Source organism: Toxorhynchites rutilus, chromosome 3 (genome assembly GCF_029784135.1).
Source record: "Toxorhynchites rutilus septentrionalis strain SRP chromosome 3, ASM2978413v1, whole genome shotgun sequence".
Classification (NCBI taxonomy): domain Eukaryota; kingdom Metazoa; phylum Arthropoda; class Insecta; order Diptera; family Culicidae; genus Toxorhynchites; species Toxorhynchites rutilus.
Genome location: NC_073746.1, coordinates 65,231,697 through 65,303,785, shown reverse-complemented (window position 1 = coordinate 65,303,785; position 72,089 = coordinate 65,231,697). Strand labels below are relative to the sequence as shown.

General features: G+C 39.5%; 5 protein-coding genes across 8 annotated transcripts in view; 4 read left to right on the top strand and 1 right to left on the bottom strand.

The window, feature by feature from the left end:
* LOC129779931 (fatty acid synthase-like) overlaps positions 1–2,675 on the top strand; it is a 7,319-nt gene extending 4,644 nt beyond the window's left edge. Inside the window, exons 4-6 of the mRNA XM_055787715.1 lie at positions 1–524; positions 578–927; positions 985–2,675. The exon at positions 1–524 is cut by the window's left edge and continues 1,633 nt beyond it. Of these exons, the coding sequence (XP_055643690.1) occupies positions 1–524; positions 578–927; positions 985–2,668 (2,558 nt within the window). The 3' untranslated portion in view covers positions 2,669–2,675. The remainder of the gene's footprint in view (positions 525–577; positions 928–984) is intronic.
* A 25,626-nt stretch (positions 2,676–28,301) lies between these two features.
* LOC129779219 (fatty acid synthase-like) lies at positions 28,302–35,733 on the top strand. Its single transcript, XM_055786571.1, has 6 exons — positions 28,302–28,787; positions 28,862–30,820; positions 30,874–31,294; positions 31,356–33,512; positions 33,569–33,918; positions 33,980–35,733. The coding sequence occupies exons 1-6, from the start codon at positions 28,351–28,353 to the stop codon at positions 35,661–35,663; spliced, it is 7,008 nt and encodes a 2,335-aa protein (XP_055642546.1). The 5' UTR covers positions 28,302–28,350; the 3' UTR covers positions 35,664–35,733.
* Positions 35,734–35,837: 104 nt separating this feature from the next.
* On the top strand, positions 35,838–70,204 carry LOC129779452 (sodium- and chloride-dependent glycine transporter 2). 4 transcript variants are annotated; one of them, XM_055786936.1, is made up of 8 exons: positions 35,838–36,357; positions 36,425–36,882; positions 36,940–37,091; positions 37,146–37,274; positions 45,709–45,909; positions 45,970–46,137; positions 46,190–47,080; positions 47,281–47,733. In XM_055786936.1, the coding sequence occupies exons 1-7, from the start codon at positions 35,852–35,854 to the stop codon at positions 46,286–46,288; spliced, it is 1,713 nt and encodes a 570-aa protein (XP_055642911.1). In that variant the 5' UTR covers positions 35,838–35,851; the 3' UTR covers positions 46,289–47,080; positions 47,281–47,733. The 4 variants fall into 4 exon arrangements, with proteins under 4 accessions (XP_055642911.1, XP_055642909.1, XP_055642912.1 ...); XM_055786934.1 differs by having other exon boundaries at positions 47,192–47,733; XM_055786937.1 differs by lacking the exons at positions 45,970–46,137; positions 46,190–47,080; positions 47,281–47,733 and adding exons at positions 69,215–69,645; positions 69,694–70,204.
* LOC129779455 (uncharacterized) lies at positions 46,362–47,003 on the bottom strand. The gene is made up of 2 exons (XM_055786940.1): positions 46,847–47,003; positions 46,362–46,788 (listed from the first exon to the last, which is right to left on the bottom strand). Exons 1-2 carry the CDS (start codon positions 46,850–46,852, stop codon positions 46,441–46,443), a joined length of 354 nt encoding a protein of 117 aa, XP_055642915.1. The 5' UTR covers positions 46,853–47,003; the 3' UTR covers positions 46,362–46,440.
* Positions 47,878–48,565, top strand: LOC129779454 (adult cuticle protein 1-like). The gene is made up of 2 exons (XM_055786938.1): positions 47,878–48,025; positions 48,099–48,565. The coding sequence occupies exons 1-2, from the start codon at positions 48,020–48,022 to the stop codon at positions 48,468–48,470; spliced, it is 378 nt and encodes a 125-aa protein (XP_055642913.1). The 5' UTR covers positions 47,878–48,019; the 3' UTR covers positions 48,471–48,565.
* Positions 70,205–72,089: the final 1,885 nt, after the last annotated feature.

Genomic DNA, 72,089 nt, shown 5'->3' with positions numbered 1-72,089 from the left:
GGACCGTTCCCGACGGATGGGGTTTGGAAGAAGCGGCGACGGTTCCGGTGGTTTATGGCACTGTCTACACGGCACTATTCATTTGTAGCAGGATTGAAAAGGGCCGATCGATACTGATCCACGCTGGTAGTGGTGGCGTCGGGTTGGCCGCAATTCAGGTGTGTCTTGCCTATGGGCTGGAGGTTTTCACCACAGTTGGTACCATGGAGAAGAGGGTGTTTATCCAGACAAGGTATCCACAATTAAAGCCCGAGAACATCGGCAATTCTCGAGACACATCGTTCGAGAAGATGGTATTGTTGGGAACGGGAGGACGAGGCGTTGACTACGTTCTAAACTCACTAGCAGAGGAAAAGCTACAAGCTTCGGTTAGATGTTTGGCTAGGAATGGTCATTTTCTGGAGATTGGAAAGTATGACATGGCGAAAAACTCCCGAATTGCGATGCGGCTATTCCAGAAAGGGCTGACATTCACAGCAGTGATGCTTGATGCAATGTTCAAAGGATCTTTGGAGGAGAAACAGGTAATTGTTTTTTTTTGCGTGGATCACGTTTCATTCCATTTCTCGTTTTCTAGCGTCTCCACGCTCTATTAACTGCCGATATCAACAAAGGAGTTATCAAGCCGCTACCTTCGACAGTGTATCCAGCGGTGGAAATAGAGAAGGCTTTCCGTTACTTGGCAAGCGGGAAACATATCGGGAAAATCCTTCTGAGAGTTCGAGAAAGCGAAGTTGACAGTCAAACTATTCCAATCTCATACCATCCGAGGATTCACTGCAATGCGACCCTTTCGTACATCATTATCGGAGGTCTGGGAGGATTCGGTTTGGAACTGGCCGATTGGTTGGTATTGCGTGGTTGTCGAAAGCTGGTTTTAAGCTCCAGTCGAGGGATTACGAAGCCTTACCAAGATTACAGGATCAGGTAGCACTGCCATCTATGATCGAAGCTCAGTGACAACTCATTGTGCCCTTCTTTCAGATTATGGAAGAGCTATGGAGTCGAAACTGTTGTAAGCACAGCAGACATAACCTCACCGCGTGGATGTCAACAACTGTTTCAGGAGGCTAGCGAACTCGGTCCGGTCGTTGCTCTTTTCAACCTCGCTGTACAGTTGCGTGATTGCATCTTGGAAAATCAAACCGTGCAAACGTTCATAGAGTGTCTTGCGCCGAAGGCGCTAGCTACAAAACACTTGGATGAAGCAAGCCGACAGCTGTGTCCGGATCTCGAACATTTCGTGGTTTTTTCAAGCGTATCCTGTGGTAGAGGGAATTCTGGCCAGAGCAATTACGGTATGGCGAATTCGGTTATGGAGCGAATCGTGGAGAGGCGCGTAGTGGATGGTCTACCCGGAATAGCTATTCAATGGGGTGCCGTGGGTGAGGTCGGTGTCGTTGCCGACATGGCGGAAGACAGATTGGACATGGAAATTCGGGGCACTTTGCAGCAGCGGATTTTATCTTGCCTGCAGGAATTGGATCGATTGTTAACCAGTGTAGAACCGATCGTAGCATCGATGGTTGTGGCGGAGAAACGTCTCGACTGTAGCTTCCACAACATAATCGAAGCTGTCATGAACATCATCAGTATCCGTGAGTTCAAATCAATTTCCATGGACAGCTCGCTGGCGGACGTTGGAATGGACTCGTTGATGGCGGTCGAAATTAAACAGGTGCTGGAGAGGGACTTCGATCTGACGTTGTCTCCCCAAGAGTTGCGTACGTTAACGTTCTTGAAGCTTCAAAAAATGGTGGACGAAAGGAAGATCAATGACGAGTCAACGAACAAAGCTGAGAAGCGAATGGTTGGTGGAATAGATTTGCTGCTTCGAAGTTTGGGTGACGAGGAGTTCAGTGGTGAAACCTTGCTTCGGCTATCATCTCGTGCGAATGAAGGTAGACCGATATTGATCATTCCGGGAATCGAGGGTGTTGCTGGAAAGATCTGGAGAACATTTGCAAGCGATTTAAATGCTCCAATCTACATACTGCAAACACTCCACACCGTAGATATTCACACAATTCCAGCTATCGTGGATCATCTGATGGAAGGTCTGGATGAACACATACTCAGTAGATTCGCAAGTCACACAATCGTCGCCTATTCTTTCGGGACGCTTCTAGCGCTGGAAATAGCCAAACGGTTACAGGGGACACAACAAACTGGGAAGCTCATCCTACTGGACGGTGCTCCAAATTTCCTGAGAAAACTGTCCGCGGCGCACATAGGCGAAAATCCGTCCGACGAAATCATCCAGAAAGTATTACTAGCAGCGATCGTTGCAATCGTATTTCCGGACCACATACATGAAACCATTTGTACGTTAATGGAGGTTACAACGTTCCGAGATCGCATCGAGAAGTTGATTGAGCTGGCGGGAAGTAAGGCTATCTATTCACCAGAGTATGTACGGAAAATTACGAGAGCGATGTTCAATCGCATGAAGATGGTGTTTCACACGAGTTTTAAGAAGTGTGAGCTTTCGAACGTTCCGGTTGTTCTGGTACGAGCATCAGAAGCTTCCGTTATTGACATCGAGGAGGACTATGGACTGGCAAGCCTCGTATCTGGTTCGGTGACTTTGAAAATTGTGAGCGGTACCCACTTGACGATGCTGGAGAATCGGACGCTGGTGGATATAATTAATAGCGAGAATGTGTAGAATAAATTGTAATAGTGTAATAAATAGTTCACAATGACCATTTCACGCTACGGAAAATGTGCCCTTTATTCTGACGGCTGTAGAACTTGGAATCAACGAACAACGTATAAGACATGTTATTTTTCTCACAAAAATGAAGATACTGCGTTGTATTTTGACATGTTCACGGGAAAGTTAAAATTGCGAAGTTTTCACTTGCTCTAGGTTCCTTTATGAAAAAGGAGAACCAGGCATGTAAATTTATGCTCGTTCTTCGTAGTCCTAATCTAGGAATTGGCGGACAATCGCGTAAGTGGTATGGCTGACCGATTTCCAGTCAATTTCCATCTCCATATTCAACACCTTTAGTGCTTCCAGTAGTGTTTTGATATAGGACTATGTCTTTGATTTCTATTTTTTTTTTCCAATTCGTTTATTTGTAAGGCTCAATCGCATAAGCTTTGCGGAGCCGCTAACTCAAGTTTTGTTTATACAAAAATTTCATCTTAAATCTATGTTTAGTAGGTTTCGACCGATTACTCGCGGTTTACTCGAGGTTATAGGGGCAACAATTTTTGTGGGACGGGTCAGGTTAGGGATATGGATATGAGGTATCATTGTCTCAACCGAGGGTTGCCGCACGCACTGTAGCATTGTGCATAATGACCAGGGATAGCATCTGGTGTTCCACTAGCTGTCGAGGGTGGGCGACGGTGAGATGAGGGGACAAGACAAACAAACTAATAACGAAAAAGAAAAAAAAACACAAAAGCATCAAATTCTTATACTAGACCGTTTCACAAACATATAGATCAACTGCATATAGCAGATGTCGCGAGTTCCCAACACGTCTCTAACAGGAACATAGGGTTGTCTTCCTTGGACCTCAAGGGCATTCAAATGGTACTCTCTGGCTGCGTAACTATCCGTACATTGCCAAACTGCGTGATCGATGTCATCGTAACCGTTTCCACACCGACAGACATTGTTTTGAACAAGATTTATTCTGTGGAGGTGCACATCTAGCGAGTAGTGGTTGGACATAAGTCTACTCATTACACGAATGAAGTCACGACTTACGTCCAAACCTTTGAACCACGCTCTCGAAGAAACATTTGGAATAATTGAATATAACCACCGCCCAAGACTTCCAGTGTCCCAATCGGTTTGCCAACTCTAGAGGGAACTCTGACGCAGTAATTGGAAAAATTCATCGTATGAAATCTGTCTATCAAACAATTCGCCTTCCTGGGCACCCACCTTTGCTAGAGTGTCCGCCTTCTCATTGCCAGGAATTGAGCAATGAGAGGGGACCCATACAAAGGTTATCTTATAAGATCTTTCGATCAGTGCACTCATCTGCAGCCTCACTTGTGTGAGGAAATAAGATGGGTGCCTACTAGTTCTAATCGACTGGAGAGCCTCTAGCGAACTGAGACTATCCGAGAAAATGAAGTAATGGTCTGCAGGCTTGTTGGAGATCATCCCCAATGCGAAGTCGATTGCTGCCAGCTCAGCAACATAAACGGAACAAGGTTCCTGCAGTTTACGGAAGGCGCTCGAATTTTCATTGAAAACACCGAAGCCAGTGGATCCATTGAGGCGAGACCCATCAGTGAAGTATCTTTTCATGCAATTGACTTTTGAGTACTTTCGGTTAAAAATACGGGGAATGTAAGTTGATCGAAGCTGATCTGAGATTCCAAGTATTGCTTGTTTCATCGACAGATCGTATTCAATTGAGGAACTGCTGATGGTGAAGTGAGCACGGTCTGGAGTAAACGATGGAAGACAAATATCTGACGAAATATAGTGGTGGTAAATTCTCATAAACCGAGATTGTATATTTAGATGAAGAATTTTTTCAAAGTTTTCAATCAAAAGTGTGTTCGTGACTCCGCATTTCACCAGTATTCTGAGAGAAAGTTCCCAGAATCGGTTCTGTAGAGGAGTTACTCCTGCCAGAACCTCGAGACTCATGTTATGCGTTGAGTGCATACAGCCAAGAGCTATACGCAGACAATGATATTGAATTCGTTCCAGTTTTAGAAGGTGACTTTTAGCTGCTGAGAGAAAGCAGAAAGAGCCATACTCCAGAATGGATAGAATAGTTGTTTTATAAAGTGTTATGAGATCTCCCGGATTAGCTCCCCACCACGTGCCGCAAATCGAGCGGAGGAAGTTGACCCTCTTTCACATAAAAATTATAAATAAGGGGGCTCAGACATGAGCCTTGGGGTAGACCCATATAACTATTTCTGGAAGTTGTCAGTTGTCCAAGGGTGAAGTTCATTCGCTTTTCTGACCACAAATTGTACAAAAAGTTATTCAAAATTCCAGGAAGTCCACATCTGTCCAGATTGTCTGACAGAATTTCTATGGTAACCGAATCAAAAGCTCCCTTAATATCCAAGAATACTGAAGCCAATTGCTCCTTGTGCGCAAAGGCCAGTTGAATATCTGTAGAAAGCAACGCTAGACAATCGTTTGTTCCTTTGCTCTTGCGAAACCCAAATTGTGTACTTGATAGCAAATTATTTGTCTCGATCCATTGATCGAGTCTTCGAAGGATCATTTTCTCCAACAATTTTCTAATGCACGAGAGCATAGCAATCGGACGGTATGAGTTATGGTCAGACGCTGGTTTGTCAGGCTTTTGAATTGCTATTACTTTGACCTGTCTCCATTCGGGTGGCACAATGTTGTTTTCTAGTAGGGTATTGAATAAGTCTAGCAAGCGTCTTTTCACGATATCGGGAAGATTTTTTAGAAGAACGAATTTAATCATATCGCTTCCGGGTGAAGAGTTGTTCGATGAAAGAAGAGCCATAGAAAATTCCAGCATTGAGAATGGTCCGTCCAGAGGTCCACTGCTCGGAGACGTTTCTCGAAGAGTATGTTGGGCTGGAACTGAGTCTGGACAGACCTTTTTCGCGAAATCGAATATCCATCGGTTGGAGTATTCTTCACTCTCGTTGGTAGATGAGCGGTTACGCATGTTGCGAGCTACCCTCCACAAGGTACGTATTGAGGTTTCACGAGAAAGACCTTCAATGAAATTGCGCCAGTAACCGCGTTTTTTGCTTTAATTAATTGTTTCAGCTGTATTTCAAGCTTTGAATATTCCTCGAAGTGTGTGGATGTTCCATGTCTACGAAAAGCTTTGAAAGCATCAGATTTTTTCAAATACAATTTTGTGCATTCATCGTCCCAGCCAGGAGTGGCTGGTTTTCTTTTAAACGGAGCACTTGGAACTTTTCTTTTTTGTGCTTCCAGTGAGCTTTTATACATCAAATCGACAAAGAATCGATTTTCTTCCAATGGTGGAAGTATATCTATTGATTCGACACCGATTGTTACCGCCGTTGCAAATTTTTGCCAGTCGATGTTTCTTGTTAGATCAAATGGAACTCAAGATGGTTCAGTGTATTGCGGGCTACATTTGATTGATATACTGATTGGCAAGTGATCGCTACCATGGGGATCATTGATGACCTTCCACTGACAATCTAATGATAACGAGCTTGAGCAAAAAGAAAGGTCGAGACGACTTTCTCGAGCCGGAGGTTTTGGAATTCGTGTCGCTTCACCAGTGTTCAAGATAGTCAAGTTGAAATCGTCACAAAAATCGTAAAAAATAGCCGCTCTGCCGTCATCATAAGGATCACCCCACCCAGTACCATGAGAGTTCATATCACCCAGAATTAGAACTGGGTATGAGAGAATCGAGACTAGATTCCAAAGATGACTACGGTTAATGTGAGTATTTGGAGGAACGTATACTGAAGCTATGCAAAGTTCTTTATTCTTTGCAGTTATTTGACACGCGACAATTTCGACGTCTGATAGAGCTGGGAGAGGAATTTTATAGAAAGAGTAGCACTTTTTGATCCCCAAAAGTACTCCTCCATGAGAATCATTTCTATCCAGGCGAATAATGTTAAAATCGTGGAAGTTGAGTTCAGTGTCAGAAGAAAGCCATGTTTCAGAGAGGGCAAATATATCACAATCATAATTTTGAAGTAAAAATTTGAACGAATCTAGTTTTGGCACTAGACTACGGCAGTTCCATTGTAGTACATTGATCATATCTTCTACTACGCTAGGGGAATTATCCATCGAATGATATGATTGATGCAAGGAGGGGCCATGAAGCAGTCAATTGCTTAAGATAAGACTTCAAAGATGGAAGCAAGGCAGAAATAAAGCTTCTGAGGGGGTCTTGAATTTTTAACGTGTTTAGTATGAAGTCCACAATGTCCGAAAAAGCTATCAATCCTCGATTAGACGCGAATTTTCTACGAGAAGTTCGAGTAGCAGCGTTTTTATTTTCTCTCTTCTCTGGGTAATGACGTAAAATCCTTGCTGCAACCAGGAACTGGCTGAGAAGGAGCCTTCGGATTCGTTTTTTTTATTACTATTACCCTTGGAATTAGACAATCTTCCGAGGGTCACTTTAGGTTTCTTACGGTGCATCGTTGGTGAAGAGAGCTTTCTTTTTGATGGTTCATCCTTTATTGAAGATTCTGGTGCAGCCGTAGTATGACCCTCATCAGAATCAGAGTCCGATTCTTGAGATGGCAAAACCGAAAATTGGTTTTCATCTTGAGCGGCTGATGCGGTCTTTAGCATTCCAGCATAAGTCCGCTTGGAGCGTCCAGCGATAGAACGCTTCACTTTATCGGAATGCTGTTTGTACCTCGGGCACTCCTGTAGAGGGTGAGGATTCTCGCCACAGTGGATACATTTTTCCACTGTTTGTGTGCAAGAATCCTCACTATGTTTCTCGCCACATTTACCGCAACGAAATTTGTTGCCGCAGTGGCTAAACGAGTGTCCCAACTTTTTACAGTTGGTACAATTATAAACCCGTGGTACAAACAGGCGCACTGGGAAAAAAATATTTTCTACTTTCACATAGTTTGGGAGAACAGAACCTGCGAAAGTAATCCGAAAAGAGTGCGAGGGCTTATAAACTTTTTTGTTTTCTTCCAAAGATGCTGAATGCAGGTTTCTAACATCCAGGATCTTTACAAGATCACCTATCATCGAGTTTTTGAAAGAACCCGAAGCTTTTTTCAATTCATCGACACTCAGATTCGCGTCGGTTACTACGCCTTCTATCTCCACCTCTCGAGAAGGGATGTAGATGTGATATTCCCTGTTAAAAACTTCGTGGTCAACAATCTTGTTGGCCACATCAAAAGTCAGTGCTTCTACACGCAGTTTATCCGGTCTCTCTTTATGTATCGAGACGCCCGAAAATTGACGCAGCAAATCTCTTGAAATATCAAGAGTTCTCAACGATTTTCCCTTGGGCCGAAAGAAAACAACCCATGGTCCCTTTGAGGTCGATTGATAATAGCGCGTCCGCGCAACAATGGCATCGGTAGATGTCATAACGGTTGCGCAAACGGTGCGCAACCGTCTATGAAAAAAAAACACACACACACGCACACGCGCTCAAAAACTCAACTTAAAACTAACTTAGACTAATAATTAACTTAAATTTAAGAAAAATATATAAATATATATATCTCAAAAAAAAAAATTCTTCCAAAAAACAAAATACTAATTTGCGGTGTCCGAACAACCTTGAACACCCCTATTCGAAGCTATACAACGCCGCACGCTACGAGGTAAACACAATAGCGTGACGGCAAAAGTTGTTGTTGATTATACTTCTCTATGATGAAATCGATGCCGCTGGAACCAATTCACAGATCGCCGGTCCGGCGTTGCCGGAGAGGTGCTGCTTCCTCGCTGTTCCGGGAATTAACGGCACTTATCTTGCCACGAACGGTCAAAGAAAAAAAAACCAAAGACACTTTGGCGGAGGGGAAAAAAAAACTTCACAAGCTTCGATTTGTAGCAGAGACGCGAACAATAAGCGTCCGGCTGTTTCAACTATCGATTGAGGAATCCTCTTTGATTTCTATATAGGGGGTCACTCTACGAAAAATGTAACGATTTATTAAGAGTTTTCAAGCGCATATTACTCAAAATCGTTATTGCGACATATGATGTGATATATACCATTAGACAGGAAATTTATCCAGCAATTTTTTTGCTCGAAACACAAACAGGAAATATAGTAAAAAAGTTGAACAATTTGACGATTAAAATGGGTATGTTTTTTTTCGATTTCACTCGTTTTCCTCCCCGACGCAACGAGTAATCTTTTCGCCTGCATTTCGGCGTTTACTATTGTGATATGAAACGATATATATCAAGAGTTATTTTTCATTTTTCGGACAAACAGGCATTTATATGTTGGCAGAATCAATGGAGAGATGATCGTAGAAGACGGTTTTACTCTATTATCCCCAAAGTTCAATCAATTCGGGCTCAATTCACGTCTTTATCGTGTATGTCAGTTTATGTAATTGTGGTCCAACACGCACTACAGTACATAAACAGAACTTAGCACCCAATGCGATCAGTTCACTACAGGAGCCACACGAACTTCCCAAGAGAGCACTCATGGCCATAGGATACTCAATATATATCACCTGGCTATAAAGTTATTACAACCCTCTACAAACAAAGGCAACGGAGGAGAAAAAACTGTTTACATCTATGATATATTTCTGTACTCATAGATTTATTTGACTTAGGCTTATATTTATGTAGATCTTAACTATTTAGACTTTTGTTTAAAAATGATAAATGATGACTCCTTGTCTTGTTCTACCTAATTGAATAAACAGAAGAAAAGGGTAGTAATGGCTTTGATGGTATTTTTGTGTACATTTTTGAACAGAAATGTGATTCCGGATTCTATCACGTTATCTTAGTTAACCCGTTTAAAGAACACAAGTTTATATAGGAAACGGTTTTTTTCAGGGCTTCCATTTGATGTATTAAAAGAGAAAAAATTACAGATTTTGAACAACGAAAAAACTCAATTCAAATGCAATTACAACACACAATCACAGTCCTATGTCAAGTTCCCGTCCGTACCCCTAGGCTCAGACCCATCAACTTTTTTGGGGACACTTCCAGTTCCAGATAAAAAATCACTCGACTACTTCTTGGAATTTCCCTTAGAGCCCACTGATCCATGAGTTCAATTGTCAATGATCGGTACCGGCAATTTCTCCAAATTCTGATTCCGTGGAATAGTGAAGTCGGTGATGAACGATACTATCTGGATGATTGTGGAGTATCAAATACGTGTTTGATAGACCTTTTTTTCCACTTCTGTTTAATTTAATAGGCTCATTTAGCAAATCATGCGTAGCAGAGCCGAATTTATTCGTATACATTTTTATCTCACGATAATTTTGTTGTATATTACATAGTAGCCATTTAGGCGTAAGAGTATTCCTATCTTATCGATACACATGTCACCTTTTTTCGGCGTAAGAATATTCCTATTGTGGGACTGTTGATATGAGGCTTCCATTGTTGTGTTATTAGTAGTACCAATTACCGATGCAGCATACCGTGGGCGGTAGGGGATTGGGATTACCATCACATGATGATTGTTGCGTGGATGTCGTAGCTAGAATAACATACAAAGATGGTCAATTGAGGGCCCTGAGTTATGAGCTTAATGACCGGTTTGACGTAGGACTAGGTCTTTCATTTCTGTACCGGGGTGTAAGTTCAAAGTTTCGAAAACGAGAGAGTGACGCTGGACTGCAAGGTTTTGAACGTTAATACCTCTTTACCGGCTGAATGAAGTGGTATAATAATCACTTCATCCGAAAGATAAAATGTCAACGAATCATATGATTGCCACTTATTGGTCCAAAAAATCGTTTTAATAGCTTAAAAATTGTTTTGAAAGAAAGCTATAGAAATCATAACAATCTAGCTCATTGATGATTGGTGATCGCAATGTATTCTCGAACACGGACGCAAAATCTATGCACCTGGAGAAACCGTCATAGCGCATACGTGCGAGCTGTGATTTGTTTTGCTCGCTTGCATTAGTGTTTGAGAAACCATAGCGGACACACGCAAGGCGTGAGTACTTCCACTCACATCAGTTTTTGTTCTGCTTTCGCATGGAACAGTAATGAAAAATTTGTTTGCGTGTGAATGCTTCCGAGCGAAGGAATATTCGCACCCATTTATTCATTCGGCTTGGTGTTCCCGTGATGCAATCCAATAGCATCAGTTTCTGTTCTTCTTTCGCATGGAACAGTCATGAAAAATTGCCACATCACGATAAAACGAAATGAATTTTATGCAAGGTTATATAGACTTTAGTTCGTTTTCACCGTGAAACGGCGCCCTCAGTTCTGCGCATGGAGTGATCATGAAAAATCTCGTGTCATTCTCATAAAAACAAAAATTAATCATGTATCAAACATCTTCAGTTGCTTTTACAAGGCCACTCAAGTTCCATCGGTTTGTTTCGGGACTACCAACAAGTTCGAAAGAGTTGAATTTTATTTTAATAACAATTCCATACTTATACTCATTCATCCATTCATATCACAGATATAACCCACTTCTTGTTTTTATTGAGCGGCATACTGAGGTAGGTGGTTAACGTCTTGACGGTGGGTTTAAGATCTCAAACACCCTGACGAGAAACACTTGTGGTATGAAGTCTAAGCCTTCCGATAGTTTACATAGGTCATGCTGAGTTTTGTTGGTTGTAGACTATTTGTCCTACTACGGCTACGTCGATGATGACCTGGCCTTTGGAACTATATGATTTTTTTCATGCACCATTTCACTTCTTCTCCGGGGAGGTTGTATGTTCTCAATTGACAGAATATTTGATAGCTATAATGCTGCTTAGTATTTTGTACGAATTCGATAGACATGTTATCGGCCTGTACTTCGAACCTGACTTTTTGGGTAGTTGGCTGCTCCAATGATCGGTGAGGTAAGTTTGTTCAGACAGCATCCATTCTTCGACGTGGTGCAACCAACACTCCTACCGGTAAAAAGATTGTTGTTCGAAGAGCTGTGGTTCATCACCTCTCTGTCGGTAGTCAGTGTGCGAGCGATCCTCAGATGCATGACATTTGAGGTCAATTACTCTCAGGGTCATAGAACATGTGTTATTGTCGCGTACTATTTCCGTAACTACCCTTAGACTATGACTTGCAAACTTAAACTTTTCTGGATCAAATTCAAGTTTTCATTTCTGCAAATCTTTTTCAGTTGCATATTACAGGGATCGCAGTGGTAAGTGATGTGATTCTAAGAATGGACCGACGAAACGAAATTTCATAAACCTTATTTATGTCAAAATTTATTCACTATGGAAACGCGTATTCTAGAGGATGGCACTTAGCATATATTTAGGACGTATTATTTGGCATAGAAATCTCAACTAAGTACTAACAGAAATGATATAAGTTATATGAAGTTGAGACGAAGAAGTTCCACTAGGAACGTTAATGCCATTAAAGAAGAAGATGTATTACAACACGCGGTGGCAGAGATCATCTTTGGATAAACTGAGAAAAGGCCCCTTAAGGGAAACTTGAAAATAAATTAATAAAAATATGGGATGTTTACTTTACTGTTGTTTTTGTGTCAGGCTTGCTCGATGTTTCGTTCCGAGGTTATTAGGAATTAGCGGACCTAAGTTTTTGCTTAAGGAGCGCGTGAAGAATGCGCGCAAATGTCGCCATTTTGTCGAAAATCAATATGTCGAAAAATCCTACTTACGATGATAGGCAATACAGTGACAGACATTCGTTTAGCCGCACTTGAAAAAAAAAACTTGAAACACTTACAAAACAACTAGGAATGTTCTTTTTATCGGGATACTTATTTGCTGTAGTGATAGTATATTTAAGTCACTTTTATTGAAAGAACGTGCGTCAAAATCACACACGCACAAGGCGGCATCGGTGGATATAAACATTCAAACGTCGTTTTTTCCCGAGACATACGTTCAGCCGCAGGGCATAAAAATCGAGTTTTCGCATAATCACCAAGCCTTTATCTGTGTTTATTGCAAAAATACTTGGGAATGTTCAATTTACAAAATAAATATTAGATGTGCAACGTAAGAAGTTGGTCAGATTAGTGATTTACGTAGAATTTAAAGGAATGACGAAAGGTATTCTGTTGACGGAAGAGGGGCGGAAAATAATAAAGATATTCAGTGAACAAAAGTTTTCTAATCGGTCGATCGTAACAAAAATTGGTCTATCTGAGAAAGTGATACGGAATAATATCTAAATAATATATAAATAGTACCATAAATATTGGATATAACGACCAACAATTGGAAACACCAAAGTTACTTTGCGTCTTAAAGGTCGAATAAGACACGAAGCAACCAGGAAACGATGTCCTGCTCATCCATTAGCGCAGAATCGGTTGTTCTTGAATGAGTCACCAAACATCATGTGGAGGAAACCTCAAGGGAAGCCGAAACTGACCGCCACTCATAAGCAGAACCATCTCATTTTCGCCCGGCAATACATGTAATGGAAACTAGAATGGAGAAATGTTGTATTTTCCGGCGAAAAAAGTTCAATTTGGATAGTCCGGACTGTTACAGTTGCTATTGGTACAACTTAAGTCAACGCCATGTCGTGAGATCGAAGCGAAACTTTGAGGGCGGAAGTTTGACAGTGTGGAGAGCCGTTTCCTATCACAACAAGCTTCTCATTTGTTTCATTTTCACCCGAATGAATTCCGAAAAGTATCTTCAATTACTGGAGGACGTTTTGATTGCTCATATTGAGAATAACGCTACCGAGGATGTCGATTTTTCAGCAGGATTATGCATAGATCCACGTTTCCAAGCAATCGAAGTGTAGCATACTAACTAACCTCAATTCCAATTAAACACACAACATCCTGACCCTCATTCTTTCTCATCCTCAATTCCGCATTCTTATACATAACCACTTTTCCGCATACCATATCTAACAACATTTACATTCGTCAGCAACTTTTGATTTCCTTACGGAAATCCCCCAAACCAGGGGTTTTCAGATTTGTTTTATGGTGGAGCACTTTTTATAGCAAAAATATTTGACGGAGCACCTACATTTTTATATCCAATTCGCGGTGACAGTGGTACAGTGTCGACGTCTGGTGACAACTTTCAATTTGGGAACATAGTTTGTTTCCCAAACTCGAAAGGGTAATATCTATCAGATTAGAACGTACGAATCCAGTTTTAAAATGTTAAAATTTGAATGAAAATTTTTACACCATGTTATTTCATTATTTGAAGCACGTATTCCTGACTCTTATTTATCCATTTGTCTTTACATTTCCGATACTTTTACTGAAACTTTTAATCATAATATAAAAATGTTTTCAGACACAATTTTCGTATGATTTTTTCACCACCTGTAAGGAAAGGAGTGTTAGTTTGAATAGAATACTAATTTGATTAGGAGAAGATAATTTTCATTCATAATTTCAATTTCATAAATATGTTCATTTCGCCTGAATATCAATTACTATCTTTGACGCTCCCCGAACAAAACTCAATGTCGTCAATTCGAATAAAAATATGCAATCATAGAACAGTAGGTCTGTGCCAACGCGAAGAGAAGAAAAATATATTTACACTTCTGTCATGCGTAATTGTTATGAAAAAAGAAGTTTGGGCATGTGATCATAACAATTGAAAATAAAAATAAATCTACTTTTGGATTCTTGTGTTTTTATTCAATGAGTAAAATATGCAGTTATTTATTTCAGTTAAATAAATCCCCGTTCTTTCTCTTTGCAAGCTGTGTCATTTTTGGTTGAATTTTTGACAATTGTAACCGGACATCTGGCTCTGCATTCAATCGGGATCGATATTTAGTTTTTGTGGCTAAATAAGTCGAAAATCCTGACTCACACATATATGTCGTTGAAAATGGTAAAAGAATTAGTTTCGCTTTGTCGGACAAAATTTGAAATTCATTTTTTAGCTGACACCAAAACTCTTCCAACGATTTCTTGGATTCAAATTTTTTTTTCATATTGAAATCCGATGTCAAATCTATCAAACACTCATATTCCTGTGATGTTAAAGATTTTGGCTTCTCCGATATCGAAAAAGGCTGTTCCACCCAAGCCATTTCTTCGATCTTGCTATGATATTGGTCTGGAAAATACTGTTGAAAGCTGTCCAACAAATCCTGCCAATTACATGTTCAAGGTTATTTAAGAAAACCATTGTAATTATCATAATACCTACCTGCAAGTGCTCGTAAAATTGAATGAAATTTTCGGATGATATATTCGAGGATATTTCGGATTGAATTTTATTCAAATTTGGAAAGCTGTCCAGGTTTCGTTTTTCCAGAGATTCTTCCCAGAATTTGATTTTTCTTTTGAATGCCAAAATTTTTCCATTCACATCAAATACTGAAATCGCCCTGCCTTGCATTGAAACACTCAATTCATTCATTTTCTGGAAGATGTCAGCTAAATAAGCTAACATTATAAGCCACAGGTCATTTTTCAACTTTTCACCCAATGCAAAATCATGGCCGCTCAGGAAGGTTCTAACTTCTGATCTTAATTCGAACAACCGGGACAACGTTTTCCCACGAGATAACCAACGCACTTCGGTATGTAGAAGAAGCGTGGAATACTGGCTCCCAATTCATCGCACAACGTTTTAAATAATCTCGAATTCTTGGGTCGTGCCTTGATAAAGTTGATTATCTTGATGCTTTCCTCCAAAACTTCCTTCAAAGATGGTGATATTTTCTTCATAGCAAGCGCATATCGATGAAGGATGCAGTGACTGCTACCACAGCTTTCCGTTGCCTTGAATTCTGGCAACGACACCAGCAGTCTTTCCAACCATAGCCTTTGCACCGTCTGTACATACATCAACACAATGTTCCCATGGAATATCATTCTTCGTAAAATAATCGTCAATCAGCTTAAAAATTTCAGCTCCCGTTGTAGCTGTCGGCAGTGGTTTGCAAAAAAGTAAATCTTCTTCAAAATATCCAGAAAATTGATATCGTACAAACACCATTAAAATAGCAAGGCCAGCTACATCTGTGGATTCATCAAGCTGCATCGCGAAATTCGATATTTTCAATCGAGACACCAAAGTGCTCTCAACATCTTCGGCCATGTCTCTAATACGCCGAGAGACCGTATTGTCTGACATGGAAATTGAATTTATCAATCCAACTGTTTTATCATCAATCATTAGACCGACGATATCCTGCATACATGGCTTGATCAAGTTTTCAGCAATAGTATGCGCTTCTCCCGCTTGTGCAACACGATAACTAACTATGTATGATGCAAGAACAGCCTTTTCATTATTTATTTTTGACAAATTCGTCATGTTTTCTTGAACCAATAACTCCTCACATTTACACTTTAATAACGAACTCGGTGTGCCTTCATACTCTGGATGCACATTTTCGAAATGTCGACGCATTTTTGCCGGAAACATTGTGCTGTTGGCAAACACCTTACCACAGATGACACACTGTGGCTTATTATCGCTGGTCTCAGTAAATCCCATTTCAATATATGATTCCTTATATTTCCGCTTTGCGACTTTTCTCACATTGGAATCATCATCTACTGGCCTGAAGTCCAGCTCAGTCTTTTGGATCTGCTGTAGATCCAGATCAACTTCCGCCGATGGAGGCTCTTCATTCAATTGTTGCGCATCAACATTTGTCCGGTCACTACTAATTCATGAAAGCATTTTCAGCAAACAGTTATTTTCTAGTCTTATTTATTCATACCTGCTTGTTGTATTTCTGGATGATCCAGGTCTAAAAAGCGTTTCTATTTTTAGCCAGTGGTCCATTGTGATTTCAATCACCGCGGATTTTTTTTCAACTGGAATTTGCAAAAACAAAAACAAATCCTGTTTGACGTTACCCAGCTGGGAACAGCTCTATTCGTTTTGGTGGTATTAAGCTTCGTACGAGTTCGGGGAGCGCAAAGATAATAATTAATTTCAGGCGTAATGGACCCACTTTGAACATCAAAGTTATGAATGAAAATTAACTTATCCGTATCAAATTAGTTTACTATGTGGATAGAAAACACTTTTTTTGCAGGTGATGACAAAATCTCATATGAATATTTTGTTTGAAGACAATTTTATATTCTATTGAAAACTTTTAGTGGAAATATAGAAAAAAATATAGGAAATATGTTAAGTTAGGATGAGGACAACGTGCATCAATTATATAAATAACGCAAAATATAAATTTTCATTCAAATTTTAGCAATTGAAAACTGCCTTCCGACTGGCCAATCTGATAGAGAGTAGTTTGTCTCGTAAAAACTGATGTTGTATCCAGATGTCGACACCGTACAGTTGTCATCACGGATTTCGATTGCGCTTGATTCAAGGTGGGTTTTCAAGTGGGAGCACTTGCTATAACTTTACGGAGCACAAATTTCCCGCGGAGCACCATTTGAAAACCCCTGCCCCAAACCAACTAATTTCATAACATCGGCTGAACGCTATTATGGCACGCCAAACTTCCCTGTATGCGACCTCCAACAACTAACAACAATAACATACCGCCCCGCTCGACGCTTGTTGTAGACAACAATAATGATAATAAATAAACATGTAAAATCATATGCGAACTTAGCTCGTAAGTTAGTTGGTAAGAGAAATATACTCTCGTAACAGACATCGACAAGTACACATCTCTTTTTTTTCCCAAAAAACAAAAAAAAATTTTTTCCTTGTGGTTCTTTATCGTTACATGCTTTCCCTTATTGGCTACTGAATGACTCACCACCTGCCGTTTCGATGTCATCTCTACGTCGTCTCGATGCCGTCTCTCCTGCTTGGTTCGCTGCAGCGTCCTTCCGTCGAGCTGCCTACTGGACTGCTTCCTTTTTCTCTGCGGTCGATTAGCAGCTAAACCTAGTTAGTTGGTTTGGGGGATTTCCGTAAGGAAATCAAAAGTTGCTGACGAATGTAAATGTTGTTAGATATGGTATGCGGAAAAGTGGTTATGTATAAGAATGCGGAATTGAGGATAAGAAAGAATGAGGGTCAGGATGTTTTGTGTTTAATTGGAATTGAGGTTAGTTAGTATGCTACAGAAGGCATGGTTTGCCGTGAAGGACATTCCGCTTCTTGGATGACCTGCTGGCAGTCGATTGCAATCCCATAGAGAACCTATGGAGAATCTTGGCCGGGATGGTCCATGCAAACGGATGACAATTTGACAACATTTCCAGTCTCAAGGCAGTTAATCAGGAATGTTGGGCTAAAATCAATATAGCAACACTAAATATTAGATACCGATTGGACTCGAAATTTGCCGCACAAATTTTCTTTTATTGAAATTTTAGGATGCGGCTAAACGAATGTATACCACTGTATAACTAAGGTAACGTAAAAAAATGGTTGATTTAAATCAAAACCAACTTTTATCGTGGAACTATAGTAATTTTTTCTATATTCGAATCAAATAACATTACATTAGAAAACATTTAACAATTCATTCTCATTCTCATGCTTTCCTCATTTAGTCAGATTCATTTAGTTCAGATTCATTCCGAAGTATCGACCATGAATTCAGAGAACTTCTGAATATTGATTTCTCTGCTTTTTACTGTAGTTATACTGCAGATTCTAGAGACAACATATAAACGATCAAAAGATTTTCGCAAAACTATCAATGACAAAAACTTAAAATCTATAGCCTAGCCAGTATAAAAAATATCTAGACCAGTTTTCGAGAAAGCAAACATGTTCTGGGAGGATATATATAGGATATTTTTAAGCTGCGTGAAAGCGGTAAAAGATTGTAGAAAAAACTGTACATATCAAATTGAATAAATGCTAGTCTATCAATAAAAATAAGGGGTTTTGTTTTCTAAAAATCGACACGAACTTCCCGGAGAACCCAATATGAGCTATCCTGATTTCTTATGATTTCTATTTTCATTCATCCTTTTGAATTATAGTTGGTAACCCTGTGTATACCTAATAAATGTGATATCGGATTGATCATAGTGATTTATTTTTTCGTTGAAAAAAATCGCAACAATCTCATACTTTTTATGGTGTCTATCAGAGATGCCAACCTTCCTGATTTTTCAGGATTTCCCAGACTTTTTGGTACGTTCCCTGATATCCAGACAAAGACTCAATTTTGCTTGATTTTTCTGAAATGAACCTGATTTTTCCTGATTTTTGTACATTTTAATCTGAATATCTGAATGAAAATCATCTGTAATACTGTCGCTACTGTCATAATAGCCTTCATAAGGAAAACTGTCCGGTCCGCTCTTGAATAATTTTTAATCCTTCTTAATCCTATTATCTATCTATACAGAAGCCATTCGCGTTCTCGCAGACAAACTGTCGACATTTATTAAAACTTGAATTTGGCGTGGAAGAAAGATACTCGATCAGATTAGTACGCCTGGAGGCGGTTTAGAATAAAGGGTGTGTCACATCAAATTGCATCACGGAAAAAACGCTGTAGAAATTCGCCCAGTAGACCGATCCTTTTGAAAATTTTAGACAGTAAAATAAAAACTATTAAACAACTTTTGGCATTTTCTTTTTATTCATACTTCGAGCCCAAGCCCGTATGCTCGCACCTTCCTCTTTACCCCGTCCATAAGGTTCTGTACAACGTCAGGTTGTAGTTTTTTTTTAACAGAAATCCATTTTCTCTTGAAGTCCGTCTCCGATTTGGCAACTTTTGGGTTCTTCCGGAGGACCTGCTTCATAATCGCCCAATATTTCTCTATTGGGCGAAGCTCCGGCGCGTTGGGCGGGTTCATTTCCTTTGGCACGAAGGTGACCTCGTTGGCTTCGTACCACTCCAACACGTCCTTTGAATAGTGGCACGAAGCGAGGTCCGGCCCTCGTGCTGCTTCAATAGTGGTAGTAAGCGCTTCTGTAGGCATTCCTTAAGGTAAACCTGCCCGTTTACCGTGCCGGTCATCACGAAGAGGGCGCTCCGCTTTCCGCAAGAGCAGATCGCTTGCCACACCATGTACTTTTTGGCAAACTTGGATAGTTTCTGCTTGCGAATCTCCTCCGGAACGCTGAATTTGTCCTCTGCGGAGAAGAAAAACAGGCCCGGCAGCTGACGAAAGTCCGCTTTGACGTAGGTTTCGTCGTCCATTACCAGGCAATGCGGCTTCGTCAGCATTTCGGTGTACAGCTTCCGGGCTCGCGTCTTCCCCACCATGTTTTGCCTTTCGTCGCGGTTAGGAGCCTTCTGAACCTTGTATGTACGCAGGCCCTCCCGCTGCTTGGTCCGCTGGACGAATGAACTTGACAAATTCAGCTTTTTGGCGACATCCCGGACCGAACTTCTCGGATCACGTCTAAACTGCTTAACTACGCGCTTGTGATCTTTTTCACTGACGGAGCATCCATTTTTGCCGTTCTTCACCTTCCGGTCGATGGTTAGGTTCTCGAAGTATCGTTTTAGTACTCTGCTGACCGTGGATTGGACGATTCCCAGCATCTTACCGATGTCCCGATGTGACAACTCCGGATTCTCGAAATGAGTGCACAGGATTAATTCACGACGCTCTTTTTCGTTCGACGACATTTTTCCAAATTTACGAAAAATTGACAGTGAAGCATGGCCAACGTGATCTATACACTCTTATCTGATTATAAGCGAAAGCTGAAGATATAATTCCTAAAAATTAAATTTCTACAGCATTTTTTCCGTGATGCAATTTGATGTGACACACCCTTTAGTTATATTTTCAATTTAAAAAATAACATGATGTTTTTCAATGCTTAAAAACTACGTGTTCAATTCGGACTTAACCTCTTGTCTATGCATTTTGTGATTTTTCCATTAAAACTCATCATTTTATTATAACATTATTATTCAATACAGTTTTTGTTTAATATTTGTCACCATTTACGAAAAAGTGTTCCTCTATAAAGTAGAATCCACATTCGATATGGAGAAGGATATGAGGAAGGCATCGGGAGCAGTAGCTTTTTCGGTGAAATAATGTTCGTTTGCAGACTATCACAATCAAGTCGTATCATAGAAGGAATTGAGTCATTGAGAATTATGAATGTGAGTCATGAAGAATATTAATATTTCGTTTCGTTTCAATTTTGTGTTGCAATGTAATGCAGATCTCAATAAGTCTTCGCATAATCGCTGCCTCCTCCTATTTAATGAACGATCACTGTATGGGTAACACTTTCCTCGTTGCTTTGATTGAATCTTGCATGAAGATTGAGTGATGCATGCGATCTGGCATATGATTACCTCAGAGATCGAAATTCTCGCTCGGCTGCGCGATAAATATTCATTCAATCAATCTAGTTTTCGATGAACCGTATATTGTTGATATTTTCGTCTCTTCCTTTTCACCGAAAATTATTTTTCAAAGAGAAAGAGATGTCGAAAATCTCTACCTCGGAAGTTTAACGAGAATGCTTTTTTGTCTCTCATTTGGTACTGAAAATCTGGAGCGAAAAATCAAAGCTAACTTTACCAACATTAGTCTGTTAGAGCAGCGTCCAAACGATCTGCATTTGGACAGCGTGTGAATTGTACAAATATTAATCCATCTCATGTTCACTTCACGATGAAACCCAATATTGCCGCATGTTTTCAGCTGTGCTGAAGACAGGGATGGTAAAAAATCACATTCAACGATCAATGAATAAGTATAACCCTCTAGTCGGATGTTTTTAAATCACCCCCAGCAGGCGAGGCTCTTTTATTCTTCATATGTACACAGAGAGAATACTTGGAACGGTGAGCTACCAAGATCTCAAAAAAGCAATATGAGAGCGGAATCCCCACTGCTTGCACTCTCGAAGCATTACTTCTACTACTCAAGTTTTATCGTGAGTGCAAGCCACAAACGATTAATCCCATTCCATAGAGCGGATGATGAGTTCTTGATCGGAAAGTGTAACAAGAGACGATCAACTGAAATCTTACGACACTCATCGAGGGATTTTTAATTCTCTATTGCACAGACCACAGTGAGTGGCTGACTCAGTCTCGTGTCGATTTTATTTTGCTGTCGTCTCCCGCCCGATAAACTGCAGACGGGTAATGGATGCAATTGATTAATTTTATTACCAGCAGATTTGGGCGAATCTCATCCCGCCCAAAATCGTTTTTAGATTCCAATAATTCTGAACATTCACATTTCTCTCCAAATAATTTTACCAATAGTAATTCAATTAGTGACTTCACGAAACACCGTTCGAATTCGACTGAATTTCAGACCCTTTTTTATTTTGTGGATAAAACGGATCACATATTTGGTTAATTCAATTCTGTGTGGTTACGTTCTTCGTTGCGAATAAATGTAATGAAATAGTATGGACGTATGATATTCATGTATCGTGGACTTCCGACATATGTGACAGTAGATTTATCGAACGACTAATGTTTTTTTATATCCCTTCAAACTTGTTGCATCTCTCAAGTGCACATACTGCTTTGACCGCAGATTTGCATGGTTGAATCTGGTTAATTTTAGGTATTCAGTCTTCATATTGTCGAATGAATACTGTTGGAACAATAGGTATCGCAGCAAATGATTATCAACATCCTACCTTATCATCAAACGGTATGCGAATAATTTCAGTGAACTGACGGCATTGGAATATATGCTTTGTGAGGACCACACAATTACTATCAGAGCGAATAAACGTCTGACTGGAAGTCATGAACATCAATTCAATGTGCCCAAGATAAATATATCCTTTGAAGGTCATTAACCTTTCTAAAGATGGTCAGATGGAATATATTCCAATGTCGTCTGGAATAACCTGTCCTACACCTTATGATCGTAATATTGTTTTTGCTATTATTCTGATGTTTCATAACACGGCACTCTATTGATTATTCGCCGAAAATGAATAAAAAATATCCTTGAAGTTAGCCTACGGTTTTAGTAGCAGTGCAATATGGTGAGCCAGTCTCAGGATAAGAAAACATTTAAAAATAAAGCTTTTTTTTTGAATGAATCAATAGTAAAACAAAACGTCAAAAAATTTCTCAGCTTTGTGATAGCAGGTAATCATTATCCATTTGAGTTGTATGAGTATTCCATCCCCCCACAAACTGTGGATAGTCTATCTGCATACAAATTATGTAGAGTGCCACAATCCAAAAAAATTATGAGCAAATATTTACGTGCTTAAACAAAAAAACACATGTTGACATATTTGCGCTAATTTATGTTTTTTGATTAATTCAAGGTAATCAAGGTCATTTCTAGACACCAGTTTACTCGGCCCCGAAAAAAGTGGTCTGTATTTGGGCAGGCGGAAAAATATATCTCGCAAGACCACGTGTTCGATGTCGTAATAGCCTTGGCCAATAACGCATTTACATTAACTCATAAAATTAGTGATTTGAGGGGGATTATTGTTTGTAGTCTCTTGATTAATTTAAACACCATCTGAGAAATCCTCTGTGAAACATGAAACATTAAAGTCGTCCTATCTGCTGTAGCGCATTTTTTATTTTACCCAGTTGCATCGAAGTAAACGCGCTCGGAAAGAAAAATTGAACGCCCGGACGAGAGAGCGAGAATCGTACGTCATAGAGACACTCATTCCCATGGAGCAAAGTCTTGTTAGGAGTTGAAAACAAAACGAGGAAGGAGAGTAACTCAATTATTCGAACTAGTTTCAGTCTAGCAATGCTTTGGTCAACTCAGAGTTACCAAGGGAAAATCATTTGGTTATGATGGGTGAGGATTAATAGTTAGTCGCAGTTTGCACAGATTGCGATCTGTGCAGTTTGCGATTAATCGTAAATCACATCATGCTCCCTTGTTTTCCATCCTTGGCTGAAGAAGTGAAAAACCATTATCGGCATCAAGGAGTCACTGAAAACGAAACCATTTTTCGGCAATCATAACTCACCGAAAAATAAAAATCGGCTTTGCGTTTCTCGCGAGCATCGAAGTGAGCGTATAAAATTCTCTCGCCTCCTATATTTTCAGCTATGTTTCTCTGTGGGTGAAAATGGATGTTTTTCGTCTCAAATCGGCGAGCATTTCGATCCCTGGATTACTTTAACATCTTGCCTATTTGTTAGATAGAACGAATTATTGCACGCAATTTTGTGTTACATACAACATTCATGGGAACGAAGTTGGAAGAAAGAATGCATAATACATGATTTACCTTCGCATCCGCTCGTTAAAAATACCCCTTCTATTTGTTAAATTGCTCTCTTGTTTTATTATTTTCACTGTTGATGTCTCAGGCGAAAAAAATAGTGGATAAATTTGCCGTCTAATGGTATATATTATAACATACATCGTAAGAACGATTTTGCGTAATATGCATTTGAAAACTCTTAATAAACGTTACATTTTTCGTAGAGTGACCCCCCTATATAGAAATCAAAGACATAGTCAAAAAAAATCACATTGAAAATATTATTCGAAACTATTCGCGTTCCAGTCGCAAAATGCATCTCACCAATCAATCGCCTCTTTCCGAGGTCAATTATACAGTAGAATCCGTCTGTTATGACACCGCTTATATCAGCCTACCGCCTATTATAACGTAATTACACAAGTTTGGTTTTCATATAAAATTCTTTGTGAAAATGTCGGATATAATGACTGATTACAAAATATATTTGCGTGGTTATGGACAACGAAACGTACAGCCTGACTGTTCTCGATCAAATTACGGGGCAGAAATTTCTTACTTCGATTGGTCGGAAGTTGAAATTCCCCAGAAGAAGTTCGGGACATGAAGACACATGAAATATTTCTTTTACGCAGACCATTACGGAGAGCAAATGCAGTCCAAGTCAGGTTATAAGTAACCGATCTGAACCATTGGCTTATAAAGAGTCCAAATTATTTGTCTTTTTTTTTATATTGAGTTTCGAATAACAATCATTGTGTGTGTTTTGAGTAGCAAATGTAGTGATTACAAACTACTTACGGGGTTGTTTAGAATGTATCGGTGAGATGTATGAGCTCCAGTGCAGACAAGTAGGAGCCTCGCGATTTGCCCGATTGGCAGCAGCTATCTCGTTTGGCGAGTGATTGTGAATTTTGTACGAAAACCTTTAAACTTTTGAGCAGAGTTTGGATCAAGCTGAAATTATTAGACACTTTTTTGCGCACCAAAACTTACTAGGGAAACATTGTTACGATATGTTAACGGACGACCGGTGTGTTGCTAGAACAATATTTAGCAGGGCCACACCATCACAGCGGAGGCTGGTGAAGCTGGAAGCAAGGGGACCACAGACAGATGGGGTAGCCTCTATCCCGGATCTTCTTGTCATTACCTGATGGAAGGTGCGAACTGGAGACATTCGAACGGACAGGACCGGGAAGATCCCTGAGAGTTCAGGATGCATTCAAAGTAGGAAGATAGAAATACCCCTTCAACTATGATGCGCAGTGATCGTGCCTAAGTTGCCACTAGAGAATCTTATAACGCGTTCACATTAGTGATGTATTCAGGTGAATAAATACCACGAGATTTGTAGAAATCGCATTGACCGTTTACAATAGCGCGAGAGTTGTATAATGATGTATAATGAATTCATCAATTCCTTCATGCATTTTGAAGTTATGGTAAATGTATGATCCGTTTACATATACCCTATTATCAGAAAGCACCGGGAACTTTTCAAATAAAACAAAATAGAGTTAAATTTCAGGCAAATTTATTTTATCTACTTCAAAATATGATCCATCTGACACAACACACATGTGCCAACGCTTGAACCAGTCATCCATGAATCCCTTGGACTTTAGTTCCCTCGTTGCCTTCTCTTTGATCTCTTCGATCGACTGAAATCCATTTCCTCGAAGTGGCAACTTCAACTTGGGAAAAAAAGTCGCACGAACTACGTCTAACCGGAGTATATCGGGATGAAATGAAAACCTAAACACAGAACATGCAGGAAAAAATGAAAGATTCCCAATGCTTATAACTCGAACATTTCTTAATGGATCGGAAAGATGTTTGAATCAATTGATAGGAAATATTTCTACGCGTCTATCACAATTAGTAAAATGTTATTAAACATTAGATAAATTATTGAATAACTGTAAAATGTCAAGCGTTATCTAAACGCCCTAACTGCCAAGTTTTAATTGGTCCGATGTACGGTTTCCCCAACACGGACTTCAAAATCAATGTACCTGTGGAAATCTGCTATGCAAATATATATATATATGCAAGTAGGAGGTATTTTTGTTCCCATCGTGCAATGCTTCACTAACACTGACTTCAAAATCAATGTGCCTGGGGGAATCCGCTTTGTAAGTACATGCAAGCCAGTGGTATTTTTGTTCCCATCGAGCTTTGTTTCTCTAACACGGAGGAATCCGCTTTGCAAATACATGCACGTTGGGGGTTTATCGAAATGTGTTTCAAAACAAAGATGCCTGGGGGAATCCACATTGCAAACATATGCAAGCTGCGAGTTCTTTTGTACTCGCTTGCTTTCTGAAGACTGGAATATGGTTCCCTAAAACGTACTTCTAAACTGAGAAGCCTGGGAAAATCGTACTTTCAGATATTAGAAGGTGAATGAACTTTCGCGGTTCGAGAAGTACAAAAACATGAGAGATGCAATAATTTTAGAGGGAAATGTAAAATACACTGATCGTTTGACAATTCTTCCGTTCACATATTTTGGTAGTCCTAGGTATCATATTAAACGTAAAAGGACGATCATCAAATTTACTTGTAACGAAGAATATCATCTATTACAAAGCATGAATTGATCTTGATCTTACATGGTAACTGTTCAATTTTTTTACTTACAAAGCAAATATGTTGAATTCAATAAAATTCGAGAATTGTTTTATTCAATAGATAATTTAATCAATACAATACAAATGCTTACTAGGGGGGTCTTCGTAGTCACTTGGTTATGCGTTCGCTTACTAAGCAACCGATCGTGAGTTCAAACTTAGGGCCCTCAATTGACCATCTTTGTGTTGTTATAGAATAACTACGTCCACGCAACCATCATCAGCGATAGAGATCGATCCACGGTGGAACAAAGATCGATTCATCCATACAACTGCTCTGCAAGAAACATCGGGCTGCTATTCTATAAATAACCCAACAATGATCAATATCATTTGTCTCCGCTGTCCGGTCTACTGAACAATGGAAGAACAGAAAGAATACCCTTACGTCTAAATGGCTACTATTGTGTAATTTACCAGAATGTAATGGAACAGAAAACCTAACGCCTAAATGGCTACTACTACTGTGTAATTTACAATTTATAGAAACACAAACATATGTACATGTACACGATTAAAACCCGGCTCTGTTACAGCTAAAATGCTAATGAGCCTAATAAATAAATAAATAAATGGGATAAAAAAAATGCTTACTAAGACAACGTCCCTCGTCAACTTTGCGGTTATATCGTAGACATAACCCACTCATTCTATTTACTCGATCAAGCGATCAAGAATAACGGGGATGTCGAACCACGCGAGATGTCGGATTTTCAAATGATATAAGATTTCTGAATATTATTTTCCCACGGCCGGGAGCATATGTTTGTTTTTCGTATCATATATCCTATGAATAGTTACATTTGGTTGATATAGTACAAAATTGTTGCATATTTTGCAAAAGATTATATTTTTTCTTGTCATGAAAATGTATGTACTGTGAGTACATCATGTGCAAGTGTATTTTCAAATATTATTGGCAACTTTTTAGAATTGATCAATCAGCAGCTGGTCCAAGTTTAACAGATAACTGGTCCGGGATTGACCCCACTGACCACAAAAACGCATTCAATGTCCCATGAGTACGAGTGAAAGAAAGAGAGAATGAGTCGTCTAACTTATTTCGGTGGATTTACTCACCTAAAGTAGAAATGCGGTCTATTTTAGTGATTTCTGACTAATGAGAAGTTCTCCAGCGTTTATATATGCAGAATTTATTTCACGAATAATTATATATACCTCCAACAAGTGTATAAGATATATTCTCAACCGTTTACTTCTATTTTCACGTGAAATGATCTATATATAGCTATAGATACCCCTCATGAAAACATGTCTTTACTGAGATTTATAACGCCGTATTTTGTTTCGGCAAGTGTTTTATCTGCGGTAGAGGGTGGTGGAATGAAACATTTCATTATCAAGGAATTGAAGAACAGCCGAGAGGTACACGTTACTCTCTGTTGGATCCCGGGTCACATCGGTACCCCATGGTCATCCATTACCAGTATTTGCATACTAATTAACAATCTCATGAGAGCGAACCGATAAAAGTATACAGAATAATCACTAAAATACAAGTTGTTTGGTCTCATTTTAAAATTATCGATAGTCATTCTTTATTGAAAACCATTATTAGGTAATTATGTTTTGAAAATCTTAAGCTCTTGATATAATGCTATATTGAATGTGAAACAAACTAATGCAAACGAACTAAAATCCCATTAAATGAAAGTACCAAAAATAATGTCTTGGATGATAAAATAATAATTCCCATGATGTAGTCATGATGACATTAATTTGTGATTAAACTGAACACAATTCCAATGACCTATGCAATCGGAATCGATTTATAGATCTTTGAACGGTGCACACTAATGACACCAACCGATAGCTGTAATAAAGTGCACTCGAAGAATCAGCCTGTTGTGTGCATATTATAATTTCAAATTGGATGCACATGGCTCCCGGGTCGTTTCAGTTCAAATCGTATCCCTGGCACTATATATTGAGCGCCGTTAACTGTTTCACCGTTTTATCATCTAGCATTGATTCAGTTGTGTGCGCCATCAATTTGTGTCAGCTATCCTATCCTTAAGATGCCATCATCTTATGACGTACTGTCGGTTGGAACGGGCGAGACGGTTGTGCTGGCGGGAATCTCCGGGCGATTCCCCCAGACGGACAATATGCGGGACTTTGCGCGCAATCTGTACGAGAAGCGCGATCTGGTGGACGATCGGGAGCTACGATGGAAACACATAATGCCGGATGTGCCCAAGCGGACGGGGAAGGTCAACAATCTGGACCGGTTTGATTGGGAGTTTTTCGGAGTAGATCGGCTGCAGCGAGATACGATGGATCCGCAGCAGCGGATGCTGATCGAGCACACGTACGAGGCCATCCTGGATGCGGGTGTGAATCCGGAGAGTATTCGGGGCTCCCGAACGGGAGTGTTTTGTGGGATTTGCTTCTCGGAGACGGAAGTGAGAATGTACTACAAGGCGTGTCCCCCGGATGGGTTGGGGCTTCTAGGGTGAGAAGGGTTTTGGGATTTGTGTTTGGGGGTGGTCAAGTTTACTAATGGATACTTTTTTTTTGCATTTTTAGCTGTGCCAAATCACAGATGGCGAATCGGGTATCCTACATGATGGATTTCAAAGGTCCCTCGTTCGTAGTTGATACGGCGTGTAGCAGTTCGATGTATGCACTGGATATCGCCTACAGAAGTATGATGAACGGAGAGTGTGATGCAGCGATTGTCATGGGGTGTAACCTTACGTTGCATCCGTACATAACCTATCAGTTCGCCCTGTTGGGCGTGCTTTCGAAAGACGGTTACTGTCGACCTTTCGATAAAGACGCCACTGGTTATTCACGGTCGGAAGCTGCTTGTGCCGTGTTTTTGCAGAAGGCAAAGGACGCCAAACGAATCTACAGCTATCTTGTTCACTCGAAAACAAATTGTGATGGGTTCAAGCCGGAAGGCATCACTTATCCTTCGGGCATGCTTCAGCAGCAGCTGTTGAATGAATTTTACAGCGAAGTTGGGATCGCTCCAAAAGATGTTGACTATGTGGAAGCCCATAGCACCGGGACGTTTGTCGGTGATCCGGAAGAGTGCGAAGCGATAGACAAGGTATATTGTGCTGGGCGTAAGCGCCCACTGCCGGTTGGTTCGGTTAAATCCAGCATTGGTCATTCGGAGGCTTCGGCGGGTGTATGCTCGATCGCGAAATGCATCATAGCAATGGAGAATGGAATAATCCCACCAAATATTCACTACGTAGAGCCTAAACCAACCATTGAGTCGTTGGTGAAAGGTCGATTGAAGGTAATTGTTGAAGCCACTCCACTGGACGGACCGCTGGTCGCTATCAATTGTTTTGGATTCGGAGGAGCCAATGCTCATGCGCTGTTGTGTCGCAACTTGAAGGAGAAGAAAAACCACGGTCTACCGGGCGATGACATTCCAAGGCTTGCGGTATGGTCTGGGCGGACGAAAGAGGCGGTAGTGACCATGCTGCAGGATGTTGCTAAGCGACCACTGGATACCGAATTTTTTGCACTGCTATACAACATCCAAAAACAGGCTACGCCTGGCCACCGATATCGAGGATTTGGTGTCTATCGAAAGAATGATGATAGGCCTTCGATTCCGTTGAAAACATGCGTCGATCGGATCCAATTGGATGTACTTCCGCTGACTGCCGTTTTCGGGGGCATCAACGTTCATTGGAGAGAGGATCTGGATAGCTTGGGACGATTTCCACAAGTAGAACTCACATTTGCTAGGTGCAATCAGGTATTGAACACACTGAAGTTCGATTTGAGCAAAGAAGGGCCCAATGAAGTTTTGTATAATATGGTTGGAACGACCGTACTGCAGCTGGCGTTGGTCGATCTACTAAGCTCGATCGGTGTTGAGTTTGACTTTTATGCGGGTCATTCAGTAGGTCAAATCACCTGTGGGTACATCGATCTTTGTTTGAACCTGGAACAGGCTATCAAGTTGGCTTTCTTGCATGGATTGATACACTCCGACTGTAGAGTAAGCCAAGATGCGGTCGGGTTTGTGAAAATGAACTCCAAGCTTGATCGGATTCCCATATGTAACGTAGTGAAAGATGAGGAATCTACATTTGGAGTGTTTGGAGGTGATAAACGAACCATAGCCGACCAACTGCACTCTCTTGCTTCCAGTGGTCTTTTTGTGGGGGAGCTACCGTTCCAGATCTTGCGTTGTGGGTCATCCAAATATCGCACGCTTGTTGCCAACCTGCAACGATCGGTTCATGAAGTGCTCCCCAGAACGTTTGTGACGACTTCCAAGTGGATTACTGCCAAGATGCTGCCAACGCATTCATTGTTCCATTCGCCCACTATCCATGAACCTGCATCGGTCGTTAATTTGCTCACAAAAATACCCAGACGTACTTACATCTTAGAGCTTGGCACTAGAGGATCCTGTGAGAAGGTGTTGAGCATTCTCAATCGAAACTCAAGTTTCATTCATCCGGATCTGGAGTTTTCCGATGCGATTGGGAAGTTACTCAGCACAGTCGGACGGTAAGTTTCCTACGTGCTTCAGAACAATCTGATGACCGATGAGTTCATTCCAGGTTACATCTGACCGGTCAAACCCTCCACATCGATAAACTTTACCCGGCGGTTCAGTTTCCGGTCTCGCGAGGGACCACTATGATCTCTCCCTTGATCCGCTGGGATCACCTGGAGTCGGCCCATGTAGTGAAGTACAGCTGGGATGAAACCGACAAATCGGGCATCTTGAGCTTCAAGATAAATTTGTCCGATCAAAACTACAAATTCGTGGCGGGCCACTGTATCGATGGGCGAATTCTGTTTCCTGCCACCGGTTATCTACAACTTGTTTGGGAGCTGCTGTCATATCTAGCCCATCGGGAGCTATCGGATTACGCGCTGGAGTTTGAGGAAGTGCGATTCCTGCGGGCGACCACAATCACCGCAGGTCAATCAGTGAGGCTGCTTGTCGTGATCCAGGATGTGTCTGGGTTTTTCGAGGTATTGTGGTTTCCACAGAATCGAGCGCTCGGTTATTTTGACGGGTTTGATTCCTTTTTAGATATTGGAGGGCGATACGGTAGTGGTGACTGGCTACGCACGTTCTCTGAGCACTCCCGATAAGGGATCATCTGCCAGTTCTCCTGAGGGCACAAATACGGCTGTCAATCTACCAACCAAAGATTTCTACAAAGAACTACGGCTACGGGGCTATCATTACACGGGACTTTTCAAGTCTGTGTTGAACGCTCGATCTGATGGAGCTCAGGCAAGAATTCAGTGGAATGGAAACTGGGTAGCATTTTTGGATTGTATGCTGCAGGTCGGAATCATTGCGGTTGATACACGATCTCTCATGGTGCCGACTGAAATAGACAAAATCACAATTGCCCCGAAGGTTCATCTATCACTGATGGAACGAGACGCTGAGGAACGCGACTTCTACACCATGAACTATTGCTCGAATACAAATGTATCCACCTGTGGAGGAATAACGATATCGAATCCACGTGTGAGCATCATTGGAAGAAGGAATCCTCCAGGTTTTCCAGTACTTGAAACGTACCACTTCGTCCCGTATCGCTCCGAGGGAAATGTTACAGCGAAGGAAGCCATAAGAATGTGTGTCCAGCTGGCGCTGGAGAATGTTCCCACCCTATCGGTGTATGTCGCAGAAGTACACAACGAACGCCTCCCGCCGGTGGTACATTGGTTTGGGGAGGCTGTTGCGGATCTACCGTTGGTAAAATCCAACCTTACTTTGTTATCGAACTTAACGCTGGAGCTGGACAATGTCGAGGTCAAAAACGATACCTTAGCTGACCACACAAACCTGCTGTTTCTGGTCACGAGTGGCAATCTGGATGACCAGAACTTCCAAAAAAGCATTGACGCATGCTTGGTGGATTGTGGATTCGTTCTCCTTCGTCAGAGCGTAGACTTCAGCGCGAAGAAGTTCATCTGTCCAGATAACTTGAATCTCCTAAGCACATACCGCGTGGATGACAGCGAATCCTTCGTCCTTTTCCAACGCAAGAGTAAGTCGTTCCACGAATCACCCATCTCAGTTCGGGTGCGTTCCAGTGACTTCAGCTGGTTGGGGGAGCTGAAGAAAGCGGTAAAGTTCCGCCCCGTTGTGTTGTACTCCCAGGAAGACTCAACATCTGGCATCATCGGGCTTGTGAACTGTATCCGGAAGGAGCCCAAGCTGCAGAGCGTTCGCTGCGTTTTCATTGACGACCCCGCAGCTCCTCCTTTTGACCTGAGCGAGCCATTCTATCAACGACAGCTGGATCTGGGACTGGCGGTGAACGTTTACAGGGGTGGCGCTTGGGGCAGCTATCGTCACGCGCTCTTGCGTAGTGTTGAGAAAACGGAACCAGTCCGGGGTCATTGTTACGCGAACTGTTTCACGAAGGGTGACCTCTCGTCGATGATGTGGTTCACAGGTGCGATGAATGAGCGGTCCAATGTGAGGAACAAAGCGCGTGCCATGTATTGCTCGTTGAACTTCCGCGATGCGATGGTTGTGACTGGCAGATTATCGTCGGATGTTCTGGCGTCCGATCGGCTCGACCAGGAGTGCGAGCTGGGCTTCGAGTTCGCGGGGGTTACCGAAGATGGCACAAGGGTCATGGGCGCTAAGCAGTCGGGTGCTCTGGCTACCTTGGTAGAGTATGATCCCCTGCTTACGTGGATCGTTCCCGAATCGTGGAGTCTGCAGGATGCCTGTACGGTTCCCATTGTGTATGGAACTGTTTTCATGGCATTCTTCATAAACGGAAGCATCCGCAAGGAACAGTCCATCTTGATCCATGCCGGTAGTGGAGGCGTTGGACTGGCGGCTATACAGGTGGCACTCGTGAATGGTTTGGAGGTGTTCACTACGGTCAGTACGGAGGAGAAAAAGACGTTCCTATTGCAGCGGTTTCCTTCGCTGCGGAAAGAAAACATTGGACATTCCAGAGATACTTCATTCGAGCAGCTGGTTAAAATTCGTACCAACGGTAGGGGCGTTGATTACGTGCTGAATTCATTAGCGGACGACAAACTGCAGGCGTCGATTCGCTGCCTTGGTAAGGGTGGCCATTTTCTGGAAATTGGAAAGTATGACATGGCTAGGAATACGAAACTTTCCATGCAACTATTCCGTAAGGGGCTTACGTTCAGCAGCATAATGTTGGATCTGTTGTTCAAAGGAGTGTCAACTATGAAGCAGGTGAGTTGTCACTTTAATGAATCGTTACGGGGTACATAAAAGGTACATACTTGTAGACCCTGCATACACTCGTCCGGAAAGGTCTGGCAGATGGGGCCATAAAGCCATTGAACACAACCGAGTTCAACGCATCGGAGTTGGAGAAAGCAATGCGTTTCTTGGCAAGCGGTAAACACACCGGAAAAATTTTGATAAAACTTCGCCAACATGAAAAGGATCTTGAGAGTTTACCCATTACGTATGTCCCCAGGGAGTATTGTAATCCAGAACAGGTCTGTGTAATCGTCGGGGGACTCGGTGGATTCGGATTGGAGTTGGCCGATTGGTTGATCATCAGAGGCTGCAGGAAACTCGTGCTGAGTTCCAGCAGGGGAGTGACGAAGCCATATCAGAAATACAGAATACAGTGAGTACATAGAATTGGTAAAATTCAACTCCATCTTCTCACATTTTATCATTTGTTCCAGACTTTGGAACAGCTACGGAGTCAAGACGATTGTATCAACGGCAGACGTAACCAACTTGGATGGCTGTCGCACCCTTCTACGATCCGCTACGGCCTTCGGAGTGGTATCATCAATCTTCAACCTCGCAGTGCAACTGCGTGATTCCATCCTGGATAACCAGACGGTGGAGAGTTTCATCGAATCCCTTGCACCGAAGGCGAAAGCCACCGAATATTTAGATAAGGCAAGCCGCGAGCTCTGTCCCCGGCTCAAGCAGTTTGTAGTCTTCAGCAGTGTTTCCTGCGGTCGAGGTAACGCAGGGCAGAGTAACTACGGCATGGCGAATTCGGTGATGGAACGGATTATCGAGCGGAGACGGGCGGATGGGTTCCCTGCGAAGGCAATCCAATGGGGTGCCATCGGAGAGGTTGGTTTGGTAGCCGACATGGCGGAGGATAAAGTTGACATGGAAATAGGGGGAACACTACAGCAACGGATTTCCTCCTGTCTCCAGGAGTTGGATCGATTGCTGGTCGGTGACGAGCCGATCGTTGCGAGCATGGTTGTGGCGGAGAAACGCGCAGGTAGTGGTTCCAAGAATATTATCGAAGCCGTTATGAACATTATGAGCATACGGGAGCTAAAGTCCGTTTCAATGGAAAGTACCCTGGCAGATATCGGAATGGATTCGCTAATGGCGGTGGAAATCAAGCAGCTCCTTGAGCGGGACTTCGATTTGATCCTGACGCCGCAGGAGCTACGAACACTCACATTCGCCAAGTTGCTAAAAATGGAAGATGAAAAGATGCATTCAGACCAGGAAGCGAAGAATAAAGACGGAGGCGTCACCATTGGGATGCAAATGCTGCTAAGAAACCTTGGTAATGAAGATAACAGCGGCAAAACGATTCTTCGGCTGGCGTCAGCCAGCGATCATGGTCGTCCTATCTTGATCATCCCTGGACTTGAGGGAGTGGCCGGAAATGTGTGGATCTCCATTGCGGCTAGAGTGAATGCACCAGTGCTTATGCTGCAGCTGATGGCCACCCTGGAGTGTGACAGTATTCCTGCGATCGTGGACTGCGTTATCGACGAGTTGTGCAGCACGGTTTTCAACCAAAACGAAGACTACGCGGTTGTAGGTTATTCTTTCGGATCTTTCGTAGCCATTGAGATAACAAAACGTCTACAGGCGAAGGGAATGCATGGAAAACTGTTACTACTGGACGGAGCCCCGAAATTTCTCAAAACGCTCTCCCTCAAACAGATGGGCGATAATCCATCCGACGAGGAAGTCCAGCGAGTTTTACTGTCCTTATTCCTCTCGATCGCATTCCCCAATCAACCTACGGATAAGATTCTCTCAACTATGGCTGTGTCCACCTTCAACGACCAGATCGAGAAACTGATTGAGTTGACCAAGGATGAAAATGCGTACACTCCAGATTATACGAGAAGAATGGTGAGAGCCCTGTTCAAAAGATTGAAGATGGCTGCCTTGTTCGAGCTGGAGGACAATCAACCGTTGGATCTGCCAATTATGCTGGTACGGCCGACTGAGCTGTCCTACGCGAATATTGAAGAAGATTACGGACTGTCCAATTACACGACCGGCGCGATCACGCTGCGGAGGATCGAAGGCAGTCACATGACGATGTTGGAAAATCCAGCTCTACCGGAGATTATAAATAGCTTCAATCTGTAGCGATAGAGTGTAACTGTGTTCATATATATGTTGCTATTCCAATAAATGATGTGCATAGCGCAAATCTTGCTCGGGTATTTGAGTGTCATTTTCGAGCGAATTATCTTATTAACGCCCACTAGCGCTTGAGATACCCATCTATCTGGCCGTGATTCGTTCAGTAGTGCCTCGGATTTGGTGGGAGCAATATGTCTTCCGATAAAGGGCGAGGAAGTTGGGCTTCCAAAACGGAGTTTATTCTGTCCTGTTTGGGCTATGCTATTGGGATAGGCAATGTGTGGAGGTTTCCGTATCTGTGCTATCGCAATGGTGGGGGAGCTTTTCTGGTGCCCTATCTGTTGATGCTGGTTCTGTGCGGGATTCCTTTGTTTTTTCTGGAAGTGTGTTTGGGTCAGTTTTCCGGAACGGGATGTGTCACTGTGTTTAAAATTGCTCCGCTTCTGAAAGGAGCAGGGCTGGCGATCGTGGTGATAAATTACATCTGCACCTCATACTACAATGTGATAATCGCCTATCCCCTACTGTTTCTGTGGAAATCGGCACGATCTCAACTGCCGTGGGAAAATTGTCAAAACGATTGGAACACACCTAAATGCATGGAGCTGAACGCGGGCGCTCATACGCAACTGTTGATGAACAACAGCTTGCTTGGTCCATCGGAACGCTGGCGGACGCCAGCGGATGAGTTCTTCCAGTCAGTTAGCATGTTAACGCAGACAACGTTTAGAATCCTTCAATAATGCTTTATCCCAACAAAACAGCAAAGAAATCCTTCAGATATCGGACGGTATCGATACTCCCGGAGGGATCGTGTGGCCCCTCTTCGTGGCCAATGTGGTAGCTTGGGTTGTGATCTACACATGCATAATCAACGGGGTGGAATCCGTTGGCAAAGTGGTGTATTTTACCGCTACATTCCCGTTTGTAATACTCGCCGTTTTGTTCGTTCGAGGTGTCACTTTGCCGGGAGCGGCGGACGGTATCCAGTTCTACATCATGCCCAAGTGGGACCAGTTGAGTAATATGAAGGTTTGGGCGGATGCGGCGGTGCAAATCTTTTTCTCACTGGGGCCCGGATGGGGTGGTATCATCAACATGGCAAGCTACAATCAGTTCAAAAATAATACCAAACTCGATGCCATATTGATTCCGATTGTGAACTGCGGAACGAGCATATTCGCGGGATTTGTTGTGTTTTCCGTACTGGGGTATATGTCTCGTAGGATTGTTGATTTTATTAAAACTCGATTGATGCTAGTGAATGGTTTCATTGCAGATCAAACTGGATTACCCGTATCGGCGGTGGCCGCTGGTGGCCCTGGGCTAGCTTTTGTGACGTATCCGGAGGCAATTGGAATGCTCCCCCTGCCGCAGTTGTGGGCTTGTTTGTTCTTTCTGATGCTGTTCCTGCTAGGAGTTGATACTATGGTAAGTTCAGTGTTTGGTGTCAATGCGCGATAGATAAGAGTTATAATTTTCTAGTTCGTTCAAACTGAGGCCATTATCTCATCAGTGTTGGATGTGTATCCCTGGCTCAGAGCAAGCAAGCGTTGGATCACTTTAGGATCGTGTTTCAGTATGTTTCTGTTGTCCATTTCCTGCACTACTCGGGTGAGTTGCAACAATTGTAGACACAATTTGAAATGCTATGATATTTGTCTTTCAACTTTCTAATTCAATGGTTTCCGACAAATTATCAGGATGGAGTAACATTTTTTCATTACCTATGAACAATTATTTGGTCGAAATATGGTTTCGCGTCAAGGAATTCGAAGAGTTCACAGAAATTATAAAATTTTCTGTTCAGTTCGAATGACTGTCAACTTGTTCCTTAATCGAATAACTGTTTAGGATCATGCATACAGTGATGCTTCTGAATCCGGACGCTTTTTAATCCGGACACTTTTTCATTACATTTAATATCATGCCAAAACCATGACATTTTTTGCATGTTGTATTAATGTGACTGACAGTTACTATTGTGTCAATTTAGTTTAGTGTCAATTATAGTACCTAGCTGTTAAAAAATATATATAAAAAATCAAAAATCAATGTGAATTTCACAAAACCCATTCCGGAATAAAAAGCACATTCTGAAAATGATTTTAAATCCGGACGGTCAAAAGTTGACGATTAAATTTCTCATTGAAGGAGTTGCCTGAGGGTATGTTAGAAGCTTTAGTATGAAGTATGGAGTGTGGAGCAAAGATTTTCGATACGGAAAACTGAAAAACTCTTCGGTATACAGGACGGGGTTGATTATATGACCCGTTTGTATGCACGTGGGCAACTTTGTAACTTTGTCTGTAGCGCTGTCCAACATTAATAGAAATTTAACACCCTTCCTGTTGACCGATTTATCTGAAATTTGGAACACATCTTTATCTTTGCAGTCATTATAAAACTGCCTATTTCATGATCTTGAAAATCCAAAATGGCGGCCGCTATAAAATAGCAGCTTTCATATTTTCTCTAAATCCCGTCAACATGGGTATCAAACGAAAGGGAGAACACAGTTGTTAATGAAAAATTCAAATCCAAAATGGCCGCCAGCACAAAATGGTGCCATATATATATTTTTTTCCAAACACTATCAATATGGGTATCATTATATAAATAATGATATTTGGGTATAATATATAATGGGTATAATGGGTATAATGGGTAATAATTATTGATGAAAAATGTAAATTCAAGATGGCGCCCGCTACAAAATGGTGGATTACATATTCTTTCAGAACCCCATCAATATGAGTATCAAATGAAAGGGCTTGATTAGTAGAATACAGTAATTCATGAAAAATGTAAATACAAGATGGCGGCAACTACAAAATGGTATATTATACATATTCTCTTAGAACCCCATCAATATGAGTATCAAACGAAAGGGATTGACTAGTAGAACACAGTTATTTATGAAAAATGAAAATCCAAAATGGCCGCCACCAGAAAATTGTGATATATATTTTCTTTCAAAGCTGCATACATATTTATGCAGCTTTGAAAAAAAAAGTATCAAATGAAAGGGTTTGACTATTAGAGCACAGTAATTTATGAAAAATACTAATCCAAAATAGGCCACGTCAGATTTCCATTATCTACAGTTAGTTGTTTCATTACATGCCGCACGATTTTATTTTAGTCTCATCAATGCCTTAGGTAAATGAAGAAAGCGGTGTGATAACTACTAAATGCTACTTGCCTAATTATTTTCTAGCTTTTAGTACATCATCTGTATTATTATCATTTTTAATCATAATGAAACCGTAGAACTTAAAAAAGTGTTTTTTACTTATTTTATTTTTTAGTACATTATCTGTATCATTAGTATATTTCTCTACAATTAAACCATTCAACAATTTCTTTTAAATTTTGTATTTAATTTTTTCATAAATAACCGTGTTCTACTAGGCAATCTCTTTCCTTTGATACCCATATTGATGGGGTTTTGAGAAAATATGTAATCCGCCATTGCGTATTGAACGCCATCTCGGATTTACATTTTTCATTAATTACTGTATTCTACTAATCAAGCCTTTTCATTTGATACCCATATTAATAGGATTTTGAAAAAAAAATATATGTGGCGTCATTTTGTGGTGGCGGCCATTTTGAATTTGCATTTTTCATAAATAACCGTGTGTTACTAGTCAATCCTTTTCGTTTGATAACTAATCTAAGAGAATATGTAATCCGCCACTTTGTATCGGTCGTCATCTTGGATTTACATTTTTCATAAATTACTGTATTCTACTAATCAAGCCCTTTCTATTGATACCCATATTGATAGTATTTTGAAAATATATATAGATGGCGCCATGTGGCGCTTGTGAAAATACAATAAATAATTGAATTTATAAAAAACTTTTGTACCAAACGTGTTCCCATTTAGTCCCGCTACTTATGAGGCACTCGTTAATAAGTTCTACAATAATTAATAAATAATTTCAAAGAAAAGAAAAGCAAAGAAAACACGTGTCCGGGTTTAAAAGCAAAAATGTCCAGATTTAAAACCACGACACGATGAAAGAATTTCAAATTTTGAACAAATAGAGCATGATTTTGTGGAATTCTGTGATTCGTAACTTAGATGAAGGCCTTCTAATTCTATAGGAACGCCAATTTTTCATGCTATGACATGTCAATATTTTTTAGCAATTGAAGTTATATTCGTAAGCGCTTAAGCGTCCGGATTTCGATGTATTACTATACATAAGTGATAGAAGAGGGTCCTTGTTAATCACTATATTTTCTAGGTATTTTTACTTACTTCAGAGTCGATGGTTATGCTCGACCCCGAATTTCTGGTATATCCCCACTTCGTCTCGAATGAATCAGTTTGACTCAATCATGAAAACAGAACATCTTGAAGCAATTTAGTTTTTCCTTTTTTTTTTATATCTATACTCCTTTTAAACTGGGTTGTATTCAGCAAAGACGACTTTACCTTCATTTCTTTTCTATGATATTTGAACTTACGATTTGAACATTTTTTTTAATTAAAATGAAATTTTTTTTAGTTGTTTTTCATATTTTTATTTCGTTAAGAAGAAGATACATGTGGGTTATCTATGGTACACAATATCTTCGAAATGGCCTCTTTAACTCTTTTTGCAGTTCATAATCCTAGCATAACAGGTCGGACTCGTTTATATACAGACTTAATTATATAATGACTCGGTTATATGATCTGATTATATATAATTTATAACTTAATTTATACAGTTTGAAAAGAAATATTTTAAATTAATTTAATTCAAGAACAAATGTGATATTTAAACGTTAGGGTGAAACTGTATTGGCTATTATAAGTACAGTGGAGTAAAATTCGTGATTTTTTGAGATTTTGATTGAATTTTTATCAGAATTTATTTTATAACGATTTTGCGGCGGAATTAACAAAGATAAATTAGGTGTCAAAGAACAAATTGTAGAGCGGTTTGAGAGCTTCGATTTGGTTGATAAAAACAATCAAGTAGATTAAGAACTCTTGGGTTCAAATTGACACCTCCAAAATCTTTTATGTTTTTTACTTCGAAAATGTTATTTAAATCCACTTATTTAGATGTTTCACAACTATATCCTGTACTGAATTTTCTCATCTTTCAAATCGAAGTCACTGAATCGTCCTACGTAGTGTACTTTTTTTTTAAAGTAGAGCCAGTTTAAGACAAACAGACTTCGGAACAATGAAGAAGTTCAATAATTCTGCCATTGTTGAAATTCGACCATATGTGTAGGAGGATTTTTTATCAAATATGATCGTATATCACCTCCTGTGAGATTCTGGATAAAATTATTTTTTTCACGTGAGAAATGTGTTTTCGGACATTAAGGGGATGAATCAAAAATAAAATTCTTCTTTTTCATTCAAAAAACGAAAAATTTGTGTATAAAACATGATAAAAAAATATTTTTTTCGACTCGATTTTCAAAGGATTATATACAGGGCCTTTCAGATGAAACGCTCACGCGAAAAAAAATAATCGAATAGCTCCTTATAAATTTTTTTTTCGCTCCATCGATGGTAACACTGCATCCTCCTCTTCGGGACGATAATATTCGGCTACTCGTTCAGTCTGATCGGATGGTTTTAAGTGTCAAGATGTACAATTTACAAGAACGTGTATTTTTAGTGAAACCGTATTACTCGAGCAACCAAAGCCTTAATGAAACTTCTTCTTATGGTAAGAGTTTCAACATTTTTCGTCGTCGATTACTTCCTCTGGGGGTACGTTACTATGTTAATAAGCCACAACATTTAGAGGAACTTAAAGAAGAAATAACTCGGATTTTCAACAGCATCGAAGTCGTAATGTTAGAGTTGTGCATGAAGAATTTTGTTCACGCGTTATCAAAAAAAGGGGTGGCCACATCGAAAATGTCCTAAAATAAGCTTTATTGTCGTTTTTTAAAAAGAAAAATCGGTTCACTTTTGTAGAAGTTATTAAAATTTGTTGCGTGAGCGTATGATCTGAAAGACCCTGAATTATTCTTATCCTGATCCAATGTTTATGGTAGTTTTTTTATTTTATGGCAGGGGTCCGGGAGAAATGACGGGTTGCATTTCTGGATTAGTGTTGAAGGAATAGTACAGTACCGATTGCTGTACTGTGCATTAACTTCATGTATACAAAAATCTCACGTTCTGATTGGTTCAATATGTACTCCTCAAGTTGATCTGAACAACGAGAGCACGTAGCGTAGCGGCGAAGCACAATTAAAAAACTTTAAAAAAATATCATCATGAAAACAATCGTAACTAGAATTGAAATCAGAACAATAAATACTGCCTCTGCTGCAGTAGATTGTCTGTTTCAGTGCCAAACGGATACCCCAGAAGGCATTCTCAGAATATGAATCCGTGAATATCTGGGTATTTAAAAAACAACAAAAAATTTAACGTAAGTGTGTTTGTATGTTCTAACGATCTCTAAAATTAATCGAATGTGATCGATCAAATAGAACCACTGAAACGATTTGAACGAAAGTGTGTTGAGTAAATGAGTTCTGCTACGTTGAAAAGGAACGTTGGGAACATTAGCGGCATTGAAAAAGAACATGGAGAGAGTCGTATGAACGGTGTGTGTCAACGATTAATTCCAGATTATTGTTTTTTCGGCAAATCACAATTTCTCGCGTCATTGTGCATTCGCCTACCATGATTCCAGCAACGCTAGTGCATTGAATCTACACACATGCTTTCGAGCATCTGTTTTATCAGGAATGGCGTGAATGCCATTCTGTAATCCGCGCAAGCGTGATTTGGAGTACCGTCGATGGGGGTGAAATTGGGTCAAAAATGGAAAAAGTTACTGTTTTTTATATATTTTTTTGAAAGCTGAGGCTTTTTTTACATAACATATCCGAATATCAGAGAGGTGTTTTTTTTTCGTTTTTGAGTGATTTAGCAAAGTTAACATGTTTTCAGTTTCATATTCTCCTATGCGACTAGACAACATCTATGCGACTAGAATCCAATTTTTATGCATATGTAGTATTTCATGGTCTATCGATCATCTGAATCATCTATGAGTTATTGTTCGCGCACGGATAACAATTTTCGGACACTCTTCAAACTTTAAACGCACTTGCGCAAAATTCAAATCGTGATTTATTCGCGAACACTGTGAAATGCAGAATGACGGATTCTCTGCAGACTGAACAGCTGTTTTATCTATTGCTGTTATTTACTTTTTAAACAATAGACACTCACGTAAACAAACACAGCTGTTCGATAACACAGTTAGGGATGCTCGATATTAAGTTTCTCGATAAGTAACAGAATCAACAGTTATGAATTTAAAAATAAATCATTTTTGGAAAAAAAGGGAAAATGATTTTCCGGACTATCGATTAATTTTAAAAAATCATAACTCAATAACACAAAATAACGCACCTCTGAATTTTGGATATGTTATCTAAAAATCTTAGCTTTCAACAAAAAATATAAAAAAATATAGCGCCCTTGGTCTCGAGAGAATGTAAACTACAAATAAAATCAATAATTGCGAGACAAAAATCCAAAATTTCTGCAAGTATAATATTTCTCGATAAGCGACTAGCTAATTGGATTTAATTTGATATGCGATCATCTGAATCGGTGCAGTAGATCAAAAGTTATAAGTTTTTCAACAAAAAAGTAATTTTTGGAAAAAAATGAGAAAAAAAATTATCTTGATCATCCGAATCGGTACAGTAAAGGGTGTGTCACATCAAATTGCATCACGGAAAAAAAAGCTGTAGAAATTCGCCCATCCTTTTGAAAATTTTAGACAGTAAAATAAAAACTATTAAACAACTTTTGGCATTTTCTTTTTATTCATACTTCGAGCCTGTATGCTCGCACCTTCCTCTTTACCCCGTCCATAAGGTTCTGTACAACGTCAGGTTGTAGTTTTTTTTGAACAGAAATCCATTTTCTCTTGAAGTCCGCCTCCGATTTGACAACTTTTGGGTTCTTCCGGAGGGCCTGCTTCATAATCGCCCAATATTTCTCTATTGGGCGAAGCTCCGGCGCGTTGGGCGGGTTCATTTCTTTTGACACGAAGGTGACCCCGTTGGCTTCGTACTACTCCAACACGTCCTTTGAATAGTGGCACGAAGCGAGATCCGGCCAGAAGATGGTCGGGCCCTCGTGCTGCTTCAATAGTGGTAGTAAGCGCTTCTGTAGGCACTCCTTAAGGTAAACCTGCCCGTTTACAGTGCCGGTCATCACGAAGGGGGCGCTCCGCTTTCAGCAAGAGCAGATCGCTTGCCACACCATGTACTTTTTGGCAAACTTGGATAGTTTCTGCTTGCGAATCTCCTTCGGAACGCTGAATTTGTCCTCTGCGGAGAAGAACAACAGGCCCGGCAACTGACGAAAGTCCGCTTTGACGTAGGTTTCGTCGTCCATTACCAGGCAATGCGGCTTCGTCAGCATTTCGGTGTACAGCTTCCGGGCTCGCGTCTTCCCCACCATGTTTTGCCTTTCGTCGCGGTTAGGACCCTTCCGAACCTTGTATGTACGCAGGCCCTCCCGCTGCTTGGTCCGCTGGACGAATGAACTTGACAAATTCAGCTTATTGGCGACATCCCGGACCGAACTTCTCGGATCACGTCTAAACTGCTTAACTACGCGCTTGTGATCCATTTCTGCCGTTCTTTACCTTCCGGTCGATGGTTAGGTTCTCGAAGTATCGTTTTAGTACTCTGCTGACCGTGGATTGGACGATTCCCAGCATCTTACCGATGTCCCGATGTGACAACTCCGGATTCTCGAAATGAGTGCGCAGGATTAATTCACGACGCTCTTTTTCGTTCGACGACATTTTTCCAAATTTACGAAAAATTGACAGTGAAGTATGGCCAACGTGATCTATACACTCTTATCTGATTATAAGCGAAAGCTGAAGATATAATTCCTAAAAATTAAATTTCTACAGCGTTTTTTCCGTGATGCAATTTGATGTGACACACCCTTTATATGGAGGAATTAGGGTCGCTTCAGATATATCAAATTAAAGCCAATTAGCCTTTTTGGAAAAATACTACGATTGCTGAAAATTTGAATTTTGTTTTCGTAATTATTGATTGTATTTGTTTTTCATGGTGTCGGGACGAAGGGCGCTGTATATTTTCTTTTATATTTTTCTTACAGCTGAGGATTTTTTACATATTCACAAATCAGAGAAGTGTATTTTTCGTTTTTGAGTTATAATTTGTCAAAGTTTACCGATGGCCCAAAATATTTTTTTTAAAATTTATTACTTTCGAACTACTAGATCGATTCAGATGATCGATAAATTAAATAAAAGCCAATTAGGTAGCCTTCCTTCAAAAAATATCACACTGGACTCTAGTTGCATAGATCTAGTCTAGTGACATATGAATATTGAACAAAGATTACGAAAAAATGTTAACTTTGAAAAAACATAATTCTGGTTTTGGATGCTACGTAAAAAAATCTCAGCTATCAAGAAAAAATATTAAAAAATATAGCGTGCTTGGTCCAGAAACAATGAAAACTATTAAAAAACAGATACAGATTAAAAAAATACGAAAATAAAATCCAATTTTTCTGCAACTGTTGTATTTTATCATCAAAGGCCATCTAATTAGCTTTAATCTGATATGTCGATTATCTGAGTCGGTATAGTAGTTAAAAAGTTATGATTTAAAAAAAAGTCATTTTTGGTAAAAGAAAGAAAAAAATGTTCTGTCGCACCACCCTTAAATGGAAACGGTCACCCTAACGAAAAAATAAAAATATACGGGTCCAATATTGTGCGATAATTTTAACGAAAATCTGAAAAACCACTATATATTGGTTTGGCATGGAATGGCTGTATAAGAACATGAGTACCGTAAAACAAAAAAAAATCATTATTCTGCAAAAAATGGCGTTAGTAATTTCGCGTTGGTTGCATAAATACGATTGGTGGCGTCAGAAGTATATAATTTTTCATACTAGACGATAAATATTATTCTGACCATGTTAAATAGAGGATGATGGTATAAAAGCTCTTCACTACGCCTAAACAATCTGTATCATCGATTTCAGGGCGGTTTGTACCTGCTGCAACTGTTCGATTGGTACTCGGCTTCGATCTCGGTAATACTGGTGTGCATTGTAGAAGTTGTGATCGTCGGATGGATATATGGCGTCGGAAATTTCGCCCGTGACATTGGGTTCATGATTGATCGACCTGTCGAAAGGTATTGGATCGTTTCGTGGAAGTATACTACACCTATTATTTTAACGGTGAGTGATTGATTGTTTTCATTAACAAAAAAAAAATGGTTTTTATATTACACTGCTCAGTTCATATTTTTCACAACCATCATCTACAACACGGAGGTAAGGTATGATGGGGTAGCATACCCAGGATGGGCAATTGCGTTAGGCTGGACAAGCTGTCTTATTTCTATGATTTGCATTCCGGGATATGCAGCGTATAAATTGATTACATCGAAAGGTTCGATTTTAGAGGTAAAATGTGATATCAAAGATGTGCGTCAGATGATCAAGCGTTTTTTCCCAGCGAATAAAAGCGAATCTAAAGCCAGTTGACTGGGGGCCATCGGACGACTTGCAGAGGACACTCTGGAAGAGTCACGTGGAAATGAATTATGAAATGTGAAAACGAACAATTACTCCCAACATTCAGCAAGTATTAGTTTTGCTAAACACAAACGGCAATTAAAATAACAATATGATTTCCTTAAATTTCAATGTTTATTTTGAATCTTCCATGTTATGACGTCTGACGAAATGGTTTCAAAATGTCTCCCGTTAGTTGGAACCTGGCGCTGGTTCCAGATTGAGCTGTATCTGGGAAATTTCGTGTCCTGGGAGGGGTGCTTCGTGCAGGGCACCTCGGTTGGCGGCCAAAAAGCGGGCTTCTTTCTGCAGCAAAAAAGTTGGTACGCTGTCGTACGCATAATAGAACGGGTGGGTGTAAGTCTGGATTGGGGAAGAATATCCGATGACTGACAGCTCTTTAATTTTGATTGGATCGGCTTGAGTTCTCTGAACGATTGTGGAGTGATCGGTATAAACCAAAGGCGTATTGTATATCAGCGAAATATATCCTGCCTCGGCAGCAAGGGCGAAAGCCATCATGACTACAGCTGCGATGAACTGTTGGCAGCAAGAAAGATTACTAGTTGTGACAGTAAATTATCTTTGTGGAACTCACCTTCATGATTGCACAGAGCTTGGATGTGTATTGTTGAATAACAGAACAATTCTGCTCCAACCCAGGACACACTTGGAGTATATATACAATCAGAAATAGTTACTTACTAAAGGGTACAACATGCATCTCCAATGTCAGCGACATTTAGCGAAGCAGCATCCTGAGTAAAACTTCCTCTTGCATCGATGCGTAAAGAAATCCGGTCTGAAACAAGGAGCGAACGCGATTGCTACGGTATGATCTTCTTCTTCTTCTTCTTTTTGGCTTTAAGAGGGTTTAAACTTTTCAGTTCATTCGCCTCTAGCCGGTATGATCTAGTTTTATTTTTCCATTTTTTCTCCACAGCGTCGAAGCTCGATGTCGATCGAAATTAGGAGCTTGACTCAATAACAAGAATCCCACGCTTCCGTATTCTGTAGTGCATCCCGTTTCAGAGTCCAGAATAAGAGCGTAAATCGATCATTGAACCGGTCCAGCTGGTATTATTACGGATCTGTGCACTTACACCGCAAATTCTCGACCCGACATTCGAGCTTCTGGGAAAGCCGGTTCTGGGACTGAACACATAGGCATGATTGTCATGTGAAAATGGATTGCATCCTTCGTATGCACCGAGAAGCGATATATCACTAGCGAATGATCTCGATTTCGCAGTAATTCTTTTTGGTCTAGCCGCGAGCGGTTAAGAAGTGGCATCCGTGTTGCACCGTGGGTTTGTGAGGGAATTAAGTCGCAAAAAATACCGATTTTTATTTACGCTATTATTTAGAATATTTAATTTGTTTCAAAAAATCAAAAGCAAACAAAACGTAGGCCACAATGAACTTTTCTGGTGGCGGCGTACCAAATTCGATCGTCAACCCCACCGTGATGTGGGCGTAAGAATTTGTAGCCAACTGTTCTTTTGATTGAACCTTCTTTTAATCACCGGCTGTGTTTTGTATCGTATTTTCCTGGCAAATTGTACCACAAGCATGGCGTAACCATGAATCGCAGGAACGGGTAGAAAAACTCCAACCTCATTCAATGCGACCAGCGTTCTTCCATTCCGGGATGGGTCCAGAATGTGGGAATCTTTCAAGCATATATAAGCACACTCCGGCGACCTTAAGTCGTCAGAGTTTTGCTGAGTCTCGTTAAGAAACAACCAACCACCATTCCCAAGAAGCAATCATGAAGGTAAGGAAGGCGATTTCGGTTTTTTTTTTTGGTGAATGAATCTAATACGTTATTTTCAATTTCTCCTCAACAGTGCATCGCAGCTGTAGTCATGGTGGCTTTCACCGCTGTCGCCCACGCCGGATACACCCCTCTGTTGTACAGTGCTCCCTGGGCCTATACTTTGCCACACACCACCGTGGTCCAGAGCAACCCGGAAACTAAGATTCTGGCTGCTGCGACCCCTATCCATACCTTGTCTTATGCTCCGCCACTCGCACTGACCTATGGTGCACCACATTACACTTACAGTGCCCCAATCGCATACGATGCCCCAGCAGTGGTGCTCCAGAAGGAGGCTCGCTATCTGGCTGCCAACCGTGGCGCCATTCACGAAGCTCCCCTTCCGGGACACGCAATCTCGCAGCAGCAACTCAACTTGGAACCGGCTGCGGGTGCCATTTGAGTAGCGTGACAAGTTGGTGACTGAATTGAAACAAAAAAAAAAAGAGTAGTAAAATTTCGCTAAAACCTGGAAAATAAACGTAAATTACTGAATAACTCGAACGACTTACTTCATTGCAAAGGTCCTAGATAGAAAAACACAGGTTTTGTTCTACTTGGTTCGCTTGGTCCAACGAGATTTTTCGCGGGAATACTATTCTATTGAGTTGCCCTAAAAGTATTTGCCGATTTTTTCATGACAAATAAAATATTTTTTTTGTACACAGTATTTGTACATCATTTTGAAGCTTGAACTCGAAGTTTTGGAATATTTGACGAATAAATTTTTATATTGGTGTGTGTAGATGTAATGGACAAAAATATCGGGAAGAAAGAAAAAATCTATTTCTTTTTGTTTTTTCAAAGATTTGGTGGACTAACACAATTTTTTTTGCCAACTAATCCAATAACAAATCAGATTAGCCGTATCAAGCAATTTTCATTTAATTCCTATAACAGTCTTATAGGACCTTTCAATACAGAGACATTGTTGTTTGATTGAAAAATCTCACATTCGTTTTTGGTGATTAATCTATACAAATAAAAATGGAAGGCCAAATGTGTTGCTAAGCGCAAAACCCGAAGAAGGAATGGTCCGATTTGAGCCGTAATTATTATGTTGCATTTGTCTCTGCTCATAGATCAATATAGTGGAGAGAAAAATCGGGAAATTTTCGGAAAAATATGAAGGAATTAGAAAACTATATCATGATAAGCGTTGTTAGCCCATTCGATGTTTGCGATATTGAAATTGATCTTTGTTCGAAGGTGGAAATGGATTTTCAGGTGAAATAACGCACTCCAATATATTCTATCTATATAAATAAAAATGAAAGGCCAAATGTGTTGCTAAGCGCAAAACCCGAAGAAGGAATGGACCGATTTGAGCCGTCTTTATTTTGTTGTATTTATCTCTTCCCGTAGATAAATGTTATGTTATAGTAAAAATTTTGGAATTCATATTTTGATTAATTTTGGGTGGGACGAAGTTCGCCGGGTCAGCTAGTTTATAATAAATAATCTAACAAACCATGGCACTTCTTTGAAATCAATGCAAAATGTTTGAAGTCATTTTTTACGCCAATGTAACAAATTAACAAGTATCAAAAGAAAGGGCTTGGCTAGTAGAATGCAGTTATTTATGAAAAATGCAAATCTAAGATGGCGACCACTACAAAATGGCGTATTACATATTTTTTCAGAACCACATCAATATGGGTATCTAATGAAAGGGCTTGACTAGTAGAACACAGTTATTTATGAAAAATGCCCAAAATGTATCAAAAGAAAGTTCTCGACTAGTAGAACATAGCAGATAATGAAAAATCCAATTTCAAGATGGCCGCAGTCCCCAAACAACTAATTACTTTTTGAATGGTTTCATTCAGCTTGACCTGTTTCTATGTATATTTGAATGTTTGTTGGGTTGTCTCACATTAATAGAAAATTTACCCCGTTCCTGTTGAATGGTTGATCTGAAATTTGGAACATACATTAAATTCTACTGTCATTTTAAAACTGCGTATTTCATGATCTTGAAAAATTCAATTTGTCCGCCGCAAAAAATGGCTGAATGGCTTGATTTGGAGAATACACTACACTATGAACAACATAAATTCGAAAAGGTCGCCGCCAAAAACTGGTCGGCTATGTATTTTTTGCAATCCCCTCAATATTGGTGTCAAATGAAATGATTTGACTAATAGAATACAGTACAGGTCGGACTCGATTATATACAGACTCGATTATATGTGATTCGATTATATACAATTTTGGAATCGATTATATTCAGTTTGGAAAAAAATATTTTTTTTATATTTCAAATATGGCTTATTTCATGAAGAAATGTAACCTTTCAACGTTAAGGTGAAGTTTAAGTGGCTGTTACATGTACAGTGGGGTTAAAATCGTGATATTTGAAGATTTTGCATGAATTTTCACCAGGAATTGTTTATATCGATATTGCAGCCAAATTAAGAAAGATAGAAGTTGTGCGATAAAGAACAAATTATGGAGCGGCTAAAGAACTTCATTTTTTTTCTCCTAAAGAACTTCAATTAAAATGAAGTTCTTTAGGAGAAAATTAACAATAACACATTAAAAATTCTTAACTTTTACGTGTTTCACTTCCAAAATGTTATTAAAATTCACTAATTTAGTTGTTCCACTACTATATCCTGTACTAAATTTTCTCATCTTTCAAATGAAAGCATCAGAATCGTCTTCCGTAGCGTACTTTTTAATGTAGAGCCAGTTTGAAGCAACAGAGTCCGGAACAAAAAAAAGTTCTGTAACTCTGTCATTGTTGAAATTCGAACATATGCGTAGCAGGATTTTTTTCATCAAATATGATCGTCTATCACCTCTTGAGAGAATCTGAATAAATTTTTTTTAATTAATTTTTTCCATGTGAGAAAGGCGTTTTCTGCCTTTAAGGGGATGAATCAAAAACCAAATCCCTATTTTATTTTCAAAAAACGAAAAATACATGCAAAAAAAAACAAATAAAGAAAAAAAATTGTTTTGACTCGATTATCCGGAGTGAAAAAAAATCAATACTTCGGATAATCGAGTCCGACCTGTATCTCTGTATTGGGAGGTCCTACATAAACGTTCTAGGAATCGAATGAAAGCTGGTTGATAAGGCTAATAGAATTTCGTATGTAATGAAAAAAGACCGCACAGTTGACGTAGGATTCCGTCAGGATATCCATTGCATGCTGATTTTGGATATGTTTGAGGAATTACATCGTTTAACTCTTTGATAATGGCCCTGAGAAAGGCTGTTCGTTTGGTTGTTGGGTATCGATTGTTCATTCCACCAGTGTTTATAACCGGGTGATGATGACAGAAGGATGGTGATTATTCGTTGAATGATGCGTATCACGATAGAAGATACCGAAGTGGAATGAGATATGATAAAAACCGTCCTCTGTGGCTCTGGACAAGATGGCTCCTGTGTTATGTATGGATGAAATAAAGAAAAAAACTCGCCAATGTGGTACAAGATAATTATCATTATCGAACACAATTATCAATTTTTCGTACCAGAAAAAAATGTTACCTTATTATAGAAAACACAAATTTCGAATGGAAAAGTTAATTTTTACTTTCTAAGTGTTTATTCAACCCGTTTCCATTTTCACTTCAAACCCAACGGAACATGATGCTATATGCCTCAATGCGACTTTCAATTGAACTAACAGCACCTATTACGATGTGGGAATTCACTTTTTCGAATATTTTTTCACTCACCGCATGAACGAGCGGGAACACATATCGGTTTTTATTTATGAAAATTGAAATAAATCGTTTCATATTTCGAGTAATTTCAACACAGCCACTACCATATACAATTTTACACTTACATATGAAATTTCAAGAAATCAACCAACATCAACGTTCCAAATTTATTTTTTTTACTTTTTTTGTGTATCACTCACCTGCCATATGAAAATGCCGCCGACTTGCATATATTTGCAATGCCGATATCTCCAGACACCTTGGTTTTGGAGTCTGTAGTTTCATAAAATATATAATTTTATTCATTATCACTAATGTAATGAATTGTTATGGAGTGACCAAAATAATTGATGCAAAGCTCTCTATCAGAAAATGACCGAGAAATAAATATGAGTACAAGAAGAAGCTTGTATCTTCAACTTCGACCAATCAGAACGAGGTATTTCCATTTAGAGATTTTAGAATGCAAGGGGTGTAAGTGACTTGCTCGATTTCTCTTCATCAACTTTTTCTTTAGTTAATAACTCAATTGCAAAAACGTTCCAATTTAAGTTTGCTATAGAATCTGATAGGTGAGGTTCTGACCTATCTTCCACATTGTCAAATACAGCTGAATGTATTTGAGGCTAAGCTATGACCAAAAAAGAGAGTCGATGTAGAGAAATCGATCAAATTACTTACACCCCTTTCATTCTAAGCCCCTCAATTGTTTGATTGTGTTATGGAGTGCTTAGATCGATCGAAATAACTGAACAATAATTGTAAGTACATAAGCCGCCGCTTGTGTCATTAATTTCGGCCATTTAGAACTGGGTATTTCTGTTTGGATAGGGGTTGAGTTTTTACAATTGTTTGATAGTTAGTTTCATGGCATATAATATTTTATTCAATTGAAAAAATAATAATAATGGAGTACCGAAATCGATTGACGCACAAATCTCATTAACTCGTCATGAAATGATTGAGCAATAAGCGTTTGAAATTGGACATTTTTCACGATGCGATAGATTTTCGTTTTTCAATTTGTACCTCCAATATGTTACCGAAAGTCGGCAATTACTTCTCGGGTTTCAGTATAACTTGAGAAATAATAGAGCAAATGGAACAAAAATTGGAATGTAATGTGAGGATTTCACAGCAAAATAAATGTTCCTATGATGGTATGACACCACTACCTTCTCTGAAAGGGGAAGGGGGGGGGGATCTCATAAAAATATCACACATATTTCAACTAACCATATTCAAACCACACATGACAATTGAAAATTTTCTGAAACACTGAAGGAACGTGATAAGCGTGATAAGCGTTGTTAGTCCATTTGATGTTTGATGTCTATATAAATAAAAATGGATCGCCAAGTGTGTTGGTAAGCGCAAAACTCGAGAAAAGCTTTCCGTTTCCGTTTCGTTTGATTCGTCCGATTTGAGTGGTCTTCATTTTATTATATTTTTATATCAAACATGTATTCCATGTAATGAAGAAACATGTTATTTACAAGTGATTGAAGAATCTTGAACGAGAATTGTGAATATTATACGAGAATATTATAATGACGAGTTTTGGTAGAAGTACTAGGAAATTTATAGTAAAAGGGGATTGTAAAGAGTCAATGAGAACGTTGAATATTCGCCTATTAAGAAAACGTGAATGTTTGAAAGTATTCATAACAAAAAATCCATTCTGGAAGGGACGAAGTTTGGCGGGACTGCTAGTCTCATGAATAAAAATGGAAGGCCAAATGTGTTGCTACGCGCAAAACCCGAAAAAGGAATGGTCCGATTTGAGCCGTCTTCATTTTGTTGTATTTGTTTCTGCCCATAGATCAATATAATCTGAAACCCCAGATTTCCTTCACTCCCCCCTTGGGTGATTTTTCGCTTTTCAAAAAACTCAAACTTTGACGGATGTGCGACACTAGTAAATGAAGTCCGATTGAGCTGATATTTTGCATAGGGTAGTTTTTCGTGGGAATCAACATTTTTAATCAAGTTCCCTTTGAAAATTCGAAGGTCATTTTTCCCCATATATCCATTGGAACTCTAGCGCACATTCTGTGAGTACAAGAGTTCCAAGAGAGGATTTTTCGCGCGAGTACAGTACATATCCTCTAAGGGATAAACAAAATTTAAACTATCAATTACTATCAACTATTTCATTATTTGTTTCTTTATCTTTGAAGAATACAGCAAAAACTAAACGGAAAAAAAACTATTTGTTTATTAATATTTTTAAAAAGACGGGTGGGTAATGTCGGGGACATAACCGGAGTGACGTAGGACTATACAAAGGGGACAGCTTTTGTTAAATATATATTTTAAATATATTGTTTTATTTTCTTCTCCTACGTGAATACCTACCTATCTATCTGAAAAATGGATTAGTTTACTGTTTACTCTTTATGAACATGTTGATGGTTCTGAAAAGAACTTTTGGTGTTGTGTTTTTGTTATCACTCGATATTCCCATCTTGTTCGGTTAAACCTTCCTGTTTAGCTATTGCGTTTGCCACTCGCCACAGCTTTCACAGTTGGAAAATTTCTTCCCATCCAGCTTGTGACATGTTGTTCAGTAAATTACATTTAATGCGACGTGCCGGAGAAACACTTTGCCACTCACTGAAACTGCTTTGTTCTTGATGCGGGTTTTCTGATTGTCGTGAGCAGCTTTGCAAGCCAACTCGAGCACTCCGACGGCCGAAACTCCATAATCGCTGTTAGGTATACTGGTGCTCCGGCACCAATCCGTTCGGCCTAGTTACCCTTGCGGAGCAATCAGTGAATGCGACCAACAGGGAACTGGAGACCTGCACGGTTCGAGTGAGACTTTGCCTTTCCCTTAACTTGTCCTCCTTTGTTACGTCCACGATGCCGATGCCGTACAACCACACGGGTTTACGGTTTGAAAGAAAATAAGATATTTTTTTGGGGTCCGCGTGTTTTATACTCTAGCGGCACACACTCACAGGATAGAGACAAATCGGAGACTCAGCCAGAGGGGCGAGTCCAACGAGACGAACGAATGAGCGTTAAAAGGGAGCGATGGCAAAAAAATACATTCATTACGATTTGTTCGCTCGTTGGATTCACATGTAGGCTAAAAAGGGTCCTTTTCAGGATCACAAAATTATCTTCAATCTAAAGAGTTTATTGTTTTGTTATCACTCGATATCCCCATCTTGTTCGGCCACAGCTTTCACAGTTGGAAAATTTCTTCTCATCCAGCTTGTGACATATTTTACAGTAAATTACATTCAATGGCACCACGCATTACCACCACTCAGTATCGGATTGGAGGTAATTTTAACCTGTAATTGAACATTTGCGATGACAGTGGTACAGTGTCTACTTTCAATGTGGGGTCATAATTTGGATCTCTATGTTTACAAAAATGTCCAACTAAATAAAGGGTGTGTCACATCAAATTGCATCACGGAAAAAACGCTGTAGAAATTCAATTTTTAGGAATTATATCTTCAGCTTTCGCTTATAATCAGATAAGAGTGTATAGATCACGTTGGCCATGCTTCACTGTCAATTTTTCGTAAATTTGGAAAAATGTCGTCGAACGAAAAAGAGCGTCGTGAATTAATCCTGCGCACTCATTTCGAGAATCCGGAGTTGTCACATCGGGACATCGGTAAGATGCTGGGAATCGTCCAATGCACGGTCAGCAGAGTACTAAAACGATACTTCGAGAACCTAACCATCGACCGGAAGGTAAAGAACGGCAAAAATGGATCACAAGCGCGTAGTTAAGCAGTTTAGACGTGATCCGAGAAGTTCGGTCCGGGATGTCGCCAATAAGCTGAATTTGTCAAGTTCATTCGTCCAGCGGACCAAGCAGCGGGAGGGCCTGCGTACATACAAGGTTCAGAAGGCTCCTAACCGTGACGAAAGGCAAAACATGGTGGGGAAGACGCGAGCCCGGAAGCTGTACACCGAAATGCTGACGAAGCCGCACTGCCTGGTAATGGACGACGAAACCTACGTCAAAGCGGACTTTCGTCAGCTGCCGGGCCTGTTGTTCTTCTCCGCAGAGGACAAATTCAGCGTTCTGGAGGAGATTCGCAAGCAGAAACTATCCAAGTTTTCCAAAAAGTACATGGTGTGGCAAGCGATCTGCTCTTGCGGAAAGCGGAGCGCCCCCTTCGTGATGACCGACACAGTAAACGGGCAGGTTTACCTTAAGGAGTGCCTACAGAAGCGCTTACTACCACTATTGCAGCAGCACGAGGGCCCGACCATCTTCTGGCCGGATCTCGCTTCGTGCCACTATTCAAAGGACGTGTTGGAGTGGTACGAAGCCATCGGGGTCACCTTCGTGCCAAAGGAAATGAACCCGCCCAACGCGCCGGAGCTTCGCCCAATAGAGAAATATTGGGCGATTATGAAGCAGGCCCTCCGGAAGAACCCAAAAGTTGTCAAATCGGAGGCGGACTTCAAGAGAAAATGGATTGCTGTTCAAAAAAAACTACAACCTGACGTTGTACAGAACCTTATGGACGGGGTAAAGAGGAAGGTGCGAGCATACGGACTTGGGCTCGAAGTATGAATAAAAAGAAAATGCCAAAAGTTGTTTAATAGTTTTTATTTTACTGTCTAAAATTTTCAAAAGGATCGGTCTACTGGGCGAATTTCTACAGCGTTTTTTCCGTGATGCAATTTGATGTGACACACCCTTTAAGTCGCATTACATGTCCGTCCAATTAGCTAAATGTCGAACTAATTGTAGATTACTGTACTTTAAATCTGGAAACAATTTAAGAATTGGTGAAAATTGAATAATCAGGAAAGTCTCCAACTATCAATAAGCTCAGAACAACTGCCAAAGTCACATACTCATCAGATCCTGGCAAACAAATTATGAAAACATCAATTTGTGTTTTATTATTATTTTGGATAATGTTTTAGAAAGCATTGAACTTTATTTCCTAAACTTTTTTTGGAATATTTAATGGCCCTGAAAAGCGCCTTGTTTTATGGAATGGTTCCAATTTAGAAAACTTAGTACTCGTGGTTTTGAAAAAAACCATTTCGAACGCCTTCGATGCCGCCTTGTTCTGGATTTACCACCAAACCAGTTTGTATAAAGAACAAACTTTTTTCTTCTGCTACCTGATGCCGTTTTGCGATTGCGTTTGCCACTCGCCACTCGCTGCAACTGCCTGTTGTCTTGATGTCCACCGAACCGAATGTGTTCTGTTCCGAATGCAGGTTTTCTTATCGTCGCGAGCAGCTTTGCCAGCTAACTCGATCACTCCGGCGGCCGAAACTATATAACGCCGGCTAGGTGGACTGGTGCACTGGTACTAACGCGCTCGGCCTAGCTACCCTTGCGGGGAACTCCAGATCAACACGGTTCGAGCGGGATTTTGCCTTTCCCTTCACTTTTCCTCCCTTACCATGTGCAGACATGGCTGCTTGGGTTGGTTTGTTGATGTGTTGTGATGCGAACCGATGTGGCGTACGGTTTGGATGAGAATGATCGTTACGGCAGCGGAGCGGGGATTTTTAAGCTGACTGGCTGGCTCGAGAATTACGCATGTGTGAGACTGCGACCAATGTTTCCCTCATTTTTTTTCTTTTTCCTTTCCAATCGTGCTTCATTCTATTTCGCTGCTGCTCTGGTTGCCCGTTTTGGTCGGTACGATTTGAGGAGCACAAAATGGACCAATCAAAAATGGGCACATAGGGCATTTTAACAATGCTTGATATTTCACAATTATTCAATTATTTATCTCATGAAAAATGAAATGTTATTCGTTATGATAGATGCGTAGATATATTTCCTATCAATTGATGCAAAAACCTTTGCGATCTATTGAGAAATGCTCGAGTTATAAGCGTTCCAAATCTTGCATTTTTTCCTACTTGTTCAGTGCCTAGATTTTCATTTCACCCCCTATATCTTCCGGTTAGACGTAGTCCTACGTCAAAAAAACGAAAATAATTCAATGAGAAAAAAAAATTCAAAACTAATAATGTTATTAACAGTACAATGTGTATACAATTTCAGCTTTTCTGGTTATCCGAAATGATTCTGAATTATCAAAGATATCGCTATATCAAATTAAAAATTTTAGCACATTATTTATTATTTCGATTGTTTGAAAATAGTGAAATAAAAAAATAGTTCATTGATTCATGCGATAGAGGAATGTATACAGATTTTATTCATATAAATTTGAAAGAAAACTGATCAGTAGAGCTTGAGATACCGCGTATGCCAGCTTGTAAAAAATACCCAGCAAACATTAAATCGTATACCGAGCTTCTATACAGCATCATCAACCCCAAATTTTAGGTTGTATATGATGCACCTAATTGGTATATAAATGCAAAAATGGAGGCGCATATATGTAAATCGGTTACATATTACTAACATAGATAATAAGAAAAATTGTCAAAGTATTGGACTCCCGGCCCCGTGAGGCTAACGCCATATGAGCCTTGATAAAAATATATATTTTGGAAAAAAAATATGCGTAAATGAAAAATGTTTGCGAATTAGTTTGGATGTATACACGACTTATACATGCATCTGGTACGACTATTGTCATATATATATTCGATTTACTATAGGCATAGAAATAAGTATAATTATAGAACAATTAAAACTCGTACATATAATACGAAAGAGATGCAATCGGATACATTAGTCCTGGTTGTCGATTGCATATTAGTGGAATGTCATGAAATTTATATATATAGAAATGGTTGGTTAAGTGGTTAAGTAATCAAATAACAGGTAAAAATAGTCATTCAAAATTACAAAAAAACATTATACAGGGGAACTTCGTGGGGGTGGGGGGTGAAAGCGCTGAAAGGGGCTAAATCGGCAGTAAATGATGAACTGAAACATTTTCGTAAACGCGCAAGTGTTGTTCTGATGGTTCAGTGGACGGATCTTAGTGAAACATACGATCGGAAGCTGAGGATTAAAGAAATGAGATAATTACCGCAACCTTTCGGACTACGACATCGTCACAAACACAACTTTAACACGTTGAGCCCAGCGTCGGTCCCTGGGGGCCGACATTGAGCTTTTTGGTACGAAAGTGCTGACTGACTGACAGTTATAAAATAATAAAATAAAAACATATATGGTTTGTTTTCGGATGTTTTACAAAATTTGACTACTTTCTAGTCGTATTGCTGTTTTCTATTAATACAATAAGTATCTTTGTGAACTGGAACCGACACTGATATTGTGCAAACTCTCTTGATGCGCGCTGAATGGAAAGCGGAGTAAGAAATAATCGGGGCTTAACGTGTTAACCATTGTCCATATCCGGAGAATCCATATGCGAAAAGGTTATCGAAATTTCTGTGCCTGCAAGCAAACAAACAGGACCCTGAAGCAAAATTTGGAAGCCAAAAGACCACTTGTGCCTTGAAAGTTTTACAGCAAGGTTTTGGCGAAGTACGAAGGATGCTTGTTGATGGATGACGAAATGTACGTAAAGATGGATTTTGGACAGCTGCCAGGCCTGATATTCTAGAAGGGCACTGCTAGACGAGACATTCCCAGCAAACTTAAGCTCGTTTTCGCTGATAAATATGCCAGGAAGTGCATGATTTTGCAAGGGATTCGTAGCTGTGGATAGAAAACCAAGGATTGCGGAATGTATGCCAAAGTGTTTCGGGATGCTGCAGACATGAAGAGATCGTGGAATAAAATGGCTTGACCAACAGAGAGTCCAAACTTTGATGAAGCGTATCTGAAGAAAAGTATGAAAATTCATCAACCCTGTAAACGAATAATTTTTAAAATAAATTATCTACATTCTGATATAGACACATTTTTTTGTGTTTTTAACCAATCCCGAGATACAATTGGTTTTTTGATTCCGGATTCTAAATGAATCAAGCTTTAATGAACAGTATAATCATGAAAAAGATTAACTTCATCTTCTAGTTGAACTTTTCCATCATTATTTATTTATCTTACCCAAACAGCAACACAAAAAAGTAATATAAACTATATTTCTTAGTTTTTTATTATGCTTCGATATAACGTACAATTCGATACAACGTACAATTTTGAAAGTAAAATGTACGTTATATCGAAGTTTCCCTGTATGGTGTATTATATTCTCAATTCCGATCTAATATGATTTACTGTTGAACGATTTTCCACAGCGTGTAATACAATTTTTCGCAGCACTACAATGGTTCAATTTTTACGTTCATCTGCTTCTTGGATGGCACTAACGTTCCCAGTGGAACTTTGGCCTTCTCAACGTAGTTGAGATATCTACACCGGATAAAATTTGAATGTATTTTGGAATGGCAAGATCTAGAATACGCGTTACCACAGTGCAAACCGGAAGAAATTTCTTTGACGAAAAATCCCCCGGCCAGAACGGGAATCGAACCCGAACCCCCGGCATGATAATGTGGGACGCTAACCACTCGACCACGGGAGCCTGATATGCATATATGATTTTGTTCAGGTGCTATGGTGGCTTTGAGTTTATATAACGTCTTAACATCAGACGTGATAGGTCCTCCAAATCATTCTAAAGCCCAGAAGATCATAGTGTCAATGTGCTCCATATTTTTAATTGATATGAATATAAAAACCAAGTAATCTTCCTTCCGTTTACATTCGTTTACATCAATCGACCATTTGACGAAATGAAAATCCGAAGATCTCATGTGTTACAACTTGCGAGAAAGATTATTTTTAGGTAACCTGAAAAGAAAACCTGTACAATTAATTGGATCGGCTATACATTCTATTATTTATCGCATCTTTTCCCATCGAGATCCAAACGATGGAAAATTCATTGTGGGAAGCCTGAGAAGGTAACTGAGAGAACTTCTCCAAAATCAATCATCCCGGTGTTATTCATAGCGTATACACTTTATAGAACTCCATTCGCGACGGCGGAGAGTTATTATTAGGAAACCTGTAAAGATTACCAGAGGAAATCAAAAACTAATCGGACCGGCGGTATATCGAACTCTAATCTGGAAGAGTTATCTTTTGGAAACCTGAGAATCCGAGAGAACTCCTTTAGAAACCTGAACCTGAAATATTATGCATCGCGCGTACGCTTTATAGGAATCTCATCGGGACGGAGGAGAGTTATTTTTTGATAACCTGAGAACTTCTCTAAATCCAATATTCCCTGCAATATGGTCCGTTATCAACGCGCGTACTCTGCACCGAACTTCAATCGCAACGGTGGACAGTTATCTTTCTCTAGGTAGCACAACGAATAGCAACTTACAACCGTTCTTCTTATGGGCTTTGGGATGTTCTTTTTCGGACTTGCTACTAAAGTCTTGTCCAGTTAGAATCCGTACGGAAGAAATCATTTATATCTCGGAGATAGAATGACATACAAAAAAGAGTGATCAACCAAAAGAAAGATATATTCTTGCACTTTTACAAAAAAATGTCCTTAAAATTATTTTTCTTCATTTCTGATGAAACTTCTCACTTTTCTGGTGATTCCTCCCATCAAACGTTGCACAGTGGCAGTGTCGACCTCTGTGGCCAGTTTTTTCCAGAATCTGGTCATCCCTGCAGCGTCCCGAGCCATTTTTCCGGTCTTCTTTAGCTTCCGCTTCATAATCGCCCAATATTTTTCAATTGGGCGGAATTGGGGGCAGTTTGGTGGGTTGAACTCCTTCTCGATAAAATCCACCCCGTTGTCGCGGTACCACTGGAGAACCTCCCGGCTATAGTGGCAACTCGCTAAGTCAGGCCAAAACTTAACGGGACCATTGTGTGCCTTTATGAAAGGCAACACACGCTCCTTCAGGCACTCTTCCTTGTACAATTTCGAATCCATGGTCTTTGTAGTGATGAAAACCGGCGTCTTCGCACCACAGGTGCATATACCCTGCCAGATCATCATCTTCTTGGCAAATTTGTCCATGAACATGAACTTGAATTTGGCGGGGACATCGCCTCGTGCCGTGGAAAGATAAAATTTTTGTCCCGGAAGTTGGCCGAAGTCCATTTTTACATAAGTTTCGTCATCCTGGAGCAGGCATCCATGGTACTTCGTTAGTACCTGATAATACAACTTACGAGCGCGAGTTTTCGTCACTAGACTCTGCTTCATCGTCCTATTTGGTTGCTTGATTGCTTTGTAGGAATGAAGTCCAGCTCGGTGAATGATTCGTCGAACGGTACTACGAGCGGCACCGTATTTCTGAGCGATATCATGTTCGGACAGTCCAGGGTTTGCTCTGACGGTTCTCAACACCTTCCAATTCAGCTGACGATCGTAGGTTCCGCTTCGACGCTTCTTTTGAACCGCCCGGTCCACGCTGTTCCGCTCGCGGAATCGTCTGAGCACATCACATACGGTAGTTTTAGCGATATCCAACTGTTTCGCGATCTTCGCACCCGACCACGTTGGATTGTCAACGTGGGTGTGCAAGATTAATTTTCTTCTTCTGTCTTCCATGTGGAATAACTCCGGACTTACGGCACGAAAAAATTTGAAACTTTTACCACCAGAAGAGGAAACATTTGTAAACAAACCGCTGTAAAAACTTTCTTGCAGCGGCCACTGACTGTGCCGCTGTAAAATGTGCAACGCGTACGGATTCTAACTGGACAAGACTTTATAGAGATCCGTCATTCGCAGGTGAAATTTTTATTTCATATTCTTCGTGAGAGCGAAAAAGATAGCTACGAAGATGGCACTACAGAAATGTCAAAATTCGAGAAGGAAAAGAACAGAAAATTCAGGTTAGGTTTGATGCATTAATCAATAACCAGAAACCGTGTACGTCAATTGAGGGGCTAAGGATGAAAGGGGTGTAAGTGATTTGATCGATTTCTCTACATCGACTCTCTCTTTTGGTCATAACTTCGCAGCAAATACATTCCCAACTGTTTTCACAATGTGGAAGGTAGGTCAGAACCTCATCTATCGGATTCTATAGCAAACTTAAATTGGAACGTTTTTGCAGTTGAGTTTTAACTAAATAAAAAGTTGATGAAGAGAAATCGATCAAGTCACTTACACCCCTTGCATTCTAAGCCCCTCAATTAATCTCATTGTACGAGATAACGAGATTTTTTAAGTTTTATCCAAATAAAACCATATTTTTAATGGTTTTAGAAGAAAAGATCCTCAAGTGTTGTTCACTGTAATGTTCGAGTGGTGGAAAACGTTATTTTGTTATTTTATGATCTACTATACGCTTTGAACGGAATAGTGCTCCCGTGGCCGAGTGGTTAGCGTCAAACCTAACATGCCGGGGGTTCGGGTTCGATTCCCGTTCTGGTCGAGGAAATTTTTCTTCAAAGGAATTTCCTCTGACTTGCACTGTGGTCACGCGTATTCTAGAGCTTGCCACTCAGAATGCATTCAAGGCGTGTTACTTGGCATAGAAATCTCAACTAAGTACTAATGAAAATGACGCAAGTAATACTACGTTGAGACGGCGGAGTTCCTCTAGGAACGTTAGTGCGTATAAGAAGAAGAAGAAGAAGAAGAAGAAGTATTTCTCGGACATTGGAATAAGTATAAAAAATGATTTTACATAAATCAAAACCGAACTTCTTGAAGTAAAACGATTTCGCTGGATCCAGTTTTCTTCCAGTTCTTTGAGAAATATTATTGGCCCCTCTGGTACCAGCAATATTGCAAGAGCAGTGGTACGACCAACTGCAGAATAGTGTCGCTATTAATCATTACCAGGGTAAATAATGTTTATAGAGAAAATTCAGTGTAAACAATCTGAATAAAATGCACATAGTGTAGAATTCGTAAATCACCATGCTTGCACTCTGCGATGCTCTAACCCCAACGCACATCTCAAAGAGTTTAGCAGTTTTCCATGCACGGAACGAAGCCACAGGGGCTCCCACCCGTTAAAAAGGCCTCGCACCAGTTGTCTCCTTCCTTCCACGCACCGGTTGTCTCCACGAGTAGAGCAACCAACCTAAATACAGTCCACCTCTAGTTCCCAGCAGACGGAACATCAAGTTATGCGATTTAATGTTTGCTGGGTAGTTTCGAGAAAAAATGGTATCAATGTTTTGTGTCAAGGTAGTAGGGTAGGGTGGGGTTAGTTGGTCATAGGGGAAAGTTGGTCATGTTCTGCTGCTAGAAAAAGTAAGAATCTACAATAAAAAGATGAAAAAAATGATATTTTATGCAGACATACTTATTGAAATTTATATTTCAGTAGTGTTCGGAATTTGAATATAATTTCTATGCATGATTCAAATTCCGAACACTTTATTTTGAATGTAAGTTTGCTGGACTTTAATGTTATAAATAGTCGAATAATGACAGCCTTGATATTCTTTGGGTTATAGGCTTCATTTTAACATCATTTACAAGTGTTGATTCAGCCTATATTTTATAATATTAAGCATTTGCAAAAAAAGTGACAGACAATGGTAAAATGTTTGCGTTAGCAATTTCCGTGAAATACAAGGAATGCTAATTATTCAGTTTTTGCAGTTTTTTCAACTTATTTGATTGTTGTTTTCATATTAAGTAAAATTGATATTCTTAGTCAGGTTTTCAACTAAAACCACGATAACAAAACCGGGGTCCCGAAGTAACAGGTCGGACTCGATTATATACTGATTCGATTAAACAGCCATTCCATGCCAACGCGATATAGTGGTTTTCCGATTCCTTTTTTTTCCTAAAATAACTTTTTTTCAAAAATCATAACTTTTGAACTACTGGACCGATTCAGATGATCGACATATCAAATTAAAGCCAGTTGGGGGTTTTTTTAAAGATAATACACCTGCAAAAATAAATTTCATAATATATATTTATTTGTCTAGTCATGGTCTCGAGACCAAGTGCGCTGAATTTTTGATATGTTTTCTTGAAAGCATAAAAGCATATTGTTTTACATAACATATCCAGAAGTCAGAGATGTCATTCTTTGCGAGTGAAATATTTTTCCAAAAAAGACTAGCAAATTCGCTTTAATTTGATATATCGATCATCTGGATCGGTCCAGTAAATGCATTTTTGCTGTTCGGAATTTGAGACAAAAGTGTTCGGAATATGAATCAGTGACATAAATGGTGTTCAGAATTTGAGACAAATGTGATTAATATAATTTTTAGTTTTTCACCATGAAAATATATTTGAGGGACTTAGAATGAAAGGGGTGTAAGTGATTTGATCGATTTCTCTACATCGGTCATAACTTAGCTGCAAATACATTCCCAGTTGTATTTGACAATGTGGAAGATAGGTCAGAACCTCATCTATCGAATTCTATAGCGAACTTAAATTGGAACTTTTTTGCAGTTGAGTTATTAACTAAAGAAAAAGTTGATGAAGAGAAATCGATCAAGTCACTTACACCCCTTGCATTCTAAGGCCCTCATTTGTAAATCTTTTTTTTAAGTGAAATGAAAAAGAAGGCTCTATTGTATTCAAAAATCAAATTAATTTCGCGAAAAACTACCATTTTGAGTGATGAGACACTGTTTAATGGCCATCAAGGCTTAAGTGTTCGGAATTTGAGACAAAACGGTAATTGTCTTATTTATATTTTTTGCTGTAAAATTTCCATTAAATATAATAAACGCTATCATTGAATATCAGAACTCACAATAATGCATTGAGTAATGTAGCATAACTGGAGGCTATTTATATATACTTTGGGGCGAACGGTACAAATGTCATCAAAACAAATGCAAGCAAGAATGCAAGCGGTTGTGCGTCGCAGGGAAGCCAGGTGATTTTTTCAAAAGTCTTGACATGGTACGAGAAAATGTTTTCACCATAATATCGGAGGAAAGTTCTTTACACAAAAATGGAACTGTGATAACTCTATCTGTTTATTTCAACTTTGAAAGTTTGGTTGTAACTTAAACCATATCCTTGAAACTAATTGTAGAAAAGGTATGTAACCGGAAAACCTTCGACTTGTGAAGTGGTCGTTTGAAAGATCTTGGTTAATCTATTGCATAGTAGGGCCAAAATGATAGAAATCCAATGTCACAATAACTCGAATTTCGTGTGCAAATGAACTAATGTCTTCTAGAGACAATATGTATTCAGACCGCTTCGTTCGCTGAGACTACTGTTTTGACGATATTTTCGGCCAATAGTAATAATTTCATGGAAGTAATCTATATATATAAAAATGGATTTCTGTCTGTCTGATTCTTATGGACTCGGAAACTACTGAACCGATCAACATGAAAATTGGTATGTAGGGGGTTTTGGGGCCCGGGAAGGTTTTCGTGGTAGTTTGAGACCCTCCCCCCTCTTTAAGGGGGGGCTGCCATACAAATTGAACACAAATTCCTATATTACTCGGGAATTAATCAAGCAAATGAAATGAAATTTGGCATATGGAGGTTTTTGGGTGCAATAAATGATTCTATGGTGGTTAGACTCTCCGCCCCCTCTCTAAGGGGGGCTGCCATACAAATGAAACATAAATTTCTGCATTACTCGAGAATTAATCAAGCAAATGAAACCAAATTCGGCATATTGAGGTTTTAGGGTGCAATAAATATTTTTATGATGGTTAGATTCTCCACCCCCTCTCTAGGGGGGGCAGCCATACGAATGAAACGCAATTTTCTGCATTACTCGAGAATTAATCAACAAAATGAAACCAAATTTGGCATGTGGAGGTTTTAGGGTGTAATAAATGTTTTTACGATGGTTAGATATTCCTCCCTCCTCTCTTAGGGGGGGCTGCCATACAAATGAAACACAAATTTCTGCATTACTCGAGAATTAATCAACCAAATGAAACCAAATTTGGCATGTGGCAGTTAGACTATCCACACCCCTCTCTTAGGGGGGGGGGGGGGTGCAGCCATACAAATAAAAGACAAATTTCTGTATAATTCGAAAACTAATCAAGTAAATGGAGCCAAATTGTTTGCGAATTGTGATGCGAATGTTTTAAGGGACACGAAACGTTTCCATGGTGAATAGACACTCCTCCTCTCTCTCTTGGGGGGAGGGGGCTAGTATGAAAACGTGAATGTTTGAAGGTATTGATAACAAAAAACAAATTTTGGGCGGGACGAAGTTTGCTGGGTCAGCTAGTATCTTTTAAAAATCCACGTACGCTGTCATACTGAAATGTCTTCACATATTTCATAATGTCTTCAAAATGTCTTCACAAAATCAAATGTCTTCAAAATGGAGACATGTCTTCAAACCTGGCATCTCTGGTTCGCCACAAATGGAAGAGAGACGAAATCGCTAGAAAAGATTGCCCGACTAATTTTTAACAACGATACTAATTTGAATTTTTCATTATTTTTCGAAGTTATTCCATTACCAAAATAATATCTTGAACAACAAAAGAAATGAATACACATTGGAAATGTTCAATATTTATAGTAAAGGTTGAAAAAGAAAGGTTCTTGTATCACTTAAAAAACATAACTATGTAACATATACAAAAGACACAAATTTATATATTCAAAATTTGAAAAAAATGAAATTTTCATTAATTTGTTTTTTTACTTGCTACATTATATTAGTTAACTGTTTTTGGTTTGATTTAATTAATAAATTTATAATGAAGGAAACGTAAAATGGAAAAACGTTTATTATTTGCTCAAAAAAACATGCCTATTATTTACCAACTTACCCCGTGTGTGGGGTTATTTGGTCAATTTATTCTGAAATATAAAGACGTTAAAAATGAAAGGAAATATCAAATAACCATTTTTCATCGAAAAAGTAAAAGGTAAGCTTCATTGTGGCACATAACATTCTAACGCAAAGCTTCGTACTACAAAGTTATAGCCAAATTTATTCAAAAATTACCAACTTGCCCCGTCCTACCCTACCAGATTATATATCGCGTCACTAAAATGGCTCTATCTCGCTAAATAATAAGAGTTCAGGAAAATTCTCTCAAGGGCATTGTTCGCGAGCAACCGTTATGATTTTCGGATACTTCACAGACAAAACAGATATTTAAATTTGAACACAGAACTTAGCGCGAGCACATATATTTTACCGATTTCCGACCGTATCTTTCTGTCTATGATTCTGTTCTCTGTCCTATCCTGTCTACAATCAGCTTTTTCTATATTCTATTGCAATCAGCTGTTCTATCACATAAGAATAGAGCGATCAAAGCAATATCTGGGAAAACTCTACTCTCCCGAGAGAAATGATCCCTTTTTGTATGTTGTGTGAAACAGACCAAGCGTTGTTGTGTTAGTAAAGAAACACACAATATCGCTGGCACGTTGTGAACTACGTTTGGGATGTTCAAATCATTCCGGCACGAACAGGCATATTTCTCAACGTCTAGACTTCAGAAATATGAAGAAATTTGAATATTTTTACCCAGACATCAACATTCGAAAACCTTAATCGAAAAATTAAAAAATAAAGTTTTTAAATGATGTAATGCCAATGAGATTCAGAAACCAAGCGTTTGGTTCTGTGTTTCATCTCGGGGTTTCAAAGCGGTTGGATTGGCGTAATTGTTCGGCCGGCGAATCGTTATGGAAGAAATTACACTTTTTTATTTGCCAAAACACATGTTATTATTATCCATCCGCGTTATTCGCCATGTGAAGCGAATTACTAAGCTTATCTCAGCGGAAACCCCATTTGGCACATTTCAGCGTGCCGTGATAACGTTTTGAAAAAGTTAACGATGTGAAAGCAAAAATTGAGAAAATTTCCTAGAAGAATTATTAGTTTGAGAATATTTTATATCTAAATTCGCTTGTTGCCAGTCAAATACTTTCGTGACGTGACAACACCTGACTTTATGCGGTTTCCAACTGTTTTACAATAATGTTGTATTTTCAGCTCCGTTTCACAATATACCAAAATACTTTTTTCTGTGATTTGTTAACAATAGATGAACGTAAATTGCGGTATATGAAATTTTACAGATAACTTGCAAGAGCCCATCGAAGAAATATCGGCATGCATTTTATAATGTGACAATTTGTCACTGACAACACGCTCTGCGCGTAAAACAGGATCCACAAGCGTTCTCATGCATGATTTTTTCTCACTTTCCTCTTAGATCTCCCCTTCCAAGGATACTACCAATCATTTTTCTTTAATTATCAAGAACAGAGCTCAATGCCATTGGAAACATTTGTCGAATTCGCTTTTGGACCGTCAAGAATTCTCATTGAGACAATTTTCAATTAAAGAAAATGTTTCTTGATGAAATTTACAGGATTTAGTTACTATATTATAAACTCGTGATATGATTGGTTGATTAATATCTTTATCATTTTTTCAGTTAAAAATTAGTTTGGATAGCTCAAATATTTGGTGTTTGTAGTCATTGCATTCTTTCTCACGTAATGTTTAGTTGTGTTAACCTCTTTTTGAACCTCTATCATCCTACTTACTATATCAAGAATATCTGTTCAATCTTTCGGAAGATTTTGCATGATTTTTTAAGATTTTTGAAAAATGGTCGCTATATTGTATAGTCAAATACACCTACTTGTTGATCGAAAAACTTCGTTTCAATGTTCCATTGCAGATAACGTCGATGGTTGAAAGGCAGCAACAATGCAACATTTTGACGGTACTACGAAAAAAACCGGTGAAATTCTATGGTGCGATCATGATTCAATAAATAATAAATTTTTGCCTTACCGTCGTTCAAGCCGTGGCACTCCCGGGAACATTTCTAGCGCAAGTGAAACCATTTCCAGTTCGCCGGTTCATTTTTATACAGCTTATTTTTACCGAAATAATTGAATCGCTGTCGTAACGATATGGTTTATAACGATCACAGTAAAATTCACGCAATTCGAAAGTTTAGTTTTCTCTGGTTTGGTGAAAGCATGATGCCTCCTTTCGCCTCCAGATTCCGTATAAAAACGGACAGTTTTGGATGATCTGATGGTTAGATGTTGCAAAATCGTCGAGCTAAACGCATCCCGATCACCGAACGACGGAAACATGAAGGTAATTTAACACCATAATTAACAATTCAAATATTAATATATTTCGTAGATTTCTACAGAACACGGATCATTCAGTGATGGCAGCTCTGATTCTGGCCGTGCAAGGATCGTATACATCTTAAACTGTTGCAGCGGTTGGGACAGTTCAGCTGTGAATTTTGGAAGTAATCGGTGTTCTGCTGGTCTTCGAGTGCAGAGCGACGGCTGAAAAGGGTGTGGTCTCTTCATGGAAATCTAGCATGAGAGCAACATAATGGAGGAATTACCGGCTTGGTGCATAGTGATCATACGCCAGATGATCATGTAATAATCTTGTGGTTCAATACGGATGTTAGCTGTTTTCGGTATGAATTTTCTAGGTTCACCCGTATCTTTGAACATGCCAGGGGTGTTATTGAGTCTTGTGACCTCAACAAAGTTGTAATAAAAATGACACGAGTTAGACTAAGTTGAGAAGGCTTTCTAGAACGTGGTGCCCCTGAAGTGGATGTTCTTGAAATGGAATCAAAAGAACTGAGTTTATGGTTACAATTGTTACCAAAAGTTAACATATTCCAAATTCAAATGATGTATGTTGTATATTTTGAATGTTAGTTAGTTATTGAATGATGTTAGTTAGTTATTGATTAAGATAACAAATAAGAGAATTGTATTCTCACAGGTATTGATGTAAAACAATTTTTGAATGCATCACATAGTTTCTTTTGGTATGCCTGTAAATATCATTGAAATTAATTGGATTCTTCAATAATACGTATATAATACAATAATAAATATATAACACGTAACACCATCACATTGTTTGAACTAACAAATTAAAAATCTTTTGGATTGATGACAAACCAAATATCAATTAAATTAGCTAAACTTGCGTAGCAAGTTGTTAATCAAATTACTGTATTTGTTTCGTTTTTCGCCTATTTTGTTCGCTTTCTAAATATAAATGACTCAATTTAGGTTTTCCCATTATGCTAGGAAAATTTTAGAGTATACATAACATTTTTGGAAGGCAATGCAGAACATTTCGGAAAATGGGACTCCAGATCTAGATGTAAAGTTCAATTTTTTTTCGAAATAAAACTTAGAAAAAAACTTAGTTAAATTTTCTTCAATAGCAGTCCAAGAAAGTTAAAGTGTGAAAATTTACTTGAACTTAGTAATAAATTGCGAAACTTAGTTGAATTTTCATTTGAAAAAAAAACCGGCTCCTATTAACACTTCAATTGCGGTTCAAGAAAGATGAAGTGTGAAAATTTACGTGGACTTAGTAATAATTTGCGATTCAGAATCAGTTACTGAAAATTCAATATCATTAGCATCGTTAACTTCAACAACATCCGTTTGAATATATTTTTTTTTATTCAGATCAACGAAAAGTATGTTACAATATTCTTCTACTTCTTGATGTCGAAGAATTTGTATCAAAATCTCGTTGTTCGTTGAAGTGCGATCTCACTTGATCGGGAATTTGATATCGGGAGTAATCACTAGTTATGTCACAAGACGATTGTCAGTCTTACCGGATGGCCACTGGTGCTTTGCGATTTTTCATATTGTTCCCGTTTCCCTCAGGATATAATCCGTTTTCAGTATCTTGCGTTGAAAGGGTGTCACACTTTTTGTATTATTCAGAACATCTAGGATTCATCGGAGTGTAAGATGCCAACCCCGGAATCGGTTACCATACCAGCTTTAACTTGGAACACGTTGCAGCTCTGACATGTTACTCGGACGGGGTCTGCTGAGCGAGTGATACCGATCCATGTGATTGATAACCTTTATATACGTTACCTTGTAGAAATCAGTCGGCCGCGTCGACGGATAGTGATAGTGCTCTTAATTTATGTGTTCACTCGTACACGTTATTATTTTCGAAGTGAAAGTGAAGCAATCCTCCAGCGAGATGCGTTGGAGCGCGTAGTTTCTAAATTCATTATTTTGACTGGCTGTATAATTAATCAATTTGGAGTGTTACATAGGTCAAATTCACTGAAATTGTTAGACCATGAATGGTTGTGAGATGATAACAATAACCATAATGATAACGAAGGGGTAAATCTGAAATCGGATTGCGGAATTATATTATTGAAATGTTTTCAAACAAGTTTAAATTCGATTTCATTTTACAAATTTAGTACTGAATAGGCTTGAATTTCAAAATTGATTCGAACAAGAATAAACCCCTTTGGGATCGCATAGGACCTATTCGCATCGGCACATTTTGGAAAACATGTTCTATGAAACCCTATACTTTAGACTCAGATCAAACATTTTCAAGACATCTCGTCGGTTTTTTTTCCGATGGTCTGTCGTAAGAATACCTTTTGTTCGCAATTGTTGAACGCTTTCAGGAACGACATTTAAAAAAAAAGTATATTGAGACACGCATCGTAGTTCAATTTACAATATAACGATACGATAGCTGTTTTGTACTTTATTAGGTTG

What these genes read in the sequence shown, in the direction of transcription:
- LOC129779219 (XM_055786571.1), top strand. Translation starts at nt 28,351, where the DNA reads ATGCCATCATCTTATGACGTACTGTCGGTTGGAACGGGCGAGACGGTT. An exon ending in ATGTGTCTGGGTTTTTCGAG is followed by an intron (nt 31,295 to 31,355) that starts GTATTGTGGTTT and finishes ATTCCTTTTTAG; the next exon opens with ATATTGGAGGGCGATACGGT. An exon ending in TATCAGAAATACAGAATACA is followed by an intron (nt 33,919 to 33,979) that starts GTGAGTACATAG and finishes CATTTGTTCCAG; the next exon opens with ACTTTGGAACAGCTACGGAG.
- LOC129779452 (XM_055786936.1), top strand. Translation starts at nt 35,852, where the DNA reads ATGTCTTCCGATAAAGGGCGAGGAAGTTGGGCTTCCAAAACGGAGTTT. An exon ending in CGTACTGGGGTATATGTCTC is followed by an intron (nt 36,883 to 36,939) that starts GTAGGATTGTTG and finishes GTTTCATTGCAG; the next exon opens with ATCAAACTGGATTACCCGTA. An exon ending in CGAAAGGTTCGATTTTAGAG is followed by an intron (nt 46,138 to 46,189) that starts GTAAAATGTGAT and finishes GTTTTTTCCCAG; the next exon opens with CGAATAAAAGCGAATCTAAA.